General features: G+C 39.6%; 5 protein-coding genes across 7 annotated transcripts; 3 read left to right on the top strand and 2 right to left on the bottom strand.

Annotated features, from left to right (window-relative positions):
• The first annotated feature begins 8366 nt into the window (after window positions 1-8366).
• Window positions 8367-14879, top strand: slc7a4 (solute carrier family 7 member 4). 2 transcript variants are annotated; one of them, XM_057833010.1, is made up of 5 exons: window positions 8367-8528; window positions 9715-10783; window positions 12036-12742; window positions 12839-12947; window positions 13329-14879. In XM_057833010.1, the coding sequence occupies exons 2-5, from the start codon at window positions 9802-9804 to the stop codon at window positions 13535-13537; spliced, it is 2007 nt and encodes a 668-aa protein (XP_057688993.1). In that variant the 5' UTR covers window positions 8367-8528; window positions 9715-9801; the 3' UTR covers window positions 13538-14879. The 2 variants fall into 2 exon arrangements, with proteins under 2 accessions (XP_057688993.1, XP_057688994.1); XM_057833011.1 differs by lacking the exon at window positions 8367-8528 and adding an exon at window positions 8899-9115.
• A 710-nt stretch (window positions 14880-15589) lies between these two features.
• Window positions 15590-22213, bottom strand: LOC130913993 (coiled-coil domain-containing protein 157-like). The gene is made up of 7 exons (XM_057833013.1): window positions 22149-22213; window positions 21523-21692; window positions 21271-21447; window positions 21013-21181; window positions 20756-20892; window positions 20292-20383; window positions 15590-15958 (listed from the first exon to the last, which is right to left on the bottom strand). The coding sequence occupies exons 1-7, from the start codon at window positions 22204-22206 to the stop codon at window positions 15718-15720; spliced, it is 1044 nt and encodes a 347-aa protein (XP_057688996.1). The 5' UTR covers window positions 22207-22213; the 3' UTR covers window positions 15590-15717.
• Window positions 22214-24359: 2146 nt separating this feature from the next.
• LOC130913994 (coiled-coil domain-containing protein 157-like) lies at window positions 24360-24605 on the bottom strand. The gene has a single exon (XM_057833014.1). It carries the CDS (start codon window positions 24603-24605, stop codon window positions 24360-24362), a length of 246 nt encoding a protein of 81 aa, XP_057688997.1.
• A 154-nt stretch (window positions 24606-24759) lies between these two features.
• On the top strand, window positions 24760-33799 carry sf3a1 (splicing factor 3a, subunit 1). The gene is made up of 15 exons (XM_057830874.1): window positions 24760-24984; window positions 25322-25428; window positions 26933-27137; window positions 27217-27468; window positions 27558-27632; window positions 27703-27853; window positions 28177-28373; window positions 28498-28615; window positions 28716-29023; window positions 29103-29351; window positions 29425-29632; window positions 29715-29869; window positions 32917-33018; window positions 33161-33232; window positions 33313-33799. Exons 1-15 carry the CDS (start codon window positions 24940-24942, stop codon window positions 33412-33414), a joined length of 2346 nt encoding a protein of 781 aa, XP_057686857.1. The 5' UTR covers window positions 24760-24939; the 3' UTR covers window positions 33415-33799.
• A 766-nt stretch (window positions 33800-34565) lies between these two features.
• Window positions 34566-47575, top strand: LOC130913823 (TBC1 domain family member 10A-like). 2 transcript variants are annotated; one of them, XM_057832707.1, is made up of 10 exons: window positions 34566-34698; window positions 35051-35282; window positions 36177-36276; window positions 41008-41115; window positions 41358-41464; window positions 41548-41662; window positions 42924-42989; window positions 43498-43687; window positions 45641-45795; window positions 46780-47575. In XM_057832707.1, the coding sequence occupies exons 2-10, from the start codon at window positions 35101-35103 to the stop codon at window positions 47263-47265; spliced, it is 1509 nt and encodes a 502-aa protein (XP_057688690.1). In that variant the 5' UTR covers window positions 34566-34698; window positions 35051-35100; the 3' UTR covers window positions 47266-47575. The 2 variants fall into 2 exon arrangements, with proteins under 2 accessions (XP_057688690.1, XP_057688689.1); XM_057832706.1 differs by having other exon boundaries at window positions 34578-34768.
• The last annotated feature ends 6826 nt before the right edge of the window (window positions 47576-54401 follow it).

Genomic DNA, 54401 nt, shown 5'->3' with positions numbered 1-54401 from the left:
CAGTAGTTTAAGAGGTTTGAATCCCCCACCCCCTGAAAAAAAATTAAAGAAAAAAATTAAATTAATAAAATTTCTGGCTCCATGGCGACCTTCACGTCGGGGAGTTCCGGCAAGAGATTCTAGCCACTTTCACCCCTGAGTATATCACATGGGAGTATGACATACTCCCAATGTGATCATTCAACGTACCTCGTTTATTAGGAGAAAGCAGCAAACGGGAGGGGAACAGAAGAAGGGGGGAGAGAAAGAGAGAGAGATACAGACGAAGCACAAACAACAAATACATTCAACACTAACTATGAATATGTTGGTGCTATCATTAGCTAAATGTATAATTGAATTAACATTTCTGTCACTGTCAGATAATTTCACTTATTTCTAGTAGATTTACAGTGAAAATAAGGGATTTTTATTTATTTTCTTAAATTTTAAGGAGGTGGGTTTTTGCAGTGCATATGTATTGGTTCAGGTGATACACCGTTTGATTAAGACCTTTGTTTTCAAAAACTGCTAGAGAAACATTTTTAAACTTCCAGAATAAATTTCTGGATTTTATTAGGGAATTGAAATTGCATTACTTGAACACAAACTATATTAGCCTACACAAGAAATATAAACTTGTTAATCATCTCTTAAGAATCCAGGAATGCAAAAAAAATAATTAACATTTGTCTTAATACCACTAAAAATTGTCTGTTTATATAGATATCACAACAAAAAAACTTCTTACTCAGGGAATAATAAAAATAAATAAAAATGGAGCCTTCCTTCAGGAAAAAACACTACTGCTTTAGTCCACAAGCACAGCCAAACTCAACAAAAAATGAAAGCTCCTTTGTACTGCTTTAAGACCTCATAAGCTAAATAAAATGAAAACTGGGGAGAAGGGGCTAAACCTAGGTACACTAAATTTCTTACAGCTGAGCAGAGTTTACTATATTTCTCACATTTTGTTTAATGTTAACACAGTAGAAAACACATACAGAAGGAGACTTCTAAGCAGCTTCCTACTCCGTTAGCAAGTTCACACAGACAAATGTAATGGTAATGCTAAACTGTGATGCAGGTTGGAGTATCAATAGCAAAATTTGTGGTGCGCTTCACAACAATTACATTTTACATTACTTACATTGGGCAAGTTCTCCTACTTGAAAAGATTAGAGAGGCCTGTAATTGTCAACATGGGTAAACCTCAACCATGAGAGACAGAATGTGGAAAAAAGAAAGCAGAAAATCACATTGTTTGATTTTTAAAGAATTTATTTCCAAATAGAGTGGAAAATAAGTATTTGGTCACCTACAAACAAGCAAGATTTCTGGCTGTCAAAGAGGTCTAACAAGGCTCCACTCGTTACCTGTAATAATGGCACCTGTTTTAACTCATTATCGGTATAAAAGACATCTGTCCACAAGCTCAGTCAGCCACACTCCAAACTCCACTATGGCCAAGACCAAAGAGCTGTCGAAGGACACCAGAGACAAAATTGTAGACCTTTACCAGGCTGGGAAGACTGAATCTGCAATAGGTAAAACGCTTGGTGTAAAGAAATCAACTGTGGGAGCAATTATTAGAAAATGGAAGACATACATGACCACTGATAATCTCCCTCGATCTGGGGCTCCATGCAAGATCTTACCCCGTGGCTTCAAAATGATAACAAGAACGGTGAGCAAAAAATCCCAGAACCACATGGGGGGACCTAGTGAATGACCTACAGAGAGCTGGGACCACAGTAACAAAGGCTACTATCAGTAACACAATGCGCTGCCAGGGACTCAAATCCTGTACTGCTAGACGTGTCCCCCTGCTGAAGAAAGTACACGTCCAGGCCCGTCTGCGGTTCGCTAGAGAGCATCTGGATGATCCAGAAGAGGACTGGGAGAATTTGTTATGGTCAGATGAAACCAAAATAGAACTTTTTGGTAGAAACACAGGTTCTCGTGTTTGGGGGAGAAAGAATACTGAATTGCATCCGAAGAACATTATACCCACTGTGAAGCATGGGGGTGGAAACATCATGCTTTGGGGCTGTTTTTCTGCAAAGGGACCAGGACGACTGATCTGTGTAAAGGAAAGAATGAATGGGGCCATGTATCGAGAGATTTCGAGTGAAAATCTCCTTCCATTAGCAAGGGCATTGAAGATGAGACGTGGCTGGTCTTTCAGCATGACAATGATCCCAAACACACAGCCATGGCAACAAAGGCGTGGCTTTGTATGAAGCATTTCAAGGATCTCGAAAATCTGTGGAGGGAGTTGAAAGTCCATGTTGCCCAACGACAGCCTCAAAACATTACTGCCCTAGAGGAGATCTGCATGAAGGAATGGGCCAAAATACTAGCAACAGTGTGTGAAAAGCTTGTGAAGAGTTACAGAAAACGTTTGGCCTCCGTTATTGCCAACAAAGGGTACATAACAAAGTATTGAGATGAACTTTTGGGATTGACCAAATACTTTATTTTCCACCATGATTTGCAAATAAATTCTTTAAAAATCAAACAATGTGATTTTCTGGGGGGTTCTTTCCACATTCTGTCTCTCATGGTTGTGGTTTACCCATGTTGACAATTACAGGCCTCTCTAATATTTTCAAGTGGGCGAACTTGCACAATTAGTGGTTGACTAAATACTTATTTGCCCCGCTATATCCTGAACTGTGAAAGTTGCGTGTTTATGTGTGTGTGTGTGTGGGGGGGTCAAGTCCTCGGCCAATCAAACGTGCGTTTATGGAAAAAAAAACATTGAATGGCACCTTCAGCAAGTGAAAAAGGGGTACATAGAAGTCTGAAAATAATGAAAATAATTCACTTAATAATGGTAAGGTCAATTCTATCGTTACAACAAATGGGAAGACAATCTAAATGACCTATAAACCCCAATCACGTGACGTCACTACTCCGCCCCCCTGACTGGTGCCGCCATATTGTCCGTCAGCTCATCGTGTTTACATATTACCGCTATGTACATTCCTCCTATTACTGCGTGTTTTTCTGCTTGTCTAAGGAATCACCGCCTAATAAACGAACCCAAAAACCTTCCTGACAATCGTTAACATTGATTAATCAAAATGGTGAAGGCATGTGTGGCGGTTGGTTGCAGTAACAGAGAAGATAAACGGTCATTTTAGTAGTTGCTGTGTGCCCATTGTTAAAAGGGCAAATCTCGAAAGCAGCACGGTTTGTTTATCTCGGTCCATGATGCGTTTGTGTCGACAGTCGTTAGACAGTGGCGAAAACATCAATATGATGCCAACATAGCAGACATCATCAGACGGAGACTACGAAGCTCGTCGCCACGCTCGCGCAGCTAGAAGATGAGCGCAAAAACAGGTGTTGTGCCGAAAAATAGCCGCCCTGCGTGCAATGTCCCCCCTGACGGGAGCGCCTACACAGAAACGACTTTCTTGTACCGTGAATATGTATTATTTTATTCTGCTTGAACTAACAAATGTCATACTTGTGTGCAGGGGCGCTGCCAGGGATTTTGGGCCCCATGAAAAGATATCACTTTGGGCCCCACCATCAGTGCCGGGACACACACACACATTTAGAGTATCAACTACGTAATTTCCTGCATTCTGGTGAATCTTTACACACTAATTTGTGCATTTTCTGCATTAATTTAAGATGAAAATATATTTATGTAAACATACAGCGTATAGAGCAATAATGAGTAGACTGATATCATCTTTAAGAAATGTACTGAAGCCCATCTTTTACAATCTTAATATATTTTTTTTAGAAATATTCTCAAATACCACAATGAATGACTTAAGTTAAAACAAAACTTTTATTCTAACAATACTACAGCATACATTGCCAGGGCCAGCAGCACTGTCTTTTTGGCTCCCTACACTCCTCCCTGGCAAAACTGAAGATGGTCCTGGCTCTGTAGTGTACATAAAATGACAAATATAACAATATCTTCTATATTATTCTAGTATCTTAATTTAATTATTAATTATGTATCATTAATTAATAATAATAATAATTATTATTATTACTTATTACTATTTGTCTCTTCGCCACTGATATTTTATGTGTGGTGTGGCAGTGTTCAAGGTGATTCCTCACCTCCTTCAGTTGGGAGTAAAGATGAGGCTGGCTCATAAAGGGTGTCAGGAGACAGGGCTGCTGAGCCAGACGCAGCAAGAGGAGTTGTGCTTGTGCCTATTACAACAGGCGAGGGCAGACACAACTGTTTTGGTGTGGAGAGCTTGCGAAAGGGTTAACCTGCTGTACTAATTAAATGTAAGCTAAAAGTGGAGCAAACACTAGCTAGCAAACAATTACAGTATTTCATTATGGAGTAGGCTTAGCCCCATTTGAAAACTTACAATCTCCACTATAGGCTACAGCTCCGAAGCCAGGTCCCTTCCTTGTTAACTAACTAAATTTAATTGATGACAAACTAAATTCAATAAATTCTTGACAAACTGGATTCAACCAGATTAAAAAAAAAAAATCCACACCAACTTTCAACATCTGTATGATACCAAAAAATGCCGTCATTATTTGGAATTCATGTTCTTGAATTGGTCAAAGTCGCTCACTGAGGTCGGGAAAATCCCGTATTTCTTACGGAGTGAGCTGGGACCTGCTTCGGAGCTGTCTAATAGACGTCGCGTGAGCTAAAATAACAGGTTAATTTTCAGCACTACACTGACACAATTTACACCAACCTTCCTTTGTGAAGTACTTTTTCACATCCTGTTGGCCTTTTCTACCCCTCTCCTGCTTTGCTTTATTTTCTTTCCTCTTTTGATAGCCTGATTTCTGTTTTGAAAACATTTTTGATGTAGCCTACCGCACGCACAGTACTCAGAGTCATTGACTGGCGTAAATGCACCGCTGCTCAGCCTGCGCGCGGTCTGATCAAAGGAAGGGGGGACGAAACCAATTAATGAAAATACGCGGGGGGGGGGGGCGTTGCTGGCAATACATATGCTCTCTGGATGTTTACTTTTTGAAGAAACAAGAAAAAGAAACTCTTCGTTTTAAACCTTTTAAAATTATAATGATTAATATTTTAAATTTGCAAACGATTACCTAATGCTCTAATTTTCTTTGTGGGCCCCCTCAGGCCATGGGCCCTTAGAATCAGTACCACTTTTCCCCCCTATACGGCGCCCCTGCTTGTGTGATTGTCATTGGGATATGGTCGTGAAAACCTGTAGACTAATACATTTCTGTTCAAAGATGGTTATGTGGCCCAGTCGACGATTTGTTACTAAAATACAGTACTAATATTTTGTGTAATTTAATTACAGTGCCTTGCAAAAGTATTCGGCCCCCTTGAATCTTGCAACCTTTCGCCACATTTCAGGCTTCAAACATAAAGATATGAAATTTAATTTTTTTTGTCAAGAATCAACAACAAGTGGGACACAATCGTGAAGTGGAACAACATTTATTGGATAATTTAAACTTTTTTAACAAATAAAAAACTGAAAAGTGGGGCGTGCAATATTATTCGGCCCGTTTACTTTCAGTCCAGCAAACTCACTCCAGAAGTTCAGTGAGGATCTCTGAATGATCCAATGTTGTCCTAAATGACCGATGATGATAATTTGAATCCAAATGTGTGTAATCAAGTCTCCGTATAAATGCACCTGCTCTGTGATAGTCTCAGGGTTCTGTTTAAAGTGCAGAGAGCATTATGAAAACCAAGGAACACACCAGGCAGGTCCGAGATACTGTTGTGGAGAAGTTTAAAGCCGGATTTGGATACAAAAAGATTTCCCAAGCTTTAAACATCTCAAGGAGCACTGTGCAAGCCATCATATTGAAATGGAAGGAGCATCAGACCACTGCAAATCTACCAAGACCCGGCCGTCCTTCCAAACTTTCTTCTCAAACAAGGAGAAAACTGATCAGAGATGCAGCCAAGAGGCCCATGATCACTCTGGATGAACTGCAGAGATCTACAGCTGAGGTGGGAGAGTCTGTCCATAGGACAACAATCAGTCGTACACTGCACAAATCTGGCCTTTATGGAAGAGTGGCAAGAAGAAAGCCATTTCTCAAAGATATCCATAAAAAGTCTCGTTTAAAGTTTGCCACAAGCCACCTGGGAGAAACACCAAACATGTGGAAGGAGGTGCTCTGGTCAGATGAAACCAAAATTGAACTTTTTGGCCACAATGCAAAACGATATGTTTGGCGTAAAAGCAACACAGCTCATCACCCTGAACACACCATCCCCACTGTCAAACATGGTGGTGGCAGCATCATGGTTTGGGCCTGCTTTTCTTCAGCAGGGACAGGGAAGATGGTTAAAATTGACGGGAAGATGGATGCAGCCAAATACAGGAACATTCTGGAAGAAAACCTGTTGGTATCTGCACAAGACCTGAGACTGGGACGGAGATTTATCTTCCAACAGGACAATGATCCAAAACATAAAGCCAAATCTACAATGGAATGGTTCAAAAATAAACGTATCCAGGTGTTAGAATGGCCAAGTCAAAGTCCAGACCTGAATCCAATCGAGAATCTGTGGAAAGAGCTGAAGACTGCTGTTCACAAACACTCTCCATCCAACCTCACTGAGCTCGAGCTGTTTTGCAAGGAAGAATGGGCAAGAATGTCAGTTTCTCGATGTGCAAAACTGATAGAAACATACCCTAAGCGACTTGCAGCTGTAATTGGAGCAAAAGGTGGCACTACAAAGTATTAACGCAAGGGGGCCGAATAATATTGCACGCCCCACTTTTCAGTCTTTATTTGTTAAAAAAGTTTAAATTATCCAATAAATTTTGTTCCACTTCACGATTGTGTCCCACTTGTTGTTGATTCTTGACAAAAAATTAAAATTTTATATCTTTATGTTTGAAGCCTGAAATGTGGCGAAAGGTTGCAAGGTTCAAGGGGGCCGAATACTTTTGCAAGGCACTGTATTTAAAACTGATCTTACAGTCGTAAATCCATTACTGTAATGCGTCCATAAAAACATTTGATGTTTTCACGTCAATAAAGCGTTATAAATAAGCGCTCCCGTCAGGGGGGACATTTCACGCGGGGCAGCTATTTTTCGGCACACACCGGCCTGTTGTCGATCAAGTTTCATTTTACAATTGTGACAACGGTGACGCTCGGCTGACCAAATGTCGGTTTATATTCGGGCCGGTGCCAATTTTGGGTACCCGATTCCTCATCGTGACATAAATTGGAGTATGATTGGAAATTTTGTGGTCTCAGGACGAGCTCTGACGCACCGGACGGGAGGAAACATCGGTTTGGGCATCAAATATGGATCTCGCGACTGGATCGACCGAAGCTTTTCCAAATAACGGCTTTTATGCAACCCATCCATTGAGTTTACACTGTCTGAAAGCACCGGTGTTCTGCCAATATATTCTACATCGGCGAAACGTCTACATTAGTCAAATTTGACACCTAAAGTACTACCGTGCGCTCTAAACTTGTTTTGTTTAGATGCATACAGGAATAAGGTACTAAAAAAATGCCTGCAGAAAATACTTAAATGCAGTTATATCAAATAAGGACGGTTTAAACACGCTACGTGACTAATGTGGTCAACTGCTTCAAAGCTAACACAAAAAAACACAATGGTTAAAAGTATGAGAGGGTAATACATGCAAAAAGTATCTTTGAGGGTGTGAAAAGGTTCTAAATAACTAAATAAAAACAAAAATAGTGAGTAATCGCCGCCTCTAACCGATGTGCGCATGCGTGTGAATGCATGCGCAAGCGCCCTGAGCATTGTGTAGGACGTTTCGCCGCGTAGTAAGGAATGGCCGAACACCGGGGCTTCCATAATTTGCAAGTGAATTCACCATTAGAAACTACGATCAATGACAATACGGACACACAATGACGGACAATATGGCGGCACTACACAGCGATCACGTGATTGTGTGACGTTGGTGATTGGGGTCTATATAACTGAACACATTATGTAATGTAAGTAATGTTGCTTAAAAGTTTGTGGGGACAATTTGAGCCTCCTGAAAAGTTGGTAGTGTTTTGTCCCTACCGTCCCTATGCAAACCTATGCTTGACCCCAATCTGTTTGGTCCTATTAATGTCCCGTCCCCAGCAAAATGCTGTTATTTCGTCCTTACCAATGTTGACACCAAATCTACGCCTTTGGCTGAAATTTGCTGTTGTTGCTGCCATGGGTGGGTGATGGAACAGCAATTTATTGTCTCGGCACCTGAAACAGAGTATCTGAATATATTCATCAGACTTTTGTTGCAGGCTTTCAAAATTGTCATCTTAGCGCCTGTCAACTCTAAAGTTGCGTTTATTTGTTCAGTTTGTTTGGATAAATAAACTTAATCGTGTTTACGCCTGTTAGTAGAGTCAGGCGGTGCTGTTATCATCAGCAGCGAGATGTGAAGGTGACTCGGCCAGCCCTGAGGCAGTGCCTGGCCCTTTAAGACGCGCCTCATGATGGCTTTTAACCCTCCGCGCTCAGCTTGCTTCCCCCATCACTGAACGCGCTACTCCGCCAACCTCCCACAGAACACCTGCGTACGAGCGCTAATGGAAAATTGGGAGAGGTAAATAGATTCTTTTTGCATTTGTTAAAAACCTTTTTTATTATTTTGGTTTAAAGCTATTTGTCAGTTGGCTTACGCATTGAATTGTCGGAGTAACCTGACCGTAAGCAGTTGTCTTTGAGTCCGTCTCCATCTTGTTATTAATTATTAATTTTGCTTAAAACGACGTTTTTGTTCCTCTGCACGGGCAGTCGCCGATACGTGTAGTAGTGTGGCTCAGTGATCGTTGTGATGACAGATGTCCTATTTGCGTCGGGAAGCGAAGAGTTACGTAATTATATTGTCGCCGGTGCATTAAAAGCAGGACTCGAACATGGCACCTCCCCGCACTGACCGGATGCGTAAAGAATCAGGCTTAAAATGTATTTAGTTTTTAGAAAATAAAGCATTTTTGCTGTGACCTAATTAGTTTTAGGTATCCTTACGTTCAAACGCCTGATATTTGCATATTTCATTTATATGAATATGCAGTTGAGTGTTTGTGCACAACGTATTGGCCTTTTATCGACGTATGGGTTAGACATATGGGCGTGTCAACGAAATGGTTTCCTCCAAAGCAGCCCATATGAGATTAAAGACAAAAAAAGGTAAATATTTGTTTTGTGGGATTTGAACAGATAAATAGACACTGTAAATGTCTCTTGAAACATGGTGTATAATTGCATTTTGTTGATCTTTTTTTTTGCTCATTCAAAGACAATTGAATTTAATTTAGAGTGCATGTGTATTTTATAAGACTGGTCAAACCCTAGATATTTGCAACATGTTTTTTTGTTGTTGCATTTTTCTTTCTTATATTGTGTACATAGGATTGCATTATATTCTAATAAAAAAACAAAATAAAGTAAAATAAATACAAATATTTAAAATATATACATATGTACATATATTAGTTTATATAAGTATTTTGTGCGCTCAACACGAGACTGGGTGTGATAAACCATTTTTCAAGCAAACCAATACATGCAGAAATACAGTACAAAGGTGACTCATTTCAAGGTACAAAATTATTTGAACTATGTCCAAACACACAAGTCATCATATCCACTGAATGGCCAGTTTTGGCGCAAACACCTGGTAAACCCCAATTCTGAGCCTGACTTCTAAAATTGCGTTAATTTACAGTGAAATTGTACTAGTCCTGCATTCAACATGCTTTTGATTGGGCTTGTGCTATGTGTTACAGGTGAGCTTTTCACGACGATGACAATGGATCGAGTGTGACCCCTTTCCTTGTTTTTCCTGCCCCGTTGGCCAATCCAACTGTGTAATTATGGCTACTTGTCAGCAAGGCTGCACACCAGCCGTGCGACTTTGTCAGAGGCTGAATCGACTTAAGACCCTCGAAGACGACATGATGTCCACGTCGTTAAAACGCTGCCTCTCCACCCTGGACCTGACTCTCTTGGGTGTCGGTGGCATGGTGGGCTCTGGCCTATATGTCCTAACAGGCACCTTGGCCAAAGACATTGTTGGACCTGCTGTTATTGTGTCCTTCATTTTTGCAGGTTTTGCCTCTCTGTTAGCTGCTTTTTGCTACGCAGAGTTTGGAGCACGTATTCCCAAAACAGGATCAGCCTATATGTTTACCTATGTCTCTGTGGGAGAGATATGGGCCTTTCTGATAGGTTGGAATGTGATTCTGGAGAATATGATTGGGGGTGCTGCTGTGGCGCGGGCATGGAGTGGCTATTTGGACTCCATTTTCAACCACGCCATCCAGAACTTTACAGAAACCCACGTTATGCGGTGGGACATTCCCTTCCTTGCCCATTACCCTGATTTACTTGCAGCAGGGATTCTATTGGTTGCCTCTCTTTTTATTTCCTTCGGGGTTCAAGTGTCCTCCTACCTTAATCATATTTTTTCCACCATCAGTATGTGTGTTATTGTTTTTATCCTCGTCTTTGGATTTGTACTAGCAGAACCGGCAAACTGGAGCCAGAAGGAAGGAGGTTTTGCACCTTTTGGTTGGTCCGGCATCTTAGCAGGCTCAGCAACATGCTTCTACGCATTTGTAGGTTTTGATGTCATCGCCTCGTCAAGTGAGGAGGCCAAGAATCCACAGAAGGCTGTTCCCATAGCCACAGCGATATCCCTTGGACTGGCAGCAGCAGCTTACATCCTGGTGTCCACTGTGCTTACGTTAATGGTTCCCTGGCATACGCTGGACCCCAACTCAGCTTTGTCAGATGCTTTTTTCCGTCGAGGCTACAGTTGGGCTGGAGTCATTGTGGCAGTGGGTTCAATCTGTGGTGAGTTGAACACACAAGATGACTTTATATTCCAATTCAGTGAAACCTCTAATTTTCAAGTTCCAAATCAGGATACATTTCACCAATATAAAATTATTACTGTAGTGAATGATTTAAAGGGCTGTACGGATAGAAATACTTGTAGTTATTAAAAGATAAACTGTATTATGAGTTAAAAAAAAAGATATTTAAAACCCCTCTGGATGTTTTCGTTTTTATACAATTTGTAAAATTAGTTGGTCCCCATTGGTGTTGATGTCGCTGGGCGGTGACGTCACTTGGTTACGCTGCAGGCCTTCCAGAGTATGACTTTAGCGACATAAACATGCCATCTGTTTAACCCTTTCAATTTGAACTTGAGAAGAACATTAATGAGTATGACGGCACTGTTGATATTTCACTAAACGATCCACAAAAGCAAAATGAACAGGAAAAATGGGATGAAAAGTGACGAAAGTATGACAAAAACGGTGTTCTGCCAAAATGCGCTACACCGGCGAAACATCTACAAGAGGCGAATTTGACACCCAAAGTACTACCACGTGCTTTCACCTTGTTTTGTTTGGATGCATACAGAGTTTACAGACAGAACATACTAAAAATGCCTTAAGAAAATACCTAAACGTAGTAATATAAAATAAGGGTTGTTTAAAAACACTACGTGACTAATGTGGTCAACAGATCAACAATCTGCTTTAGAGCTACTAGAAGAAAACACAATGCTTAAAAGTAGGAGAGGGAAACACATGCAAAAAGTATTTTGAGGTAATAAAGGACTCAATTAAAAACACAAATAGTAAATACTTGCTGCTTATAATCTGTGCGGGTGTGTTCGTCTAATGACAGTGACAAACTACGTCATCACCCCGAGCGTTCATTGCACGCGTAAAACATGGCGCCCTCCATAGGTCAAAAGATGTAATAAATGTTGTGGATTTTTAAATCAATGGCAGTATTTTATGTGTTTCTAATAGCATATTTTAGTAAAAGAGAACAAGTGTGGCATAGTAGAGCCTACAAGTTTTCAAGTCCGATGTTCCCTTTAACAGTAAAATTTTTGACATTCTTTTCATGGAGTGTTGAAAGAATTTAATTTCCTTTTTATTTAGTCATTCTTTTGCATTAGCAATGGTGCTTCTTTGTAAACTGACAACAAACATAAAAAGCAAAACAGTTTCAACCTCATGGTCAAACTTGAAAATCTACAACTGCTGTATTTGTTTTCCTAATGATTGTCACTTTCTCTCCGTAGCCATGAACACCGTGCTGCTCTGCAATCTCTTCTCCCTCCCTCGCATTGTGTACGCCATGGCAGAAGATGGGTTGTTCTTTAAAATCTTTGCACGTGTCAATCCTACCACCAAAGTCCCTGTCAATGCTATTCTGGTTTTTGGATTTCTTATGGCCACCATGTCTCTGATCTTTGATCTGGAGGCTTTGGTTCAGTTCTTGTCAATTGGAACCCTACTAGCCTACACATTTGTAGCAGCCAGCGTCATCGTTCTTCGCTTCCAGCCAGAGAGAAAACACTCCAAAGGGACTTCTTCCACATCTCCCAATCCAAATGCAGAGCCGTCCCCTGCCCCGTCAGAATGTCAGAACATATCAGAAGACGGTGAAGAGTTGAAACAATACGAGTCTTTTTCCGATAAGATTCAGTTGGTGGAAAGGCAAAAGACAAAGGAGTGCAGAGGAGTGGGGCAGCTAAAGGCCTGTTGGGAACCATACCTAGGTCGGCTAATGGGAAACTGCAGGCCTGGGGAGGTGGTAGCCCTTTGTGTGCTGGGTCTGATAGTCAGCTCAGTTTCTTTTTGTGCCGTTCTTGTATTTGGTCTCATGCAGCTGCAGCTCCCAAGATGGAGCTATACCAGCCTGTTGGTGATTTTTAGTCTCGCTTATGTTATCTGCTTGGCACTCATATGGGCTCATGAGCCACAGACTAACACCAAAACATTCCAGGTAAGCACCATGACTGATTGAAAAATCATTTTACTTCTCCATGTGTAATATGCTAAATAGAGTGTCTGAAAACAAACTTGCTGTTTCTTCTGTTAGGTGCCTCTTGTTCCACTTGTCCCAGGCGCTAGTATTCTGTTTAATGTATTCCTTATGCTGAAGCTCAGTTATTTAACCTGGATAAGGTTCACGATCTGGATTGCTGTAGGTAAGAATGATAGAATAAGAATCCTGTGTTTTTCACTACTTCAGATCACATTTTTACAATTAGATTTTACAATTCTTAAATAAGGATATTGAAAACCAAACCTAATTTTTAGTCATAAATATGTCAGACATAAAATACTCTACTGTCTGAACACAATTTTGTAATTGTTCTCACATAGTTATGGAGGCTAATATTTCAGACTTCAAATTAAAACCAAGCATTTTGTAAGGGTCTATATATTTTTTCCATTTTGTCTGCGCTGCAACCATAACCATTTCTTTGTAATCAAGCTGACACATTTACGCTAACAGTACACAACTTCATACATTGTTCGGTTCTTCCTCTGATTTTAAATCCAGATTTCATTCTGTGGCTTTGCAGGTCTCTTAGTATATTTTGGCTATGGAATCTGGCACAGTAAAGAGGGCATGAGAGAGCTGCAACCCAAAGATATGGCTGCCCGATATGTTGTGCTCCCCAGCGGCAGTCTGGTAGAAACCGTGGAGTCTGTCCAGCCCGAGCAAGCGGATGCCTCGGCGCAACATGTTAACCCTGCCATGACAACTGAGGAGTTTCCTGGAAAAAGATGATGTGTGACCAAATCTAAAGATCCCACCTGCCTGGTAGCTGCTGCCTCCTATCCTCATCACTATTTTTGACACCTCTGGCTGGCCTATTGCTTCCTGTACTCATTGCTCTGCAAATGCATCTTTTGTGTTGTGAAGCATATTTTCTCTTCTTATATTCAAATGTGAAGTCAAGGTCTTTCTTACTAAAATGCATCTCATCAAAAATATATCAAATCTAGTAAATACACTGTACGGTGCTTTTTCTGTGACAGCAATTTGTTCAGTCAATGTTTCTTAATAGGACATTTTTATGGACCTTTAACATATACAGCAAACCAAAAATGTCAAGACACCAAATTGGACAAAAACAGCAGTGATGTGCTGTATTCTATAACTGAAGAAAATGTTGATTGTTCTCACCTTCCAAAAACTACACTAGCATCATTATCAGTTTTTTGATCGTTAAACCTCAGCACAATTTTCGTGTTACATCTCAATCACCTTCCATTTCTTTTTTTGACCATTTCTTATAGCGTTCATTTTTTCTTCCAGTTTGCAAGTGATTTTTGTTGTCTGTGCATCAAAACTGTCAAAACAGTTTAAACTGCTACCACAACACAACACTTGAATGCTTCTTCTAATCTCCTAAATCTCATGACCCTGATGATCTCACAAAATAACAGGTGACATGTCGTCAGGATATTTTTTTTTTCTTTTTACCTGGTTGTGGAGCAAGCACAAATTCGACAATTTAACATCTTTTTCAGGGAGTAAGTTGTTTATCCAGACAGAGGTTATCTTTAAATGTGTGTGAGGCCTCCTTAATCCCAGATTTTGAGGTGTCACCAGTCCACAGTTTGACCTCAGCAACAGATAAAAACATGCCTCCAAATATACTGTACATTCCCTTAGTCTGCACTTGTGTATAATGAAAAGTATCCATTGTTGGTATATGTATATATCTTTTTAATTTCATGTCTGCTTATGAAACCGATGGCCTTAAACAAAGGAATCAAAGACAGTTTTATGAAGTGGTTAGTAGGGGTTTTGTTCAAGACTAAGATTACAAAGATAGCGCATTGTAATTCATTGTTCCAATGTGTAAAAACTAACAAACAAAAATTGGAACAGAATGTATGACATTTCTAAAGGACCCGAGAAAATTTTTGAAACTTTGCACACTATTTATAAAAAGATCTTTGGTTATTTTCAATGTAGAGGAGGTATTGCAACAGGATGTACATTTATTATTTTCCTATATTTCCTTCCTTCAGCGATTTTTTTCCTGCATGTCACAGTCTCAATTTCTAAGTTATGTCTGTATGAAAATTATGTGACATCACATGTATGTAAAATAAATGTTTTGAAGCAGTACTGAGAGAAATTGTTATTCTTGACACAACAATTTCAGGAAAGATTTTTATTTTATGGTGAACTGCTAATAGGACTATTTTCCCACTTGATTTAATTTAATTAATATAAATTTTGACTGCATTAATGATTCTTGATTCAAATACTGTATTAGTTTGTCAGATGTCCACCTAGTGCATTTCAGGACTCTTAAGTGACTTCATTACTATGAGTTAATAACAGACCATGTGGCATCAAGTGAAAGAGCTTAAGAAGTTGAATTACACGCCTGTTGACCAAAGTCTATTGGTCTGCCAATTAGGGATTACTTCAAAGGTCATGAGTAATCGGAAAATACATCACTTGTCTATTTGTGTAGTAATGACAGTCCCCGCCATGTTAATCTGGTGTTAACATTCAATTAAAAATAGTTTTTAAAAAGTTCATTTAAAGCACTGACACAATTTGTCTGATGGGATGTTACAGAACTGCGAAAGTGCCTAAAATTACTGATGCATGTGGAAATACATGCTGGTAGAAAACATAATTCACAATATGGAATGAAAGATTTGTATCTGTGGTTACTCAAATGAATTCCCATCACATCTTGATAAAAGAGTTTGAACTCTGAAGTGGTCTGCAAATATGAAACCTTGAAGTGCTGGTGTTGTCATGGAAACTCATTCACCATCTTTGTAAAATGCCATAATTAAACAACAACTCCTAATGGGAGGATATATTGGACATGCTTTGGATGTTGTTTGGATATGTATAGCTTCAACTCCATCTTGAAACATTGTTGCCAAAATTACAGAAGAGCTGGATGCAAACAGTGTTCCAAAGTCAATGATTCATTTTCTCCTCAGTTTAAAACTCCTGTATGAGGTTTTGTGTGCGTTCCGTGTCTGGGTTTTAGCAACAGTGGAATTGATATTGAGGTTAAGAGTTTGAAGGGAAATATTGTGGGGCGATAAGAGGGTCCCGGAAACGGTTGGCATGTGAGCTTCTGGACTAGTTGGCATCCAACCACATTCTACTCCGATTACTTTGTTGCCTCTATCACTGTATCCCAAACACGGTGCCTGCCTGCCACTGCAATGACAGAAAAGGGAGATTCATCATTCAAAAACATCACTGGATTTTAGAGGTGCACGATAATTCTCGGTCCGATAATAGAAATTATGACATAATCCCAATAAATTCAATATCATTATATATTATCAGGCCTATTAATAATATTTTTGGCACGGTGTTGGTGGATTGAGATGTGTGCGTTTGTTTCCACTCTAGTATCCAAAGTTTTGTTACTGTTCTAGAGGCCGTATTTTCCCTTCACTGAGGTATAAACCTTACTATTGCTATTAGCAAATGTTTGCGTTTACAGTGTTATGTTTACAAGTTCTTGAGAGGCCTTTGGGTTATTGATAGGCTGGCTGTCCTATAATTGCTAGGTTAAGAAAGTTGTTTCATGGACCAAGACGAAAAAAAGTCTCTCCTGTTGCACCAATTGTTTTATCTGCTGACAAAGAACAATACCTGTTGGGTTTATGTTTGTTTCAGATCAGTGGCCTATACTACGAAGCCGGTTTTCTGGCTTAGCAGGGTAACTTCGAGAGTAACTTTATCACGTGCGACGTAAGTTCGCGGCTATGCGAGACTACGAAAGGTGGATATGTTGGAACCGAGAAGTGTTGCCATGGCAACACACGCCAAACCTGGTCGTGTCAGAGTTAGATCTTGCTTAACATCAGGATTCCAATTAACCACGCTCTATTTAAACAGCACTCCTCCGCGGACGTGTCCTCCTGACAATGACAGCGTACTTGGACGACCCATACGACATTGGTGCGCGGATTGTGAGGGGCTCCCTCCGGAGGGCACGGGTATTTCGGGACCGCCAGAATCCGCTGGCGTACCCGGACGATGTACTCCACGAAAGATATAGATTTTCAGCTGAGGGACTACGTTACCTGTGCCAGCTGATCGAGTCGGACATAACTCATGTAACCCGCCGAAGTCAAGCCCTCACAACCGCGCAGATTGTGTGTGCCTGTCCGTGCGCTCTTTCGCTAGGGACAATATATGTATTCCATCGGTGATGCTGAATATCTGCGTAAGAACACTGTATGCCGTGCGATTCGGAGTGGGGTATGGAAACGCTTCAAATTGATGCATTTATAATAATCATAGAAATATGTAGACTATTTAAACATTGAGAAAACTTGCGTTTTTTTCTGCCAACTCAAGGAGATTAAATTAAATGTCAAATCCACTGATAGGACAGATGCACAAATATAAAAAATATAAATGTTTATTGAATATGCATCTTACAGTCTTGTTTAACTGTGAAAAATCGTTACCAAAGACGGGCTTTTATTTACGCAACAACACATGGCATCCCCGCATTTCCTTCTTCTCCTGAGTCCTCACAAATATAACATAATTTGGGGGTTGTCGGGCTCGGGCCTGCAAATCAAGTTTATTGATCGGACTCGGGTCGGGCTGGATTTTTTAGGCCCAAACTAAAAAAAAGAACATACGTAATCGTACAGTCAAGGGGACTAAACATACAATCATCCTGTTTCGTGTGGTGATGCGTGACAATTATTTCTTACTGTTAATGTACCAAATCTTATTTTATTGTCCTGACAGCAGGCTTTATTTCTTTTCATGGACATAAGTAAACTGGCATATTGACGCATTCACAAATCACACGATCTGTAAATTCGCTGTCAACAGACTCGTTGCGCTCTACTCGCCGAAGCGGTGTTGGATTTCGCGGTGAGGGTGGATTTTAATTCCTCATAATTCCGCATGATCATCGCGCATTCCTCCTCCGTGAAGTAAGGTGCCCGTGCCATCGTCACAAGTAGTGTTTGACTCTGGTCACCGCCCCCTTTTATGTGAACGCGCAGTAACTCTGACTGGGTTGACACAGGTTCGACTAATCAACCTCATAATCAGCACCGATTGACCACAAACTAGACAACCAGGTTTTGTCAACTCCGGTTACCCGATGGTAAACTGGATTACTTCTGGGGAGGTTGAACTCGGTTCGTAGTATAGGCCACTGTGCTCATTGTTCAGGGGAACACATAGTCAATGATATTGACTGATTGATTGTGATTGACTCAAATTATATTTATGTGAAAAAATTAATATGGGCACTTTATTTGAAGTCAAAACTCTTCTTGTCTTTGTTTTCATTATGATAATAGTCATGTCATCATGAAAATTCTGGTTAGGTCAAAGGCAAATCTATGCTGAATCCATCACTAGTATTTTTGACCTACAGGTATTCAAAAACTCTGTCTTTCATCTTCTTCTTAACTATACCCCACAAATTCTCGATGGGGTTCAGGTCAGGGGAATTAGCAGGCCAATCAAGGACAGTGATGCCATGGTCAGTGCACCAGTTACTGGTGGTTTTGGCACTGTGGGCAGGTGCCAGATCATGCTGGAAAATGAAATCCTCATCTCCATAGAGCTTTTCAGCAGATGGAAGCATGTAGTGCTCTAAAATCTCTTGGTACACAGTTGCATTTACTCTGGACTTGATGAAACACAGTGGACCAACACCAGCAGCTGACATGGCTCCCCAAACCATTGCTGACTGTGGGAACTTCACACTGGATTTCAAGCAACTTGGATTTTGCTCCTCTCCAGCCTTTCTCCAGACTCTGGCGCCTTGACTTCCAAATGAAATGCAAAACTTGCTTTCGTCTGAAAAGAGGACTTTGGACCACTCTGCAACTGTCCAGTGCTTCTTCTCCATAGCCCAAGTCAGACGCTTCTTCCGTTGTCTTGAGTTCAGAAGTGGCTTGACCATGGGAATACGGCTATTGTAGCCCATTTCCCGGACACGTCTGTGAACTGTGGCTTTTGATACCTGGACTCCAGCTTCAGCCCACTGTCTTTGAAGCTCCCCCAAATTCTGGAAGCGGCTCTTCTTCACAATTTTGTTAAGGCTGCGGTCATCTCTCTTGGTTGTGCAGCGTTTCCGGCCACATTTTTCCCTTCCAACAGACTTTTTGTGGATATGCTTTGAAACTGCACTCTGTGAACAGCCTGCTCTTAGAGAAATTTCTTTTTGTGTCTTACCCTCCTGATGGAGGGTATCAATGATGGTCCTCTGGACAACAGTCAGATCAGCAGTCTTCCCCATACTTGTGATTTAGTTTACTGAACCAAGCTGAGTGTTTTTAAGGCTCAGGAAACCCTCGCAGGTGTTTCGAGTTAATTAGATGATTCAGGTGATTAGTTGAATAGCCTACTTGTATACTTTTTCATGATATTCTAATATTTTGAGATAGGATTTTTGAGTTTTCTTAAGCTGTAAGCCAAATTCAGCAATATTAAAATAATAAAAGGCTTGAAATAGTTCAGTTGATGTGTAATGAATCCAGAATGTATGACATTTTTGTTTTTTTAATTGCATTACAGAAAGTAAAGAACTTTATCACAATATTCTAATTATCTGAGACAGTCCTGTACATTCAACATACAGTACATAAGTAGTGTATTTGTTTATTATGACAATAAATCCTCAAGATGGCATTTACATTATTAACATTCTTTCTGTGAGAAGGATCCACGGATAGAAAGACTTGTGACTTTGTATATTGTGACTAAATATTGCAATCTAGTGTATTTGTTGAGCTTTCAGTAACTGATACTGTAGCCATGCCCCAATGCATGATGGGAAGTGTAACTATGACTGTGCGCAGTGCTACAAATTGATACTGTATATCTTCTCTGCGTTGGGAAAGAAAATAAGGTGTTACAATAAAGATCAATTGCTACCTTGCTTCCCCACATTGCTTCCCATGATATTTCTAATCGTAGGGAGAGGGATTGTAAGGCTTTAGCCAATTAAAAAAAGGCTCCAAAGGCTGCCAAAATTCACCCTACTCGTTATACGCTGCCTTTTATCTCTCTATATGGGTAAAACGGCGCCATTACAGATTGAACGCGACAATGCGAGAGTCGGTCGTGCAGCGCATGCATTAATTGCGTTAAATATTTTAACGTGATACTTTTTTTTTTTAAAATAATTACTGCCGTTATCGGGAAAATTTGATAACCCTACCTTAAGCCTAAACTAAAGACTCTGGATGAGTGTAACATATTATGTCTGTAACGTTAAATACAATTAGAAATTAGATTTAATTTAAAAAAAATATATATATATATATATATATATATATATATTTAAAAAAGGCATGTCCGATATTTTTTTGCCGATTCTGATACTTTGAAAATGACGTGATCGGACCCGATCGATTGGCATCCCGATCGATCGGGACATCTGTAATATATATTATCTGTTATTGTATCGGTGTCTGCCTTGAGGAGCAGGAAGTTATCGGTATCGGTTTCAAAAAATGGATATCGTGCACCCCTACTGGATTTGAATTAAACTCACATTGAACTTCTTTGCTTCTGTGTCAGTGAGCGCAGTTGTTCCACCGGAGGGCTGGCTGAATAGAAGCTACACGTTTCCACAGGTGATTTTTTCTGTTGATTTAAACAAACTGACATTAGCAGTGTTTATTTTCATTTGGTGTCATTGATAAGTATGTGGAATGAATGGTATTCATACTTTGTATCCAGCTCTTCTTTCATTTACCCTTCATAGCTTTGTCTGTTTGTTTTGGGAGCGTTCTTGCCAGTAATCAATGTGATCCAAACACCAGTGAAAACCAGACAAATAGAAGAAACTTGCATATTTACAATGGTATTCACTTACCTGGGTGTTCACATTGCAGTCTTCCAAATTCTCAAGGTATTTAAAGATTAAGTAAATTCAAGAGAAAGTATGTGCCATCAAAATTAGGATTGTTTGTCCTTTCAATGAGTGCCATTTTAATTGTATGTTATTAGTCCTACCTTAACAGGATTGTGTTGTGTCTCCCTCAACTTTACAAGACTGCCATGAAGTGTAGCATTCTCCTTCTCCAGCACTCCAATGCGAATATAGTTCGCCTGCAACTGTTTCTCCATATCCAACAGCACGTTGCCTGTACCTTGTGGTGAGTGCAAGAATCAGTAAATTCAAATGGATAATTGAAGATTCACCTTTTTCCCAGTAAGGGATTACCCTGCATATGCAGATGTAATAAGGATAAAAGTGCATATAGGCCTACTCTTTGGTTGTGCGTGAGCCAGGGGGCTGAGTTCTGGGAAAGCCACCAGCAACCTCTCTTTCTCTTCTAAAGATTTCACACTTTCCTTGAGCTCAGCCACACTACCCTGGAAATGGTCTATTTGTGTTTCTAGCATCTGCCTCTCACTCTGTAGTTGTGAACAATGGTCCTGTTAGGAAAGAATACCAGATATTCGCCTTGTAATTTTGAGATATGATCAGTAGATTAAGTGAAAGAGAGAGAATGAGTTCAAAATACCTGCTGTGAAGTGAGCTGTGTTCGCAGTTGTTCATTATCCTCTGACATCCTTTGGAGCTGATTGTTGAGGTTAAGCTCCCTTTCCTCCCTCTGTTCCAGCCTTTTTTGAAGCTCATCGCATTCGTCATCGAGAGCGTCTACTCTCTGCAGCAAAGACTTTTGCTTTCTTTCCATTGACTGTTCACACAGTGGGAGCACAAGCATAAAGTGTTTACAAAATTCGGAAACAGTTATGTGAGACCAGCGTCTGACCTCCTGGTGACGACAGGCGCTGTTGTATTTGGCCTTCTCTTTTTCGAGAAGTAAATCTGCCTCACAGAGTTGGCTTTCAAACTTCTGCAATCTCTCTTGTAATTTTGAACATGCCTCTTCCTGTGTGTGCTGTGTTTTCAGTTTCTCCTGCAAAGTATTCCTTTGACTCTCTAGAAGGAAACCAGGGAGATGGGTTGTCAACTTCACAGTTCAATTTCTTGTAAAATGCATCCATCCGTCAATATTCTCTGAACTGATTGTCCTATTTGGGAATGCAGGTGAGGTGGAGCAAGCTGACTTTTTAGCTAGAAACCAGTGTTGCTTTTGGCAGCCCTTTGAATTTTCGTCTTCATCTTAGTCTTTGGGACGATAATACTTATTAGTCTTAGTTACATTTTAGTCATCTAAAAATGTTTTCGTCTAGTTTTTGTTGCCGAAAACTCAAGACTAATTTCTTCTAGTTTTAGTCGATGTACACTATTAAGAAAAATCATTTTAATTTAATTTTACAGACATAAAGTCTGTAGAATTAAAAACATAGGCTATATATATTCCAAAAATAAATTAATTAATAAAGGTTTTCAACTACTATTTTTTTAAATGAACATTGACAGACGAGCACATACTGTAGCGCAAGGGTGGCCACCCTGGTCCTCGAGAGCCGCAATCCAGCTTGTTTTCCATGTCTCCCTCCTTTAACATACCTAAATCAAATGATCAGCTCATCAGCAAGCTCTGCAGTTGCCTGATAACAATCCTGATCATTTGATTCAGGTGTGTTGGAAGAGGGAGACATGGGAAACAAGCTGGATTGAAGCTCACAAGGACCAGGGTTGGCCACCCCTGCTGTAGCGTCTACAAGGACAACACCAACTTGATGCTAATACACACTCAGCAGGAAAACTACATTATTTTCAATTAATTATACCAACCTGGACGCCACGAAATGTATGTAAAAAAAGTGGTTTGAGAGTTTAAGAGGATGCTTGCCGTTAGCATGACCCTATTGCTAATGTGAACACGAAAGCTATGCTCACTATAACCTACGAGTTACATTTTGTGTGTGATGATGACTCAGCACAGACCATTAAAGGCTAAAGCAACATTGTAAATTCTTTCTCGCCAAGAAAACAAATTTTAACATGTGTGCAAGCCTTCATAGAGACTGGAAGGTGGGGAGGGGCACAGCACGTCATGAGTGACACAATCAGACACTGCTAAGGTGCAGGCTAACTACACATAAAATATCACACATTGTGAACATGTGACAGAAATTATTGTGCATTTTTGTCTCGTTAGACAAAAAAATGGCATGCGTCTCGTTATGTTTAGTCTCACAAAACAAGTTTGTAGCTTGTTATCGTGTCATCATCGTCATGACAAAAGCGTTCGTTGGCAAAATATTTTCGTTGTCGTCATTGTTGATGAAAACAACACTGCTAGAAACATATGGTATTTTGGTTAGATAAAGGGTCCCCAAACTCTTCCACATCGGGTCGCTGTGGGTGCTGCATTTCTTTCCAACAAAACAGGACGACAACTTTGCTCCAATCTGGTGTCTTACTAGTGTAATCAGTTGATTATAGTCAAGGTCTGCTTGTTTTAGTAGAAACCTCATTGGTTAAATGGTCTGTGCTCGATCAGTATAAACAAAAACTAGGATCCATTTCGGCCTTTGACGGCCAGTTTGGGCACCCCTGGGTTAGATCTTACCAAGAGCTTGCAGTCTATTTTGCTGTATTGCTCCTTCTTCTGACAGATCAGAGTAATTCTTCTGTAATGATGCATATTCTGTCAGAAAACAAATTGCATTAATCTTTTAACCGGTACATGTTTTCCCATCATCAGGGTTTATGTCGTCACCTCACCTGTTTTGAGTAGTTGATATTCATCCAATTGCCTTTGTTCAGTTTCTTTCATGGTTGTCTGAGTTTTTTGTAAGTCTGCCTCCAACTGAAGGATTGTGGATTTCTTTTTTTCCACTTCTTCCTTCAGTTCTTGCCGTGCACGTTCAATGTCGCCTTCTAATTTGTCTCGATGTGCTTCTGCTGCTTCTAGTTTGTTTGAAAGAGGCTCGACCGTATGCCGCACATCCTGTACATGTTTTGTTAGTCTGCGCATATCTCTGAATAGCTCACTGGCCCACTGTGAGACATCACTTGCTGCCATTTGTCCTCCACCGTCTTGACCGGCAACTAAGACTGAGTCTAAAGAAGAGGGCAAACCCTCACCATGAAGCAGTTCTACCAGAACACTTCCCGTCTTTCTAATAATGGACTGCGCTTCATGACAAACACTGCAGGGAACGATTGGTGATTCCTCTGTTTGACAGCTTACGTTATGTGAATCAACTTTGGGATGAAATTTTGGACCGTGACTGGCACTGAGGGGTGCATCATTTGGCGAAATCCTGGAGCTTGTTGCAGGAGAAACAGCATGGGCATATGTGAAATGTACATTCTTATTACATTTGGACAATTCTGCATGGATCTTGTTTTGCTTGCACATCTGACACAGGAGACAAAAGAAAAGGATGCAATAGAGAAGTTAAACATGGACATTTTGATTACTTATGATAAAGTTGAGAAGTGCTTCAACCTTCATGTTGGAAAATTGAAGTAAATGGCTCCAGTACTTTTGAACAACAAGTCCAATTGATGTGAATTGTTTCTGATCAGCTTGTTGATTCCCGTTGAGGCTGTGCTGTTCAAAATAAGCATTGGACGCTTGTAGAAGAAGCAGAAGTCTTATTTGATGAGAGGGAGAATATGTGTTATTTTAAACGATGCATTATGTAAAAAGAAAAACATATTTCTGAACATGCAGTGAATCTTTATTTACCTGTCTATCACTAACTCCAGTAAAACAATGTGAGCATGCTGGTTGAATTCAGCATCTCCGTCTATGAAGATGTATTTATTCAAATCTAAATCCAGATTACAGGAAAGTTTGTCCGGGAATTTCCATGAAAACACGCGCATCGGTCCGGTTGTAGAAAAAACATCCACAATGACACATTCCAGGTCGGCGAGATCTTTTTGAAGACTTTCTATACAGTCCTGGCGACCAAGAAAATGAGACATTTTGATGCCACGACAATTTTTTTAAACGAAAGCAAGCAGCTCTGTCGACGTGACAAGGTCACTGAGTTCCTTGCTGATGTCTCGTCCCCTAGGCAACCAGGCGGAGAGAGACTCCAAGTTCCAGGGTGCTCTGCGGCAATAGCCCGGAAGTAGTTCGCCGCCATTGAATTTCCGTGTGCAAGACGAGCACGCAGTTAGTCTTTAAATGTGTTATACTTTTGCCATTTGTTAACTATATAGTGGACTACCCTGCCTATTAGTACAACAATTTAAAACTTTAAATTACCTGAATTTGTGTTTTAGTTGGCTTCTAGGTGTATAAAAAGACGCAATTATGCCGCCTGGCCCTGTTCAAATTGTTCAGCCGGAGCTCAACAAGGTAACGATTGCATTGCTAAGTTAGCCGATGTTAGTTATTGACAGAACCCACGATTTAAATTTATGTTAATCTTTTACGGTTCGCACAGCAATAGTACCGGTGTAGTTTTAACATTGAAAAATTTCCAAATATTTTTGCATCATTTACGACATCCGACAATTGTAATTGATCATTTATTTCACTGTTCAGTAGGATTAACCAGGCTTAATTTAATTTTCTAGTTAATGTATTGTATTTCATGCTAAAACAACTAAGTTCAATTTCCTTTGACTGTGGTGTGATCATATGCGTGACATATTTTTTAAAAATTAACGCACAATCATAATCTGCTTTACAGGTTGATGCTCCGGAAGAAACCCCTGCAACCAAACCTATTGTTGGTATTATATACCCACCACCTGAGGTCCGAAACATTGTTGACAAAACAGCCAGCTTTGTTGCCAGGTTGGGTTCTAATTATATGTTCAACATACATTTTATTTACATTGGGAATTTTGTAAGTATCAATATACAGGGTTTCCCCTAGGATTTTTTTTTAAGCTGTGGGGCTGGTAGGCTGCATTGAAGTCAGAAAGCCCTACATGTTGTGCCGTGGTGAAATTGCTTCGTATCATGACTAATGAGAATTTTTTTTTAACAACATTTATTTTTTCCAAGAAGAACCATAACAAAGATCTTTTTGAAAATTTCATTAGCCAGGCTAATGAAAGAGCATCCTGGAACTTGGTCTACATTTAAGATGGAGTATTGTCGCCAAATAAAAAATAAATAAATAAAATTACTACGAGATTAAATTTGCTACGAAGGGGGAAAAAAGTATTAATACGTAGGGGTAATGTACAGTAGCTGTAAACAGCGACGCACTTTACGTACATGCACCATAACTGGGTGCTACGACGAAGCATTAGCATAAATTATTCTATGGATAATAATTTGATGTAGATGAGGCAAGAGAAAAAAGTCGAACTATTGTCACGAGAATGAATGTCGACTTAATAGTATGAAAATAAAAATTGTATTATTATGTAGGGCTAATGTAGCTGAATAAGCTGGTACGTACTTCACGTAGCGTGTTGCCGCCGCCGTTAAAATCCATATTGAAAGCGTCTTGAGTTTTAGAATTGGTTTAACAAATCAGGAAATATCTAATATTTTGCCTCATCTACATCAAATTATAATCAATAGAAGGATTTATACTAATGTTTCGTCATAGCTCTCAGCTACGGAACATGTACGTAAAATGCGTAGCTGATTACAGCTACATTACCCCTACTTAATCATACAACTGTTTTTCCTCGTAGCAATAGTTCGACTTAATCTCTTCATTTTCTTTATTTGGCCCTAATATGTTCTACATTACCACAACAATAATAGTCCTTCTGCTAACGGACCCTCGTCCATTGACAACTTTTCTAAATATTTCAAAATACTACAAAAATTCAATTATTACTACCAGTGACATCAGCAACGAACAAATGCTATAATGCTTGGACGCGACGATTCGGTTAAAACTCCAAAAAGAACCTAAACGTCGTGTCAATGTCAATATTAAGGTCATTTTCACAGGGTTAAACCAGAATTACATTCATTAACTTAAAATACCTCTCTGTGGATTTTTATCCTGACTCCGCACCAACATAGACTCACTCATGTATCAGGAGAACCAATGTGATTTTCAAAATAAAGCGTGTAAAGGAACAATTTGTATTTGAAGTGCTAATTCAGATGACTTCTGGCGAATAGTGCGTAAATATGAGCTAATGAGCTAAAGATATCCGTTTGGACATATTGTTAAATTATACAAACTATGAATTAGAATGTATCCCAAAAAAAAAAAAAAAAACACATTTGCAAGGCGTGGCAGTGCGCCACAATCTGTTATGTGTAGGGGAAACCCTGATATATATTGTCCATCTCTGTGCTTTATCAAGTCTTGTCCAATTTTCAGAAATGGGCCTGAATTTGAAGCAAGAATCCGTCAAAATGAGATCAACAATCCCAAATTCAATTTCCTCAACCCAAATGATCCGTACCATGCTTATTACCGACACAAAGTTAATGAGTTCAAAGAAGGCAAAGCCCTGGAACCATCAGCAGCTGTGCCAAAGGTTATGCAGCAGACCATGCAACAGACCCAACAACTTCCCCAGAAAGTATGACCATTTTACATTTTTGGGTAATCCAATCTAGGATTTCCATTTAGAGATGATGGGGTTTTTTTGTGGCCCAAAGGTGCAGGTTATCCAGGAAGCTATCATTCCCAAAGAGCCACCTCCTGAGTTCGAGTTTATTGCTGATCCACCATCAATTGCCGCATTCGATCTGGATGTCGTGAAGCTCACGGCACAGTTTGTTGCTCGCAATGGCCGTCAGTTCTTGACTCAACTCATGCAGAAGGAACAGAGAAACTACCAATTTGATTTTCTAAGGCCGCAACACAGCCTTTTCAACTACTTCACCAAATTAGTTGAGCAGTATACCAAGGTAAAAAAAAAAACTTTTTTATTCAGTATTTTTCCTCACATTTTTGTATACTTTGCGAAACAACTTATCTTTGTTTTCTTCACCTGTAGATTTTAATTCCTCCTAAAGGCCTGCTGATAAAGATGAAGAAAGAGGCAGAGAATCCAAAAGAGGTTATGGACCAGGTAAGCCACAAAAAGCATTTAACATCTTGCCGCCTCTCTAAATTGACTTTCTCCATCGCCAAACAAACAGGTGAGGTACCGTGTTGAGTGGGCAAAGTACCAGGAGCGTGAAAGAAAGAAGGAAGAGGAGGAAAGAGAGAAGGAACGAGTAGCGTATGCTCAAATTGACTGGCATGATTTTGTTGTGGTGGAGACGGTGGATTTCCAGCCCAACGAGCAAGGTATTATAGTTGGTATAACTCTTACAAGTGTTGTCTTTATCCCAAAAAAAACAAGGCACATACATAACATATTCTCATATGTTATGACTGTTATGACTGTCCCTGAGAGTAAAGGTAATTAAAAGGTTATAGTACTGTTGCCACAATACCAGCACTCATATTTCAGCATGATACCTGCATAAAGTACAAACTACCGGTAAACAGTACCACAGCAAAAATGTACCACCCAAAAAAATGCTGTGAAATAAAAACAAAACAATTTTTGAAAATATGTGGTCCATTTCACTTGAAATCACAACCTCAAATGTTATTGTTCGTGTTAGGACATTTCCCCCCGCCCACAACCCCTGAGGAGCTTGGTGCCCGCATCCTAATCCAAGAGCGCTACGAAAAGTATGGGGAGAGTGAGGAAGTTGAAATGGAAGTTGAAAGCGATGAAGAAAATGATGATCGGGAGGTGCGGAATGTTGGCCAGGCCTTGCAGCTGGATCAAGACACCCAGGTCCAGGACATGGACGAGGTAAGAGTTTGGAACAGCTGAAAAAAATGGTACTTTTTTGTAATAATCTGTAATAAGAGGTGTAATCATGATTGTATTTTTAAAAGAACAAACTAGAAAGAGCAATGCTAATCATGCATTTTAGGGTTCTGATGAAGAGGATGAAGGAATTAAAGTGGCAGTGCCTCCCAGCAACCCAATGCCACCCCCGCTACCCCCAACTCCAGACCAAGTTATCATTCGTAAAGACTATGATCCAAAAGGTAAGGGCTGCCGCCTTTTTAGATTTTGCAAATCTAATTAGGATGTCAAATTATGTCACCATCTCCTGGATGTGATGATTTCATAACTGTATTTCATCAGCTTCCAAAGCGCCAGCACCAGTTGTCACGTCAGATGAGTATCTCATCTCACCTATTACTGGTGAGAAGATTCCAGCTAGTAAAATACCTGAGCACATGCGTATCGGTCTGCTGGATCCACGCTGGTTGGAGCAAAGAGACCGAAGCATCAGAGACCGTCAGACTGAAGACGAAGTTTACGCTCCTGGAATGGACATTGATAGCAGCTTGAAGCAACTGGCTGAGAGACGTACTGATATCTTTGGTGTGGAGGAGACGGCTATCGGTAAGAAAATTGGTGAAGAAGAAATCCAGAAGCCAGAGGAAAAGGTGAGTGCTTTTATGAGCTTATATAGTTTTTTTCTCTCTCACATTTTCCTCATACTGTGTTGTTGTTCTCCGTCTTCAGGTCACCTGGGACGGCCACTCTGGAAGTATGGCACGCACCCAGCAAGCCGCACAAGCCAACATCACCCTTCAAGAGCAGATTGAAGCCATTCACAAGGCCAAAGGGCTTGTGGGAGAGGATGACAATAAAGAGAAGATTGGACCAAGCAAACCAAGTGACACTCACCACATGCCTCCTATGCCATCAGCTGCGTCTCTTTTACCTAAACCGAGCCCTCCAGTTGCAGTTGTACAACGTCCCCCCACCAATGTAGGTCACTTACACAAAGTTTTGTTACAGATATGTTGTTGCTTTACCACAGTCTAATTTTCTTGGCTTTCAGGTGGGCCCTCCCGTGCGCACCACTCTTTTGTCAGCTGTGCCTGTAATACCAAGGCCACCTGTGGCTCCAGTTGTGCGCTTGGCTCCAGGACAAGTTTTAACATCAATGCCTCCAATGATTCCTGGTCCCCGCATCAATGTGGTTCCAATGCCACCATCGGCACCTCACATGATGGCTCCGAGACCACCTCCCATGGTTGTTCCAGCTAGTAAGATAGATTCCTATTTTAAAAATGACTGCTGTCACTCCATGTTAAATTGACATCTGATTTTCACATCATTACCATTTAGCATTTGTTCCTGCGCCTCCTGTACCACAACCCCCAAATGTTGTTCCTGCACCGCCCTCTCATCCTCCAATGCCTCATGATGATGAGCCAATGAACAAAAAGATGAAGACAGAAGACAACCTTATTCCAGAGGATGAGTTTATTCGCAGAAACAAGGTATTTTTTTCCTGTGCCATCATTAACAAAAACTCCTACTTATGTTGACCATTTAAAAAAATGAACATTTAACTGCGTACCGCATGTAACACATCACCTTTGCTCAATAATATTCATGACGTTAGCAAATATTGCTAGGGGGGTCAAACTTGCGTTTGTCCCTCTTGCTTTATGCAAGTAAATAGTGCATGAACGAGATGTTTACTGAGTTAAAGCTACCAATTCTGTCTGAAAATGATGTCCCTGGTGCCAAATTCACTGGTAAAGATGTGGAAGAACACACAAATGTTCAGTTAAAGTGATGGCTGAAAAAGAAGGGAAAAGGAGCCGACCTGATCCAGAGGTTGCTTTTTTATCGACACCTTTTTCTTGTGCGCATTGCCTTACGCCACTGAGAAGGACATTATCCTGTTTCAACAAGCTATCCTTTACCAGCATATACCCTGTCTTCCTTATATATTATACCCTCTGGTTGTCTTACGTCATTGACTGTTCTTGGGGGTAATTTACAATGCTAGTTTTGTGTAGCGATCGCAAATGCTACTCGGTAATTATTAATATTAGTTAGTTATTATTAGTAACTAATGTTTTAATTAATAACAAATAGGGATGGGAATCGAAATCCGATTCCAATTCCGAACCTGTTCCGAGTGTTTCGAGGCCTCGACATCACAATGAAAAAGCCTTAATGATCCCTTTAACGATCCCTAAAGACGCATATTGCGTCGTGACATGTCTTGTTGTCCAGACGCATCAAACTAGCATGGCGCCAAGAACCACTCGCTCCAAAGTTTGGCTACACTTCACCAGGAAAAAGCGTGAAAATGAAAGGTTACGATAGTTTAGCACGAGCATTGCCGCCGTAAACATAACAATGACAGCACGCGGGTTCGAACGCTCGAAAGTGTGTCTTCACTTCACGAGGAAAAATTACAACAAAGCGACTTGCAGTCATTTCAAGGTGGAGATGACTGCATCGGGAGGGAATAGACTGCACTGTCCTCACCGAGACGCTAATGCTCAGTCCTGGCTATACAGCTAGCTAAACTCCCAAATGACGATGCAGAAGACGTTGGTAAAGTTTGCTGACTTTATTCAACCACCACTTGAAACTAAAAATAGAAATGAAACAAATCAATTTCGTCCCCAATAACAAACGGGTTTGCATCAACGTAAATCAGCGATGATTAGCTGCTAACACAGTAATAACAAACAGTTAGCATGCGTTCGCTAGCATTAGCACATCGTTTAAACCACTACACAACTTGATTTAAGTGTCCGATCGCGAGTGGAAACACACAACAACAACACAGAAGATGATACATACAGGCGTTGCCTCTGTAGATATTTTACAAACATTAACAAAGAACGTAGGCTCGTGGCAGTGTTTCCCTTTCTCACTAACTCGCTTGGATGCGGCATTTCTTCGTCTTCGCGTGTAAGCGCGCTTTTCTTCACGTGAGCGCATTCTTCTTCGCGTGAGGAAGCGCAAGAGTGCCACCACTTGAGCGTGAAAGCACCATTAAAACTAAAAGGCATGCATTTCAATATACTGGTAAATAAAAACAGGGGTCCCCAAACTACGGCCCGCGGCTCCATATTTGGTCCCTCCCCCTGAACAATTCCAGAGAGCATTTGGAATTTTTTTTTTTTTTTTTTCTCCCTCAGTAGTGTTATTTATTTCCTGGCCTTTTTCAGTGAATAACTCAGAGAGGGTTATTTGGTTATTATCTATTTAATTAATAGTGCTATTATTTATTATTATTATTATATTATATTATTATTTTATTTACTTTTGTTCCGTGAAGAATCCACAGAGGGTTATTTGATTGTGGCTTTCTGAAAAACATTTTTCTTTTTACATTTACGCACACCTGCAATCGTCACACTTTTTCTGTTACAAACTGACCTCGGCCTCTCATCAGAGAAGGGAAAAGTTATGTGGCCCTCACAGGAAAAAGTTTGGGGACCCCTGCTTTAACACATATTGCCAAAGGCAGAACAACGACCTATATGCAAATATATACCAGTATTTTTTTATTTCTATTAGAAAAATGTTTCAGTAAAATGTTACACATTCTTGTGCATTTGCCACTTATTGCCACAGTTAACACTGAGGCTTTGGGCCTCTTTTGACCGCGTTGTGAGTTTGTAAGGTGACTTCTGATTAAACAAACTCGATGCCAATCAAAACGTTTATTCTTCTTTTTCCCGAAATTAGAATCGATAAGACAATCGATAAAGAATCGAATCGTTAACCAATATCGATAATGGAATCGGAATCGTAAAAATCGTATCAATTCCCATCCCTAATAACAAATCTTAATTCTATTAATTTATTTAGACTTCGCCCTTACTAAAGTTGTTTCTTTACAACAGAAAAGGTAACAACAGTGGCAGTCAGATCAGATACCTTTTTAATTTTTTTTCAGGTCATTGTCTGTCAGAAGCAGCACAGCAAAACGCCAAGCTAAAAAATAAGTAAAAATATCGAAATGGCTTACCTTTTCAGGGCGGGCTGTGGCAGGCTATGGATGAGCATTGTCATCTGTAGCACCATGGCCCCCAATGGAATATTTACTGCATATGAAGGTGAATGTCTTCACCTTGCTGGCGTTAAACTGGTCTTTTGGACGTCCGTACACATTTTTTCTTCTGAGTTTTTGCCTTCGGGAAACATATGAAGAAAACATCCCTTATATGTCGTAATGTCTAGAGTTGTTTCTTCAGGCTCCATAGCAGCAGTGTTTACGCAGCATGTTCTTTTTGGAAAGATTACCGGCAGAAAACGAGCAGTACTAGCATGGGTTGTATGTGTGAGCGCTTTTATGTTGAGCCCCTTCCGGTTTACGACGGTGATGCAGCCTTGCGGTCTAAAAATAGCATACGTGCGGTATGCTATTAGTAGTTGAATATAAACTATAAAATCAAGTTGTTTGTTTATACAAGAAAAATAGCATCAGTAAGAACATCTTGGTATTACGAATAATGAAAAGTTTTTAATTTACGTCTTTTATAAAGTTATTGTTGTGTTACTTTTCCTTAAGGGTCCAGTGGCAGTCAAAGTCCAGGTCCCCAACATGCAGGACAAAACAGAATGGAAGCTCGGTGGCCAAGTACTCAATTTCACTGTCCCACTCACAGACCAGGTAATTGGTGTACTTTTATTCTCGTTTTTTGTTCCACGGGAAACTCTTCTTAACACTTGCATAACCAACGAGCTAATACAATTCCTCAACAGGTTTGTTTTAAGACTGGCATAATGGATGTCTAAATATAATTTCCCCTCAGGTTTCTGTTATTAAAGTCAAAATCCACGAAGCAACAGGCATGCCTGCAGGAAAGCAGAAATTACAATATGAGGTAAATTTACTTTTGGTAAATCATCAACCCCAGCAGAAATATGTATGGTCGACTAATTCACTTGTATTTCATTTTCTCAGGGCATTTTCATCAAAGACTCCAACTCTCTGGCTTATTACAACATGGTCACAGGTTCAGTCATTCATTTGGGGCTGAAAGAGAGAGGTGGAAGAAAGAAGTGAGCCTCTGGAAAATATTTTTTTGTATCACATTTTGAAGTTGGATCTGTTTATTGGGTCATGTTTTAAATGTATTTTTCATTAGAATCGTATCTAGTATTGTGGTAATGTAGCTTGTTTACCCTAATTGCTATTATTTTTTTTTAGTCATTCAAATTATATGATGATCTTTGTAATCAATGATTGCAATTGACAGCACCAGCCTCTCAAAATGGACTGGACGTCTAACGCCGTCAATGACGGTCAAAGATGAGCATTCACAGCCAGACCTTTCAGTTTAAACGGATTGAATGTTTAGCGCCTTCAGTGGTAGCTAATAGGTTAATCATTGACTCAATTGCTCTATGGTGCATTTTTATTCGTTAATAAAGGCAAAATTAACCCAAAATCTTGGTGAATAATTGTTTTACTGTACTGAACTACAATGAATGTAATCAAGGGCGTAGGTTTGCATAGGGACAGTAGGGACATAACACTACCAACTTTTCAGGATGCTCAAATTGTCCCCAGTAAATTTTAAGCAATACTATAATAATAATTGTACAATGATTTCAGTTATACAGGTGTTTTAAGATTACCTTCCCATAATTTGTAACGATAGAATTGACCCTACCATTATTAAGTAAATTATTTTCATATGTTCAGACTTACATATACCCCTTTTCACTTGCTGAATGTGCAGGTCCATTTTTTCCCCCCTTAAACGCACGATTGATTGGCTGATGACTAACCCCCCCCCAACACACACACACACACACTCAGGCTAACACAGCCTCAACAGAAATACAACATGCCTATTCCTCCCCCCTTTGAAGAGGAGGGATATTAGAAGTTTTTTTTTTCGGCCAGCAGCAGCAAGTCACTGGATGTAATGTAAAAAGACGTCATGAAAATAACCATTTTAACTTTTTTTTTCATTTTTTACGTACATCAGCATATTCGTGAGAAATGTAGCCCTGACCCCTATTCACCTTATCTCTCCTGTCCCCAGCAAAATGTGTTCATGCAAGTTATGCTATTATAGCGTCCCTACCAATTTTGAGACCAAACCTATGCCCTTGAATGTAATCATATACACTACACAAATCAAATACTGACTCTGAAGAGGCATTTTAGCCCTTTACAAATTGTAGTAACAAGAGAAACCACTAGAGGTAACAGTAGCATTCCTATCCCAAGACAAATCACTTGACTTCACTGCCAGTCAGGACTGCTGGTCGAAGCAAAATTTGACAGGACGTCGAGCTCAACTATGGCATTGTTTTCCACTTTAATTGCCTTCGTTTAGTAAGTTCCGCTTGCAATGCTGTTCACTAAAACGTCAATTGACGGTGGAGCCGAGTTCTGCGCTGCTAACGTAAGTTTGCTTTAGCATCCTAGCTAGTAATGTTAAACCTCGGATTGCATTTGACGTGACGTTCACATTTTCCCTGTAAACTCGGAACCACCGTGTGTTTTATGGCTTGGGTTGTTGTGGTGTGGCGATTAGTAATGGTGAGCGAGGGGACAGTAGAAGGGAATGCCTCGTTTTCAGAAGAAACAGCGTCCGTTATGTTTGATTCGACCGTCGTATGTGTCTAAGGAAACATTATTTGCTTATCTTTATTGGTGGGGGCTTTGGATTTGGGCTTGTCAACAGGCTTGCTGACGTTAGCCAACCTCGCTAGCGTGCTAGCTGTCGAAGCTAACATGGCCAACACGGAGAACGGCCGTCGGCCCTTGGACACAAGGAGCATTCGGACCGTCAGCAGCAGCCACATCGAAGACGGAAGTTCGTTGGGTTCCGACTCCGAGATCAACGGTTTCACCAGCGACAGACAAACGGACAAATATGGATTTATTGGCGGAGCACAACAGTACACGGAGGAGTCGTAAGTTGGATTTGAAATCAGTGTTATTCTGTAAGTAATTTGAAGCCTAAAAAGGGAGAATGATCAACAGAAATGTGATTTATCGCGAAGAGAGGTATCTGGATGCAGCAATGAAAGAGCCGCGTGGCACAGTTGATATTCATAATCTACCCCGTGTGTTTTTTCCTCACTGAAACAGAATGACCAAGTTATAACGGTGGACGTTTGTAAAAAAAAATAACTCAAAATATCATTTACAGCGGGCTAGACAACAATGTGTTTCCCTACTAAAAGAATAGGAGCCAGATGATACAGTTGTCTAATAACATATTTGGTAGATTTAATATAATCTCGGGGGTTGACATATTGTTGATGACTAATATTTGTCCTTATCCGCAGTCTCCAACAACTAGTGCAAATTAAAGAAGACTGTCCAAAAATAGCACCTTTTGAAGAAATATGAACCTTTAATTACACGCCTTCACCAATGAGATAATTGTATAGTTGAATAAGCATCAACCTCACTCATAATTTTATGTTAGAACTCCTTGTACTTACTTTTTCAATTGAAGCTTTTAATGTGGGTCTCTATTTTGGTGTCTAGATATTTAGGTTAAGCCAAAACTGCCACTCTTAAAATTAGGTATTAAACATACTGCAGAAGTAACTCAATTTTTTTCATCTTTTATAGCTATTTACACTCACAGAACTTGTAATTCAACCACTAGAGATACACTCACAGCACTTTTAATTCAACCATTAGAAATATCTTGCACACAATTCTCTTCCTTTTTACTGGCGGGTCTGGGTGTTTATATTGTACAACTGAAGATCACTCAATGCTTACTCCAATTGGTTTAAACAAGGAACATGTGTTTACATGAAGTGAAATAATGTGTTCTTTGGTGTCTCCAGAGCTCAGGATGTACCTACAGCAGTGCTCCGGCAAAGGGAGGTGAAGTGGTTGGATATGCTCAATCACTGGGACAAGTGGATGATCAAGCGGTTCAATAAGGTCAGGCTGAAATTGTCGGAAAAATCAAAAGCCGAAATGGCATGTGATTCGCAGGGGACCAACCATTGAGATCTAAAACAGTTTCTGCTTTTGTAATGGGTTTCTGTTCAGCAGATTTCATTGCCACCATGATTTTCTCTCTCTCTTCTACTGCAACATAGTTTTATATTATTTTTCATAACATCATGTGGCTGACTGGATAAAATATAAACATGTTTTTTTTTTTTTTTACTTTTGCCTCAATCTGATTGGCCGTTGATGAGTGAGTGTGTCAGCATCAAGTGTTTATATTATAAAGACTGTAAACGGCCATTGGTGAGTGGGGGTGGAGGAAGCACAAATGAGCAGGTACTAGCATAATAGGCCGCTGTGTAATGTCGCCTTATCACTGATTTGAAATCTGATCTTTTGCAGACGGGTTTGAATTATAAAAGCGATTGCAATCAAATCACAGATGAAAACTTGACATAGGCCACACACTTTTTTGATCTTTCTTATGCATGAAACTGGTCGGGTGGGTGGAATTCTATGCAAGGTCACATTCAAAGTTCCAATGAGAACACAAAAATTGCTGAAATTGTTAAGAATGTGAATGTTGTTTTAGGTTTCAGAAATGAAAAATTACTATAATGTTCAGTTTATTCACACATCAAAAAACAGTACATGTTCATACACTAGCAGCTCACATGATAAGATGGGCGAATAGGACACTCCAAAAAAGCTATTTAAAGCTTTTAGCAGGGGCCCAGTTGGACAGCACACACACACACACACACACATACAATTAACTGTGGACAATTTCAAAATTCTGGTTACATTGAATTTGATATGAGACACCAGTAATGTTATTCAAAGAATCAGCATATTATATATGCATTGCTAGGAGATGAGTTTGTTCTTAAAGATGGAGATGGAGTGTGACATTTTAAGTGTTTCGTCAAATTCATTCCAAATCTGTGGTACTTTGCGCACAATGCCAAAGCATTTACACTTAAGCCTTCGTTTTTTTTCCCCGTGATTTGATTTTTTTCTTCTGGTAGTATATGTGTGCTGAGGAGTACAGTTTGGGATGAGGTCACCTAATTTATGGTTTAGTCTTTTGATGATCATTACACACGCATTTTGGTAATAGTTGTGGTCTTTAAGCCTCAGAAGGTGGTGGCGGTGAAAAATTGTTTTAGTTGGAGCATTCAACTCAGACCATGTTAGGGCACGTATAACTTCTTTCTGTAGTTTTCAAGCTTTTTTAGAAAAGTTGGATATGTGTTGCACCATATAATATTACAGTATTATAAATGTGGTTCAAATAAAGATTTATACAGAATGATAAGTGCAGAGAGTGGGAGATAATGTCTCAGTTAAAAAAAAAAAAGAAGAGCAGCATATTTTGACAGTTTATTTGTAAGATCATCAATATGTTTTTTTTTAAATTAAGGTACTCATCAATATGGAACCCCAGGAATTTTGTGGAGTCGACTCTTTCAATGTTTTCTCCGTTTATGTTTAGGCAGATTTGCTTAGTGACTTGTTTTTTTTTTGTTTTTTTTTTTTTCATGGGAGCGAAACACAATGTAATTTGTTTTATTGATATTTAGAGATGGTTTATTACATTTTAACCGTGTGTCTATTTTCTGTAATTCAATATTTATGATTTGCTCAAGTGCAGTTGGATTTTTATGGGAAAAGAACAAATTTGTATCGTCAGCAAATATTACTTAATGTAAAACGGATGAGGAATTGACAAAATCATTGTACAGGTTTTAGAGGAGTGGCCCTAAGATGGAGCCCTGGGTATGATGATTTAGAAATATTAATGTTGACATACTGATGTCTTCCAGACAAATAACTACGGAACCTGTGTAGTGCTAGGCCTCTAATCTCTAATACTGCAGTTTATGGATGAGTATTTCAGTGTTAATGGTGTCAAATGCTTTGGATAGGTAAAAAAAAAAAAAAGCCAACTCCAAAGTCACCTTTGTCAATTGCATCGTAGACTTTTTCCATTAAGTCAAGTACTGCCATATATGAAGTATTTTCTTTTCTGAATCCATATTGTGATGGGACAATGATGTTTAGTTTGTCTCGATAGTTATTAGTTAGAGTTTGTTGTGGACTAATCTTTCTAAAACCTTGGAGAGGGTAGGCAGAATTGATATTGGTCGGTATTTGCTCAGATAATTTTTATCCCCAGATTTAAAGATTGGTGTGATTCGTGCAATTTTTGCGATTGGAGGCACCACTCCAGAGAATGTGCAGTGCCTAAACCCATTTACTGTAAATATTTTCACATTACATTCAAAACCATTTACATTGAGTTGAGCTTGAGTGTGTCTGACTCTAAAGAATTTTAACACAGAGCTGCAACTTTACTCATTTTCATGAGTCAGCAACCTATCCCTTTTTCACAATACACACTGTGTGACAAAACACTTTCGAGTCATATTCAGGGTGGGGCACAAGTGATTTAATATAAGACTGGTATGACAAGACATTGTCCAAACATCCTCTGTGTATATAAAGCAGACTGTTTGTTCAGACTAGAACAACATTGGATTGCGTTGAGCACTGGGTTGATTTGCTCATTGTGGCGATAAAGCTGATAGTTCACTTGATGCGAGTGCAGGAAGTTAAGGCTGTTGTTTCCAGATCCAACTATGCCACTTGAGTATGCCAAGCGCCAAAAACGAGCAGTTTTAGAATGTTCATATCACTAACTGTTCTGTTTTTCACAATGTAACATGAAGATACTGCACAGTTAACAGGGAAGCCACAACCTCAATTGCAGTACACCCAAGGTCAAAAGTTGTGAAAGTCATTCAACTGATTGGTGAAAAGTCTCAAATGAACGTGGATGTAATATATATACAGTATATTTTTAATATACTACAAAGATAAGATATTGCTCATGTTTGCCACTGTGTTACATCATTTTTTTTTTTTTTTTTTACAACATCCATTAAACATTTGGGAACAGAGGATGATTATTGTTGGATTTTCCTAGGTGGAATTCTTTCTTAATGTACAACTTTAGCTGTTCAACAGTCCGGGGTCTCCATTGTCGTCTTTTACGTTTCATAATTTGCCCCACATTTCAATGGGAGACAGGTCTGGACTAAAGGCAGGGCAGTCTAGCACCCACACTCTTTACAACATAGTGACTCTATTGTAACATGCGCAGAATGTGGTTTGGCATTGTCTTGCTAAAATAAGCAGGGACATCCGTGAAAAAGGCGTTGCTTGGATGGCAGCATATGTTCCTACAAAACCCGTAATGCACCTTTCAGCATAAATGGTTCCTTCACCGATGTGTAAATTACTCGTGCCATTGGCACTATTTCAGCCAGACGCTATCATTGAGGCTGCCTTTTGAACTTTGCATCCATAACATAACACGCTGTTTTCCCTCTTCGACCCAGAACACGGGATGTCCGCAATTTCCCAAAACAATTTAAAATGTGGACTCATCAAATCATAGAACGCTTTTCCACTTTGCATCCGTCAAACTTAGATGAGCTCTGGTCCAGAGAAGCCAGTGGCGTATTGCAGTGTTGTCCATAAATGGCTTTAGATTTGCATGAGTTTTAAGTTGCGTTTACAGATTTAGCGCCAAACTGGTTTTACTGTCATTACTTTTCGAAGTGTTCCTGAGTGGTGTGGTGATATCCCTACACATTGATGTCTGTTTTTAATGCAGTGATGCCTAAGGGATCAAAGGTCACGGGCAGTCAATGTTGGTTTTCGGCCTTGCCACTTACATGCAGTGATTTTTCCAAATTCTCTGAACCTTTTGATTATATTATGAACAGTAGATAATGAAATCCCTAAATTGCTTGCAATTCTACATTGTGGAACATGGACATTAAATTACTTGACTATTTTCTCATGCTTGTCCACGAAGTGTTGAACGTTACTCCATCATTGCTTTTAAATGACTAATTCAGGGTGGCTCCTTTTGTACCCAATGTTTCAAACAAGTGTTTGATGAGCATTCCTGAAATTTCTGCATTTTTGCCACTTTCCCCAGCTTTTTTCCCTTTTTTTTTTTTAAAACGGTGATTGCTCAATTATCGCTGTTAATGGGGACCAGAACAGACCGCATAAAGTGAAAAACCGTGAGGTGGTGTCACCCCCCCCCCATTGTAACATAATTGTTTTTTGTGTACCGTATATATTAATACATAAGTGTATATAACACCCTATAAATACATATTTTATTATTAGAACATTAAATAATGGTTTGAAACATATAAATAAAATATTAATAATTAAAAAATACACAATTTATAAATAAGACGTACTTTAAATTATCGCACTTTCATGATACTTGTAGGTGTGTGTGCGTTGGGGGTGCAAGCCTATATACATACGAATATGTAAAGTGTACATAAATGTTTTTAGAACATTTATATAATTTGAAAATCTACGATGCACTGAAAGTTGAGCCGTGAAGTAGCGAGAGATCACTGTATAACATATTGCAACCATGATATTCTATGTTAGAACATTAAATATCTTGTTTTTGTAGAGTATTCAAAAAGATATGTTGGACATGATTTGATCATTGTTTTTTTACTAAACACAGCATCCCAATTTAATTGGAATTGGGCATGTAGATTATGGCCTATTAGCCTATACTGGGATGTTGTTTGATGTTCTGTAAACATCTATTATGATCAAATGTGTCTGTTGCCTTTTATGTATTTTGTGACAGCATTTATCTATATACCTCAGGTGAGGCTTCGATGCCAGAAGGGAATTCCTCCTTCACTGCGAGGCCGTGCGTGGCTATACCTTTCAGGAGGGAAGGGCAAGAAAGAACAAAACCATGGAAAGTTTCAGGTTAGAGACATTCTCCTTTCACTTCTATTCCATGTTTCAATTTCAATAAAATAGCTGCTAAAACGTAGCATCATTTGTATATAGTTTCAAAAATTAAGTTTAAATTTGTTGTAATAGAGCTACTGTAGGAGAGTTTTGTAGAATGTATTTGTTGAAGTTGGATGATGTCACTTCTTTGACCCCTTTGGAAACCTCATTGTGCAACAACAGATTTATAGCATCCTTCATGTTTTTCATCCTAGGAGTTGGATAGCCAGCCAGGGGACCCCAAATGGAGCGATGTGATTGAGAAAGATCTGCATCGACAATTTCCATTCCACGAGATGTTTGTGTCACGGGGAGGGCACGGGTAAGAAACGACACCAAAAGGATATGACATACTAACTCTAGATCGGTGTTTGGTTGTGACGACTGTTGTGTATTTGCGCACAGGCAGAAGGATCTTTTCCGTGTTTTGAAGGCATACACTCTGTACAGACCAGAGGAGGGATACTGTCAGGCACAGGCTCCCATTGCTGCTGTGTTACTCATGCACATGCCTGCTGAGGTATATCACTCCTATGCTCTTTATCCGCTCATATAATGATATTGTTGCCTGTCTATTTCCCGAAGTGGCTTGCGTGAATTTGGTCTGTGCCAGCACATAATAAGAAATTAAAAAAAAAAAAAAAAAAAAAAAAAAAAATTGTTATGAATAAAGTTTTTTTAAAAAAACAAATAAAAAAACATTAGTAGGCCTTGTGTTTGGCATTATTGTTGACCTGTAGTGTGGATGATGCACCAGTAGAGAGCCCTCTACAGGATCTTTTTATAGTTGCACTTTAGAGGTGCTATATGGAGTTTGTCACTTTTTTTCCACTCCCGACTGCCACATCTGTCCCAAAGCTTAACTGCATGGCACACATGCTTGAACAAGCACTAACATAAAGCAATGAACGTTTGCCCCATCAAATCAGCACCAGAAATGTTAAAACAGCCAACGTGATTGTTTACTGTTAGTGGCAAGTATTGATTGGGTTAGAAAAGTGTTTTTGCCCAGGGGAGACTAGGTACTGGCTCGATGAAACGGCGCTGCCGTGGGGACGCGCATGGACATGTACAGGCGCAGATTTGCCCAGAGTACTCGACTTGAACACACTCTTTGAAGGGAAGAAAAATGACTTTTTGGGGCAGTCTCAGTTAATATGTCAGGGCTCTGTGTACTCGTCAGGGGATTGGTGGTGTATGCACGGAGCAACACTAAAAATTCCGTATAGTAGCTTTAAAGCTTTTAGTTTACACCATGGTTCCTATGCATCCCTGATCCATCCATTCGTCGGAAACAGTGATACATTTACTTAGGGGGCTCATGTAATCATTCAGTGTCTACTCTTCTTCTTCTGAATACACTTCAATAATCCCCAACACAACAAGCTCTGGTAACCATGGAGATTATCTACTATATTTCCCGGTTGCATACCAACCCAATCCACAGCCCAAATGGTTGTCACCTTAATCAGCGTGACTCAATTGAGATGAGTTAGCAACCTCACTTTTTCCATGCTCCGGTCTGTATGTAAAATTATGTGATCAGATTCAAAATTAAAAAAAAAAAAAAAAAAACTTTTATCCCTACTTTAGCTGTATTACAGTAGCAGAAATAAACCAAATCAATGATTAAATCAATGATCCTTTGATTCGATCAATGATTCTTTGACAGGCAGGTCAAATTTTTGTGCAGTATTGGCTATTAATAGCGTGTGTTGTTATAATTGATTAAATTAGTCTACATAATTAGGTTTCCTGACATCACTGTGTGTTTCCCACAGGATGCATTCTGGGGGCTGGTACAGATTTGTGAGAAGTATCTTCCTGGCTACTACAGCCCAGGCCTGGTGAGAAAACACTTCAAGCACAAGAGATATGATTACATGGAAACAGCAGCACTCTTTTTATCTAGTAGTCTAGTCAGATGTGCATTTTTGTCATTCCTGTTGAAGATCTCATGTTTGTGTAATGAAAACAGTGTGACATGCAAGTAACAGCTTTATAAGAAGTTACAAAATAGTCTTTATACATGTAAATCTAAGAAGCATATTTGTCATAACGTATTTGTGAAGCAGGAATAGAATTATAGGTGATTAGTCCTACTTTATGATTTTGAATGAACTTTTATTGTTGTCCTTTCAAGTGGAAACGAGTCACTTCTAATAAAGATGTTATGAACTGTTTTTAAACTGTCGTTTTAAAACCTGCATCAACAAGATGTGATTGGACTGGTTTTTAGTGGTGCAACATTCACATGCTTATTTTGTTTCATCTAGGATGTGTCACACTCGTAGTGCGTGAGGGTGTAGTTTCCAATCTTGATGCTAATTGTTCTCCTGTCTCTTTGTCTCGTAGGAAGCTATACAGTTAGATGGGGAGATCCTTTTTGCTCTGCTGCGACGTGTCTCTCCTTTGGCCTTCCGCCATTTGGAGAAGCATAAGATTGACCCCATCCTCTACATGACTGAATGGTTTATGTGTGCCTTCTCCAGAACACTGCCGTGGGCGTCTGTGTTGCGTGTCTGGGACATGTTCCTCTGTGACGGTAACTCTCTGACATTTGCATACCATGTAATGTGTTATTAGGTAAACAATTTCCCAGGCTTTAATTAATTCACAATGTATGCGTTGAACTTTCACTTTTTTTTAACTAGAATTTGATAATTTGACGAAGCTTGATAACATCTTGGTGATCATAATTTATTGCAACCGCTGGTTATCTTTAACAGCATAAAAATGATTTGTTTCCCAAGAATTTATTTTTATTTTTGAATGAAACAATGATGATTAGGGCTGCAGCTATGGATTATTTTAGTAGTCGAATTAGGAACATTTCATGCATTATAGAATAAATTTTAGGGATGAGTCTTTCTTCAAACTATGCAAAATTGCATTGAAAAATAAATTAAAATGCCTGAGCTTAATAAATGAGGATCTAAATACAACAAAAGATCAATTGGCTAACTTGCATAGCAAAAGTCCGCTAGTTAAAATGCTGACATTTTTTTAACAATGCTCTCAACAAATTATTTACATTCCCACAAAAAAACTGCTAAATATAGAAAAAAAATATTCAAAAAAAAAAACAAACTTATGTTGGTCTTAACAGGGAGCAGCTGGCTACAACCATGTTAAATATGTTATATAATCTTCACTGTTGCCACTAGAGGGCAGTGTGTCCAGTGTGTCCACCCAAATCAATATAACTAAATGTACTTTCAAAACTAGCCATTACAAAGCCAAACTAATTAAACAAATACAGCAGCAAATTTTGATTCAATGCTTTTTTATAATTGGATTACTCAAGTTAATCGATTAATCGTTGCAGGACTTATGATGATCCCAGACTGGGTTTTTAGTTTTAAAACAAAGAAAGTTTAAAGAATGAAACAATGAGTTGTAGAAAAAACATTTAAACCAGGGGTCCCCATTTGCCGGGCCGCGGACTGGTACCGGTTCGTGGCGCATTTGCTACCGGGCCGCACAGAAATAATAATTTAATAACAACCGCAGTCTGGCTGAATTAACCCTGTGCCCCTGCTTAACACACCAATATCCCTGTCTACTCTAGATGTAATACTACAGGATAGATTACAATGTGGTCATAGAAATCCATTGATTGGACTGCTACCAGTACATCTTGTTTGTGTATATAATATATCTATGTGCGCTCGTCCTCGATAATAACGTATTACTAGGCCGCGGGCGCAGCACATTTGTTCCCGGAAATAATTAGCCCCCACACGAGCGAAGATAACTGGAAAACAGACGTCTTTGAAGATATTTTTACGGCGAAAAGGATATTTTTACGGCGAAAGGGGCACCTGACGAGCCTACAACCTCGAAGACCCACGAACTGCGAAGGAGTGGATTCGTGACCCGTTTGTGAATAAACCGAGTGATTCGAGCATGTCTGTGCAACAGGAAGATCAACTTGTAGAGATCGCAAATGACGGCGACCTTATTAAACGTGCATTTGAGACAACAACTCTACCGAGGTTCTGGATTAAAGTCATTCTGGAATATCCTGACATCGCGACAAGAGCATTGAAAACTTTGCTACAATTTCCAACATCGTATCTTTGTGAAGCGGGCTTCTTAATTAATGTTTAACGACAAGGCGAAGTCGTTAATGGTTAGAGCGGTGTGCAGTTGTTGGGTGCAGCTCACATGGCATGATGTATCTGAGGAGAACTTTTCTACAAGTCCTTCCATGATCAAACGTAAGTTAATATTCCTTTCTTTCAAGAAAGTTTGTAGTGTTTACTTTGGAATCGCTGCATTTGCGCATTTTGCGGCTATGTTTAACGTTACGCGCATGCGCAGAACCGCATCGTTGTGATTTTTGATGGGTTGCAAAATTTGTCAGAACACCGGTCCGTGAAAAAAAGACCCAAATAACACCGGTCCGTGGTGCAAAAAAGGTTGGGGACCCCTGATTTAAAAAACTAGATACAATAACTTTTCCACACATTCTTTTCCCTTGTTCCTCCCTCAGGTGTGAAAATAATCTTCCGAGTAGGCTTGGTGTTGCTAAAGTGCATGCTTGGTAGTCGTGAGAAGCTGAAGGCTTGCCAGGGACAGTATGAAACCATGGAGCTTCTTCGTGCAGTGGAGCCACGATACATGCAGGAAGGTTTCCTTGTCCGAGAGGTAAAAAGCAGCATCTTCACTAGTACTGTATTACACCATTTTGGGTACGGCTGTCAGAATGCACTACCACTAAGTGTTATTATCATCCTTTTTTTTTTTTTTTTTTTTTTTTTTTTGCACCCCACCCTTTTGTTAGCATTTGCATCAGCTTAGGTACTGCAAATACAATTTATTGGAGGAATTCAGCACAATCAGTTATTTGTCTAATAGAACTACTGGAAACTCTCTTACCCATCTTAGGACAAACACACTATCCCACAAATTGCGAAATCTCTGAATAAAATCATGGAAGCAACTAAATCATTTAAGCCAGAGTCGGTGTACACTCCTTCTGACAGATGTGCTTGCCGTCAACACATTCATCTGAGAATGTAGTTCTATTGCATAATGTTGTATTATGAACACCAAAGAAATGACCGTAATTATAGCTGACTTGTTTGAGAGAGTATTTATTTATTTATTATTGCAAGAATCAAGGGGACTTATATTGTGAATTCTCCATGCACTTTCTTGTTTTAGATTAATAATCTTTCTACTTTTGCATTGTGCAGATTTACTTTAATGCACTTTCAAGTTGTGTTGTTGTTAGTTACTGTGACCTTGGAGCTGTGGCTTCTGCTGTCTTTCTTCAAGACAGTACAATAATCTAAGTTTAGACTTACATGGCAGGTAGCGCCACCTGCAGACAGGATCACAGCCCATTCAGAATGGTTCTTGGTGATTTCATGGACTGAAGAGAAAGAATAAGGGGTGTTCACATCCAAAAGGGCTCACCCAGTCTATATAAAAAGCTGTCTGTGTGACTTGGCCACTGGTGACCCTGCCCGGAGGCCTTTGGCATCCACTTATTAAGTTACCACGTTTAACACAAAGACCAGACAAGGCTGGAACGTACTGTATTTCCCATAAAGGGCGGGTCTATCCTTTTGAAAATGATCTCAAAGGCTCCGTTGTATCCGAATGACGCGTGTCTTCCTGACACAGATCTTGGAAGTGCCGATTACAGCGCGTGACGTGGAAAGGGAACATCACAGCCAGCTGAAGCGCTGGCGGAAGAACCGCGGCGAACTCAATTTCAAATCTCCTCCCAGGATGCACGGCGCCCGACTCGTCATGCTGGCCGACCCCCCGAGGCGCCAGGACCTGCAGCAGCATCCCACTATTCTATTGGAGGAGGCGGAGCTGCTGAAGAAGGAGCAGAAGAGCAAAAAGAAAACCCTGAAGAAGTCTCAGGTCCCTGAAGAGATTCCCAACCCTTACCCTCTTCCCAACAGTGCGCCACCCCCACCATCTTTTCCACCAGCCCCGCCTCCAATGCCAAACAAGGCCCTGGAGAATGTGCCACAGACTCAAACAGAGCTACTTCACCAAGGCCGTGCGCTCCCAGCAGACCTCCCCCCTGCCAAAGAGACTCCCCTGCAGCAATCCACACACAGCCTTAGCAGCACAGACCAAGATACGTACCTGTAATTCTGAAGCTTTGTATGCGCGTGGAAGAAGCACCAGCACCCCTCAGCCAACACCTGTCATGGAAGACATTGTTAGACTGTTAACTCTTCTTCAGACAATATTTTGTCCTCTTGACTGATGTCCACTTACGGTGTAAAACTGCCTCGAGACACTTGCCTCCAAAAGTCACGAGGGAGGCATGCACCTGACTTCCTAGGACAACAAAGTCCTTTTTGATGCACAAAAAAAAAAAAAAAAATTGCCAAAGTAGATGTATATGTGTGCGTTTTGTCCACTCCGATTCAACACTACAGTGATTTTTTTTTTTTTTTTTTTTAAATACAATCAACTCTATGCCGAAATACTGTTTGGTTTTTTTACACTTATCTCTGTGCATCCTTAATATCATATGATTTCATCACAGTTTGTCAGCTGCCATTACTTTCCCTGTTTGGGAAGCTTATCAACACAGTTTATAGGGAAACAATCTTTTTTGTAGTGATTGATGGGGTTTTTTCAGCGTACACATGAAACACTTGAGCATTTCATTTATACAGTCTTACATTCCAATCTATCCTAACTTGTCACAGTTATTTATTTTTTTTACCTGTTACAAAAGCTTTTCTGGTTCACAAATCAATGCCTTCTTCAATGTTGATAATGTTACTCACAATCACTACTGTGCAACTTTCTGCAAATTCAATGCAGCAGAAATGGACTTGTCATTTAGCACTATCTCATGAACACACTGCACCAACATTCCTCGCGTTGTAAATGCTGACCAGCCTTAAAGACCTTATTTCCCGAATGGATACTATTATGACTTTTTGCATGTACTTTCCAATCGCATCAATGGTGCTGACCTTCTTTTTGCAATGCTTGGCTGGACCCCACCTCTTCCTTGTTTGATCAATTTATACAATCGTGATTTCAAGCCTTTTGGGTAAGCGTCATTGTTTGGGAGGTTTAAAAAGAGTTATATTTTGGGGTGCAACATGATGTTTTCAAAACATCGTCACACATTTCCACAGTAGTAGTCACTCATGAGATGTCTTCCTTCCCTATATCCCCGTGCAGTATATTTTTTACTTTGTATCAACTTAACACTAGAAAAAAAACTTGACTGTCAACAAATTGGGAAATTATTTTTTTTTCTGGAAGAGATTCTAAATATTTTATATTATACCACCCTTTAGGTGGGTCATGAAATATATATATGTAATGACAACCAAGAGGCACTTTGCAACGTGGTAATTTTTTTCAAATAAAATGTTTTCATTTTGTTCAAATTTAAAACGTGTCATCTTTGTTTTTTTTCCCCTCGACTAAGGTTGCAATTGTTCCCCCCCCACCCCCCACCCCACCATTTGGCAGATGTCTTAATTTCACCAGTAGATGGCGCAGGATAGTTGCTAATGAAAAGCCTATGTTGTGGTGAACGTGGCTCCCTGCACTAGCATATATAGATGTTTTTTTTTGTTTTTGTTTTTGTTTTGTTTTTTAGTTCATCAACGGCTTTTTAATTGCGCATCGTCTGAAGGATGAAAGTTTTTATAATACAGCAGTCAAGTTAAGAATTGACAATGACCTTCGCATTGCCTGATCGAAACCTTCCTAAATGGACAAGGAAAACCTCAAAATACCATTGGTGGGGAAAAATAGAAGAAACATTGAATAGCGTAACTGCATACAGAGGAATTCGCCTTCCAGCATAACCAGGTTGTGATTAAGTAGGCAGCATTTATCACGTCAAGATTTATCACACTGAGAACTTGCCTAAAATGAGATCAATAAGATCTTCTGGGAGTCAAGACCATCACTGAAATAGTCTTTTGAGAATCAAATCCAAGTTCACATTAAGACCTTCAAAATGTGCCTTGAACCAAGAATAGTCTCAAGTGTACAGTACAACACTACCGATCAGTGATCTAAGTTGACAGATATAGTCCTAGTTGGTGTGTGCGGAATTCTTACAGCATCAGCCTCAAACAAGAGCTGAGAGGAGACGTGACACTGAAATAGGCCTGCCTGTGGTTTGACTCATTAACAAACAGTAAAATAAGATCCCACACAAGTCCTAAAAGTTCCTTTATCCTCTTCAAGATTTTGATGCAGCATTTTAAACCTGTACAGGTACTAGTTCTGTTGTCACCTGATGTTGGGTTCCTATTTTCTTAATGTGTTGCCATTGCATACTGCTAGGCAAAGCTACCCTTTGAAAATAGATTTTAGCCTGTTGTTCAGCAATTTTATTTGGTCAAAGAAGCGATTTTTAGCCCTTCAAATTCTGTGATACTCTTGTGGTTTGTAGGCTATTTGTAAAATGTTGGACACTGCAGTGGCATCTCTGTGGCCAAAAGTAGTCAGGCGAGTAGGCGATTTAACCTCTTCCTCTATGTCAGACATGTCCAAAGTCCGGCCCGGGGCCAAATACGGCCTGTGGTCAAATTTCATCCGGCCCCCAGCCTCTGTCATAAAATAACGTCTGGCCCGCACACAGACTTAATAAATTGGTCAGCAGTACTGCTACCAGCATATGAGGTAGCTTACACACTAAATGCTGCTCCTCATTTACCCACTAAAAAGCAACATTACTCTAAGCAACATTACGCCGTGTGATCTTTTACTCCCAATTTTCTAAAATGGCGACAACAACAAAAAAAGAAAGTTGACTGTGACGGCCAATGCTTCAAGGGTACATAGGTGCAAATTGGACTATTTCTTCACTAAAATACGCAACAACTGTGTCTGCCTCATTTGCAAAGAGACAGTCGCTGTTTTTAAAGACTTCAATGTATGGCGATTTTACCAAACAAGACACGCTGACATGTACGACAAGATTACAGGGAAGATACGTAGCGAGAAATTGAAGCAACTTGAAGCTAGTTTAATGTTACAGCAGCAGTGTTTCCCAAGAGCCTGAGAGTCGAAGGTTTAGCCACAAAGGCTAGTTGCGAGATTGTTGAAATTATTAATTAAAAAAAAATACTAAAGCAAATGTGACACACATAATGGTTTGCTAAAATTTGCTTAAATATATTGTTCAACATCAAGGACGTCAGCCAAGGTCGGCCCCCCACATGTTTACCGCACCAAATCTGGCCCCCTTTGCAAAAAGTTTGGACACCCCTGCTCTAGATGGTAGTGTCATTGATTCTTTCATTCTTCACTACTAAATAGTTCCCCCGTATGTTTTAATAGCCAAAGCCACCCGACTAACATGTCTTTTCTTTACTCCCCTGCTGGGTTAAGGTGGCGACTGTCACGGTGCATTCTTGAATTCTTTATAACTGATGTGACTTCACATGGTTATGCTGCTGGGCTTCTAGAGGATGACTCTAGCGACATAAACATGTCATCTGTTCAACCCTTTCAATTTGAACCTGAGAGGAACATTAATGAGCATGACAGCACTGTCGATATTTTAACAGGAAAGATGGGATGAGAAGAGTGTAGGGGGGAAAAAAACTGTCTGCCAAAATGTGCTTCACCCGCGAAACATGCTACAGGAGGCGAATTTAACATACAAAGTACTACTGTGCTTTCAGCTTGTTTTTTTTTATGCATACAGACAAAACATACTAAAGATGCCTGAAGAAAATGCTTATATGTAGTAATATCAAATAAGGGTGGTTTAAATATGCTTCATGACTAATGTGGTTAACAGATCAACAATCTGCTTTAAAGCTACAACAAGAAAACTGCTTAAAAGTATGCGAGGGAAACATGTAAAAAGTATTTTGAGGCAATGAGACGGTAATAAAAGACTCAACAAAAACACAAATAGTAAGTACATGCCGCTTTTAACCATTGTGCGCATGTGTTGGACGTCTCGCCGCGTAGAAGGAATTGCAGTAACCCAGTAGTGTTCGTCTAGTGACGGTGACAAATTACGTGATCACCTCGAGCGTCCATTGCGCGCATAAAACATGGCGCCCTCCATAGGTCAAAACATGTACTAAATATTATAGATTTTTAAATCAATGGCAATTATTTATGTTTCTAATAATATGTTTTAGTAAGAGAGAACAATTGTGGCTTATTAGAGCCTATAAGTCTAAGTCCGAGGTTCCCTTTAAGTGTTTAATTTTTGAACAATACCATCATAATGTTCTGTGTCAGCGTTATCAATCCATTTAACCTATTTATCGAAAGTTATTCATGGAGCTGGAACGTGTCAAATGTTTAATCTCAGATAGGACTGCATGGTACAAACTCTTATCTCTGACAAGCCGCTGGTTTGGCGTCTAGTTCTGCTCATCCTACTAATGAAACGGCACGATTTGGACAGTTGAGTGTGAGAGGAGTGTGTTCGTTCATTGTCCAAGTATTTAACCTTTTAACACAGAGATTTCAGAACCTCACCCTCGCTTAAGAGGTCATCTCTTGTGTTACCCCCTGTCTTTAAACTAATGATGGAGCTCTATTGTTTTTTGATTCCTTGCCGATTCTTCCAAGCCATTTTCTCCACTGTGGAGGTTCGGGGTATTTAGTACGTTACCCCAGGCCATAGAGGGTTAATGCAAATCGCTACCTTGATGATCTAGGTAAGACAGCTAACTTGTTCCTAATCGTCTGGCTAGGCGCGAGCTGCAGCTGTTGACTTCTGGCCTCTAGTCTTCAATGGCTCAAATTACAAAAGAAAGCGGCACACGCAGCACTTTAGAAGCATGCTGTACGTGTACAAATAAAACCTGAAGAAATAGAACTATTGATTTGTGAATCTTGTAGTTACCTTATTGCACCAGTTGCACATTTTTTCATAGTTTGGCTGGGCCTGCGTCTTATACACAGGTGCAACTTGTATATTAATACTTATACTCGAAACATGCCCTATACTTCGAATTGGAGCAGTTGTTCAAAAGTGATACTGAAGATGAAGACTTGAATGGGTTTGGTAGTGATTTGGAGGAAGATCAAGAGTTTATTTATCGTTATCTGAAGAACTGTTAATATGTCAACAGATACCTATTTAGCACCAGAGGTGGGTAGTAACGCGTTACATGTACTCCGTTACATTTACTTGAGTAACTTTTTGAGAAAAATGTACTTGTAAGTGTAGTTTTACTAGGCCATACGTTTTACTTGAGTAGATTTGTGAAGAAAAACGCTACTCTTACTCTGCTACTTGGGGATACAACAAGAGCCATTACATTTTTTCCTCTTTATTCTACATATCAATTATTTTGTTCGTCAGCGATGCCAAAAGTAGTTCTACCAATTTTACCAATGAGACATTGCAACAATTTTCACATGACTCCATTACACCAATCTGACGCAAGCTCGCCGTTCTATGATCATGCCAGCTGGTTCAATAGTGTGCCGTCTTTAACGCGCAATAAAAACATTAAAGGTTTTTTACCCACAGAGCGCTGCCCTCAACATGACTCCAAAGCGCAGGGGTGTACTCACTTTTGTGATACACTGTATGATCCTTTTAATTTAGTAATAGTAACTATGAGGGAACTATTCACTGTTCAAACTATGAACTATTTTCTCCTCCAGAGGGCACTCAAGCTGCTCTTTGAACGAATAATGCTTAATTTCTGTCTTTTTTTCTCTCTTGCTGGGATTCGGTGATTTTTTTTTTTTTTTTTTTTTTTGTATTTCTGTAATGGGTTATTGAACAGTATCATTACAACAACAGTTCATATTGATAAGTTTGCGCTGAGAAAAAAAAAACATTGTTTTTAAAAATACAAAAATAAGCAGTTACAAGTTTACTCATTACTTGAGTATTTGTTTCACTGGATACTTTATTACTTGTACTTGGGTACATTTTTTGGATGACTAATTTTACTTTACTAATATTATAAGTAGGGCTGTCAAAATTAACGCGTTAACGCGCGGTAATTAATTTTTTTAATTAGTCACGTCAAAATATTTGACGCAATTAACGCACATGTCCCATTCAGACAGTATTCTGCCTTTTGGTAAGGTTTACAGCAAGGCTTTTTATGCTGTCTAACAGCGAACTCTTGTGGTCGCTTTGCGACATGGTTTATTTTTTTCTTGCCAGTTCTATATGGCTGCACGACGTCTCTGTTGTGCTTATATGATCCTTGGACAAGATTTGTCCGTAAGTATGGTTGTTGTAAAGAATGTACATATTATGTTAATAAGCGAAATGTTATATTTTTTGTATGAGACGCTTTTTGTTTATGTTTAGTTAACCTGTATAGCGTGCTAAGCTAACGTTGTTGCTAATGCAATGCTTCTGTACTTTTTTTTTGTAGCTTTACGACGGTCTAAAGAGGACAATGGCTTGAGGCCATTTTATTAATAAATCAGAGGAAAAAGGAAGAAGTCTGATTATTAAGGCGTCGTTCACTAGCTGTCTAGCTTTGGAAAAAGTAGACGCTTCGGCGTGAGGACAACATAGACAGATTTAAATGACAGTAGAGTGAACTGCCCACTACAGTCCGTATGTTGAATGTATATATCAATCTTGTGTCTTATCTTTCCATTCCAACAATTTATTTTACAGAATATATATATAATTCACAGAAAAATATGGCATATTTTATAGATGGTTTGAATTGCGATTAATTGCGATTAATTAATTTTTAAGCTGTAATTAACTCGATTAAAATTTTTAATCGTTTGACAGCCCTAATTATAAGTAATACTCCTCTTACTTGAGTAAAATATTTGGCTATTATACCCACCTATGTTTAGCACTTTCTTTTGTTTTATTACTACTTTAATGTATTATTTTTGTCTTTGGTCTCTGATCAAATAAAATGACCTCTCCAAAATTCGACTTATACTCCAGTCCGACCTAGGCTATATGGTTATGGTTATGGTTGTGGTTATGGTTTTTATATGTTTTTCCCCTCTTTATTGTGCATTTTTGCTGGTGCGACTTTTACTTGGGTGCGACTTATGGTAAAAATACGGTAATTTAAAATACAAATGCATGACAGAAAAATGCAGTGTGGAACGGGTTATTCTGTCCCACCTTTATGGATTGAGTTGAGTGTTACCCCACACGCAGCACAGCAACAGTTAACCGCAGCGGTCCAGGAGGAATGCATGCACCGTCACGCTTTGCCTCTTTGCTTGGGACACCTGGCCCTCTTTCAGTGCCACCGTCACATTTCCATGTCAAAGGGGAGCCGGCAAGAAGGCACTCTCTGTGCTCAAGTCCTCGCTCC

This window comes from Corythoichthys intestinalis, chromosome 3 (genome assembly GCF_030265065.1).
Source record: "Corythoichthys intestinalis isolate RoL2023-P3 chromosome 3, ASM3026506v1, whole genome shotgun sequence".
NCBI classification, from domain to species: domain Eukaryota; kingdom Metazoa; phylum Chordata; class Actinopteri; order Syngnathiformes; family Syngnathidae; genus Corythoichthys; species Corythoichthys intestinalis.
Note: the sequence above shows the minus strand (reverse complement) of the source record. Positions and strands in the feature narration are given on the sequence as shown.

Excerpts from the sequence above, each read along its gene's own strand:
- slc7a4 (XM_057833010.1), top strand. The coding sequence starts at position 9,802 with ATGGCTACTTGTCAGCAAGGCTGCACACCAGCCGTGCGACTTTGTCAG. Across the intron at positions 10,784-12,035 it reads GGCAGTGGGTTCAATCTGTG|CCATGAACACCGTGCTGCTC; the intron begins GTGAGTTGAACA and ends TTCTCTCCGTAG. Across the intron at positions 12,743-12,838 it reads CTAACACCAAAACATTCCAG|GTGCCTCTTGTTCCACTTGT; the intron begins GTAAGCACCATG and ends TTCTTCTGTTAG.
- LOC130913993 (XM_057833013.1), bottom strand. The coding sequence starts at position 22,206 with ATGGAAAACAAGCTGGATTGCGGCTCTCGAGGACCAGGGTGGCCACCC. Across the intron at positions 21,448-21,522 it reads GCGCCTGTCGTCACCAGGAG|TCAATGGAAAGAAAGCAAAA; the intron begins GTCAGACGCTGG and ends CTGTGTGAACAG. Across the intron at positions 21,182-21,270 it reads CACAGCTCACTTCACAGCAG|GACCATTGTTCACAACTACA; the intron begins GTATTTTGAACT and ends CTTTCCTAACAG.
- LOC130913994 (XM_057833014.1), bottom strand. The coding sequence starts at position 24,605 with ATGTCTCATTTTCTTGGTCGCCAGGACTGTATAGAAAGTCTTCAAAAA.
- sf3a1 (XM_057830874.1), top strand. The coding sequence starts at position 24,940 with ATGCCGCCTGGCCCTGTTCAAATTGTTCAGCCGGAGCTCAACAAG. Across the intron at positions 27,633-27,702 it reads CAAAAGAGGTTATGGACCAG|GTGAGGTACCGTGTTGAGTG; the intron begins GTAAGCCACAAA and ends CCAAACAAACAG. Across the intron at positions 33,019-33,160 it reads CTGTCCCACTCACAGACCAG|GTTTCTGTTATTAAAGTCAA; the intron begins GTAATTGGTGTA and ends ATTTCCCCTCAG.
- LOC130913823 (XM_057832707.1), top strand. The coding sequence starts at position 35,101 with ATGGCCAACACGGAGAACGGCCGTCGGCCCTTGGACACAAGGAGCATT. Across the intron at positions 35,283-36,176 it reads CAACAGTACACGGAGGAGTC|AGCTCAGGATGTACCTACAG; the intron begins GTAAGTTGGATT and ends TGGTGTCTCCAG. Across the intron at positions 41,465-41,547 it reads GTGTCACGGGGAGGGCACGG|GCAGAAGGATCTTTTCCGTG; the intron begins GTAAGAAACGAC and ends ATTTGCGCACAG.